The 63,971-nt window shown below is 40.4% G+C and overlaps 1 protein-coding gene across 1 annotated transcript; it reads left to right on the top strand.

The window, feature by feature from the left end:
- Positions 1-7,477: 7,477 nt before the first annotated feature.
- LOC139286972 (voltage-dependent calcium channel subunit alpha-2/delta-1) lies at positions 7,478-62,419 on the top strand. Its single transcript, XM_070907925.1, has 39 exons — positions 7,478-7,566; positions 13,929-14,010; positions 14,237-14,353; positions 27,938-27,997; positions 28,749-28,784; positions 29,729-29,858; positions 34,472-34,603; positions 35,639-35,708; positions 36,255-36,305; positions 36,513-36,612; positions 40,291-40,449; positions 41,556-41,660; positions 42,157-42,235; positions 42,641-42,690; positions 42,790-42,879; positions 42,990-43,064; positions 43,167-43,247; positions 43,545-43,619; positions 47,537-47,608; positions 47,909-47,980; positions 48,684-48,745; positions 49,218-49,294; positions 52,026-52,086; positions 52,181-52,272; positions 53,394-53,475; positions 54,055-54,117; positions 54,705-54,808; positions 55,342-55,431; positions 55,545-55,612; positions 55,712-55,750; positions 56,030-56,101; positions 57,289-57,441; positions 57,778-57,830; positions 58,234-58,289; positions 58,424-58,553; positions 59,275-59,387; positions 60,234-60,316; positions 60,645-60,724; positions 62,383-62,419. Exons 1-39 carry the CDS (start codon positions 7,478-7,480, stop codon positions 62,417-62,419), a joined length of 3,240 nt encoding a protein of 1,079 aa, XP_070764026.1.
- Positions 62,420-63,971: the final 1,552 nt, after the last annotated feature.

Raw genomic sequence — 63,971 nt, 5'->3', positions numbered from 1 at the left:
GACTTTGCTTGTATGATGCAAAACATGCAAATACCACAGCAAGCACTGAAACAGACTCAGCAGCAATATGGCTTTGAGTGCAGTGATGTATTTTATTACCATAATTCCAATCACATGATCCACATGAGACGTTGTTGTTTTGGTGCCGTGCAACCAAGCTAACATATCTATCAGAGTGGGAAAAAAAGGTGAGTTTGACTTCCATCACAGAATTATCAACTGAATTAGCGTTGTGTTTTCTTCATAGAGTCATCGTTGTAATGCCCAAATGATGGTTGTGATGTGTGTGATCGGTGGTCTTGAAATATTTAATGATGAAGAAATGCATAATGTTTTTGTATGATTTCAGTTTCATGTAAAAAGTGAAAAAAAAAAACTATGTAGAACAGAGTCAGACAGTTGACTTTTGCTATGGGAGGAAGATAACATGTACAGCACTTCAGATTGTACATATCATACATGCAGATTACAGAGCATATCAGAGAATCACATTTTACAGTGTGATGTTTATATAATATACATAGATATCAGAGGCAGAATATATCTAAATACAATACAGTATAAGAGTTGTTCTCTTGTCACTAGATTATATATAATAAAATATAGACATCAGATCTCTGTTAGATTGAGGCTGTGGGTGGCGCACTGACAATCCAATAGGCTACTTTAGTCTATGGTGTAGGCAGTCTTAATAGCTGTAATGTGAATGTGGACCTATGTGAGCTCAAGGATGTTCATGAAAAATAGCTCCGTCGGTCCTCTGATCACACTGATGCACCACTAGATATTCAACAGGGCTGCGATAGGTTCAAATTCTTAAAGGTCAAGGTCAACATCCAGTGACATATTGCTATTTCACTGGCACACCGTTGTGTACGGCAGGTTAGAATTACAAAAACATGAACAGCATTTTGTGTTTGGAAGTCCAAAACACGTGCTGTGTTGAATGTTACAAGCCAACTGTAGAAGATGACAAGAGTTTATCACATCTGTGTCACGTGTATAACATTTTCCTGTTGTTGTGTCAAAACCATACGTAGATTTGCAACTGTCATAACTTCAGTGTGACAGCTCTGCTTTCTGTGTATAAGTAAAGCCCCCTGGTCTGAGTTTTACCTAAAAATGAAGAAAAAAATGTTCTTACCAGTCAAATGTCAAGGTTCCTCTGTGTGTCTGGCTGTGCTGTAAAACTCACTATGCCGTTTTGTGTCAGTGACTCCCATTGCAACACAGTGAAACCAGCCTCTTTCACTGCCTGTGACCAAAACACTCACTCAGGCCCACCCGTGTTCATATTTAAGTCAAAAGAACACATGGGGCCAAGTCTCAGCACTAATGTGGAGCAGGTGACCCATGTATTCATCTAATATTTTGCCACCATATCTACAGAATTTAAAAAAAACACACTATCAGGTGACCCTCAGAACTACTGTCAGTGTATTTAGGCATATCACAGGGCTGATGCAATTTTTTTAAGAATCAAACATTACAGAGGAAATAACAAACACACTTACAGTAGAGCAAGATGTCACTTAAATCTTATAGCAAAGGATAACTAAAAAAGAGAATATATTATGGAAGGGAACATGATTTTTAAGATAATTATTTTGCTGTGCCAACCTTGATTTCTTTTTTTATTCCAGACCCATTGGTTCTTAATTCTATGCAACATAGATGTGTTTGAATGCATTTAATTTTTTTGGAACTAAATGTTATATCTGTGAACATATGGTCTGAAAATATGTCTTGTAGAAAAATAACTTTAATTTGTACATCATTGAAAGAATATTAAATATATTGATTTTTTTACTGATTTTAATATAAATTGATATTAACAGCTGTTAACATCAATTGCGTGTGCACTTTATTATTACATTGTTTATTTTTCTTGTCTCATCTTAACTGTCATGACATGCAAGATTATGTGTTTTGTGTTTCTGCACTGAAATGAACAGAATCATGGTGTACGTGGCGGCAGAAAATATTGTGCTGTGCATTTTGTATCTATGTGGCAAAAGAAAAACATGCAGACACGTATGGGTTCCTAAACACAATGCACAATCCGAGGAGAAATCACCCTTACTACATCCTGCTCATAGTCTACTTAACTGTCTTGTGTACAACGTACAGTAACTATGACATATTCCCTCAATTCTCAGTCATGACTGTTTAACCCCTCGTGTTTCATTAGACTTCCCTCAAGCTAAATACTGTTTGTTCCGATCAGCTGTTGCCTGTAATTGTGAAACCATCCATTTGTTGTTGTTCTGAGGGGTGTGAATGTGACTCAAGTCCTTTGACGTGTACATAAAGTGTTTATTTTCTACAAAGACTGAATGTTTATATGTCCGCAGTTTGAGCATGTGAGTGTCGAAAAAAAAAATCACAAAAGACTTATAATTGTACAGCAATGCGAGTCTATAGTTGTATAAGGGGAGTTGACTGTGTAATCAAAACATGTGCTGTCAACCAATGACTATATCTGTGCAACCACGTCCCGTAAACGGCTGAAACAACACAAAGGGAAAAAAAATCTATTCAACTTCAATAGTTGTCTGAGACTTTATGTTTTGGATGTTGCATGTTTTGTTGATGGTTTGTCTGTATATTTTGCCTACAGATTATGTTTAAAAAGAGACAGAATATGTATAGATTTATCTGTATGCTGACTGTAAAGAAATATGCTTGTAAAATTGTCTTGTTTTTCACTCAGTGTAAAAACAAAGAATCTAATGTTATGGTTTTGTGGTTGTACACAGGATGTGTTGAGATATTATGCAAATTGTGCTGTAAAAAATCAGCTGTTTCCCCTGAGTCTAAAGAATAAATATTAAGAAGAGCTATATTACACACGTAGAGTTGAGCTTGGTTTTGTTTTGTTATGAGTTATTGAGTTTTTAATAAAGTATACTGACATTTTTGGTTCTTACATAAGGATCAAACTGCTTTTTCAATGATAATAGACGGAGCAGACATTTTGACTTATCAGAGTAGGAAAAACAACAAAGAAGTCTGTACTTTCTGCCTCAGTGATTGATACTACCACCAGATGGTGCCACAGTGGCTTTAATTATAAAACACAGTCTGTGTTTACAGAAAGACACTAACCCCTCCGCAACAATTTATTCGTTAGTTTAATTTAGTTTAATTTCATTTTTGATCCTCTGCTGGACTCTGCCCTCTTGCTCTGCAAATAGCCACAAGTAACAAAAATGACACAGATTTCTTTCATACAACAACATATCCATGCTTGCTCATGCCTTTGATGGTTTATTTAGCTGTAATGTGAAGACGTGGCCACTCTCAGGCAGAGTGGACTCAAGCTAACATCTGAGACTGAGCTGCGTGGCTGTTGTAGAGAACAGCTCTCTGGCTCTAAAAGAAATGGACAGTATTTGAGTAACAGAATAACACCCTTATATACAGTGAATATATTTTAACAGCACTAAGGACTTAAAGGTTTAATCAAGCAATCATGTCAAGCAAGCAGGAGTACAAGGGTCGAGTAAAGAACTGATCATTGTTGGGATTTTGTTTTTTAATTGTGATCCTGATATGACAAATGAAGAATGGATGAATCTAAAATAAGGATGAGCCACAGGCAAACAAAGTATACGTGTGACTCTTAACTCTAACATTATTGTTTTCTATAGAGTTGGAGTTGGATGAGTTTAATTATGATCAAATAAATGTATGTGCTTGTAAGGATTTGCCCGAGCGGAGAACACACTGAGGTCGGAGTAATCGTTGTCTGGTGTATGTTTTATTTCTAGTTTACACAACATCAACAAGAAGTTAACTCTGGTTGTGAAAGGAAACTATATACAAAAAAGTAAGGAAACTCATCAGTCAGCAAAGAGAAATTAGGCTAGGTCCATGGCTATTGGGCAGCTAGCAGCAAGCTTCCAGCAGGTCTGTACCTGAACTGAACTAACTCAACTCCAACAGCAACCAAAATTAATGCATAATCAATTAAGACAATAAAATTAGAGTTTAATTTGAAAACAATTAAAATAGTTTCTAAACATTATTCTAATGGTTCTGAAATACAAACAATATAAGTTGTGTAGGGTACTTAAAAAGACCCACCCCTCCCCCCGACATGGTACAGTCTGAGTTCCCTCTACAACAAAGCCCTTTGGAAGCGTCCACATCTGATTTGGCAGTTTGCACTCATGACCAGCAGGTAATATGGATGGGAGATCACACAACAAACATTTGGTTGATTGAAGTTGCCTATAATCAATAGGTCACTTTGAATGGAATGTATTAATAAGTGAATTGAGTGGTTATTAGCAATGATGACAGTATGTATACGGAAATGACTTATATTAGCATGTTAGCATGCTATACCTACATGTGCTTACTATGCTAACGTAACTCAGCCTAAGAGGCCTGGGCTGCACAACTGAGCTACACCACTAGGACTATAGACCTGATGTGCCGGCAGGATGGAATAAATAATGTAACTGCAGAGAATATGCTTGGCCCGTGTGCAACCTACTCTATAGGGCACAGGAGAGAAACACAAGGCGAAAGCTTCAAGGCCAATGTAAAATGTTGTATTTCATTAAGTAGGGATTGACTGGAAATAGATAACAAATTAAGTATATTGAGTACATATTATAACTGCATGCCACTATTGTGCTTTGGGGTGGGCTGCCATTTTCTTTTGCACACTTTTCTCTTGGTTTCCTTTTTGGTTTTCTTTGGCTTTAATTATTTCTCACAGATTATTTACCACTTGGAAAGTTAGGTAGTCTACAATGAGCGATTGCTCCAGTTTGCCTTCCTTTGTCATTACAGCACACTAGTCGTATCACAGTCTTATGTTTTAAGTGTTTGTGTCGAGATCTGGTTTTGGGTTTACTACTGTTATTTCGGGCTACTGTACTATTTCCAGACAGGGCACACATTTAAAACCTGGTTGCAAAACAACAAACAACTAACTGCAATAATCAAAGGTAATAATATTTTTCATAAATGTGTCCCATCAATCTTGCTTTTGCCAACTGTGCAGCACAGACACAACTAATCTGAGGATAATATCCTTAAGTGTTGAATCTGGGAGTCTCCACCTTTGATACCATCTATAATTCATCTTACAGGACAAACTTACAGAAAAACTGATTCTGCATTAATGACACTGCTCTGAATTTGATTTCTTTCATCGAAGAGACTGTCCAGGATGTCTGTTGGTAAGCATGTCTCTCCTCCTGCTCCTTTGTGTGTCACCCACTGACAGCTTTTTGTTATATTTTACGAACAGAATAAAATGGTCCAAAATCTTGAAGATAAGGAAGTAAAAAGATTATGTTCCAGTTTACTGTGATTGTGCAACTGTTTTAATGCTTCAGTCTTTAACAACGGATTGTTGTGATTTTAATGAATTACCTCCAGATGGCAGTATTTTCTATAAAATAACCTCAGCCTTCACTGTACAGTGTAACTGATCTTTAACCAGTGGTGCTTTTATACATTACATTAACATCATCACCAAAGCTGTCAGTGTCTACTGGTTCTGTAGACACTGACAGCTTTGGTCTCTTCTGAAATCAGGAATAGGTCGATATTTAAAAGGGTATTTTGTGCCTTTTCACGTTGGACCCATTCGTATGTTTATAAAATTGGGAATTCCCACTTTGTGTGGAGTAAAGAAATCCGGGACTATAAGGGAAACCAGGTTATTAGTTTTATATTTAAAGCAAATCTGTTGCATTAATCATTTTTCTTTATACAAGTGAAATTTTTATAAAGGTGGGTGAGTCACTTAACCATAGACTCCGTGGAATGTATCAGTATTGTCAAGAGTCTAAGGCTTTGGAGAGGGTCTGTCTGACAGATGCCATTAGTTTTTATTCTGGTCTTTTACTAATATCCATTTCGTACACTATATATGTGAGAAGAAGTGTAGCAACGCAGGCATTAGTCTGACACCGCTTCCTATTCGGGGTGTAGATGTTCCCAATTAATAAAGAAATATAAGAAGTATTGAATGGGGATGTCTGCAGAGAAGAGCCTCCGCCTCTCCTTCCTCTCCACACTGCTCTTTGCTATTATGTTCCTCCACTCTACGCTACCTCTCCAGTTCTCACTGTTCACTTACTTTTTCTCTATCCCATCAGCAGACGCATCTGTTCCTCTGCTGGGGGAAATGAGTGTAAGAGAGAATGTGGAGAGGGTGATGTGACATGGAGTGAAGGGGCCGGAATAGTGGGAAAACTGACGGGGGAAGAGCAACAGTGCAGCACAGTGAGAGCAGGGGGAGAGTTGGGGATGGGAGAGACAAAGAGAGAGGGGTGGGGGGGTGGGGTGAGAGGACACAAGGGATGGTGTGTGGTTGCCAAGCAACGATTGATAACCAAATCCCCAAGCATCCTGCTTGTGCTGCCCTGCCCTCCCTCCAGGCCTGAATTTCACACACGCACAAACACACACATACACACAGTAGGTTTATATTATCGCTTGGTTATTCAATTATTGAATCAATTCAAAGTGTTGATGCTCTTTTAAGTTAAAATGATGACAGAAACTGTGATTTTAGATACTGCAGTGGTGCAGGAGCTTGTATATATTCTATATATTCTATAATTTATACGTTGATGTTAGGATGTGCAGCACACAGCCGCAAATTCAGTCTTATAAAACAGGAATGATTGATGGCGCAGAGATTTTTTTACTGTACTTTGCTCATAAGATTTTACACTATATGTGTGAAAACAATAGATCTGTCACACTAGCACTGATTCCCATGTGGGACAGTTTCTCTGCTGGCTGCCAATCATGCTACCAGGATGACTGATGGTGACTGGCAAAGATTGTGCTATCACAGCCAGTAAATTCTCCCATCCCTCCAGGTTGTAGGAATTGTGAGGTTGTAGAGCATTTTAAAGAGCCAGGCATGCATCTGTATTCAGTTTGCATGCGCTTGTGTGTGGTACCTGTAGTCAGACCCCCCCTTTTAGCAGGTGTTTCTCAAGGCTATGGGGAAGTAAAAAATATGGAATGCTGTATACCTCGAGGGAAGAAAAAAATAGTGACAGACATTTTTATGTTTTGGTTGCATTTTGTAACACTAACACTATCAGATCTGATAATATAGGAAATTGGGATAGTTTAATTTGCTTAAGGTAAAGTCACTACAGAGTATCACTGACATACAAGATACAAGGAGCATATGTGATTTATTTCGCTAGATTGAAAATGAGGAGGGGGGCAACAGGGTGAGAGAGAGAGAGACAGACAGAGAGAGAGAGAGAGAGAGAGAGAGAGAGAGAGAGATCCAGCCTCAGTACCTGTTAGAGCGCTGGATAGCCGGGTGATCAGATTAGAGGCGTCAGGGTTCGTTAATCTGTGAGGGAGCGACAGATTGCCACTCACGCTGCTCCTGCACACCGCTCCCATTCATCGGCGGCGGAGGGGAGCGGAGCACATTTGGTGTTGACGCGAGTCGGGGAATTTCCCCCCTGTTTTTACAATGGATACCTGCAGGGTACGAGGCTGGGTGTTTCTGCTCCTGTTATGGCAGGACGGGTCGTTGGCATCGCAGTTTCCGACACAGCTCATGTAAGTATAGCCCATATCATCCAATTTCGAGCAGTACATGTTCTGGTTTGCAGACTCCTTGTTTCAAGTATTACATCTTGAAACAACAGCAGGCTGTATTCCATCTAATGAGCAGCGTAGTGCTGTACAGTAGCCTACGTGCGCGCTGGGGGGTGTGAGAGTGAGGGTGGACAGGTCGTTTCATTCATGTACCAGTGGTCATCTTGAGGGAGACACGTTTGGGGCTAGACAATATTTCAGCTTTCCTCTGGCTGCTCGCCTCCAGGCGGTGATTAACGTCGGTTACCATAATCGGCAGTTTGTCGCCGGTGGATTTCTGTGTCCACGGAGCGCCGTGACAGCTGCTCCATAAAGTTGTCGAGGAGTTACAGAGGCTTCGCCTGGTCCTGTTCCCTAATGTAAAATGACAAAGTTGGCTCTTGCGAGTTTGGAGTTTATTAATTCCACTGTAATGATAGAATAGTGTACTGCCCAAACATGGCAAAACAACCCTGTTGTGCATTTGCAGAATCACAGCGATTGTTCTTCTACATGTTCCTTTGCATATTATAAAGGAGATTTCCTACAAAGTTATCTTGAAATCCAGTTCACATTCAGGATGTTTACGTTGTTCACCTAATGCAGAGCCACCATACAGCATTAAAGACCCAACCTGTCATTTTGTGACCATATAAATTTGAGGTATATTCATATATAATAATGTATAATTTCTATAATATGTAAGAGTTTGAGTCATAGATGGAAAATCACCATGCTGTTTTTACAACTGTAAACAAAACTTCAACAGCATCAGAAAAGATTTAACTGTTGTTTGAGCGTTAAAAGACCCCATCAATCTGTTTGGGAATAACAACAGGTTTTAGTCCTATAGTGGGTTTAAAATTTTGGTGGGGCTGCACCTTTATTTACATTTGGATCAGTGATTAATGCGGATAACTATTTAACCAGTGCGTCTATTTTACAAGAGAGACCTAGCCAGTGGCAGTGTAGAACAAAATAGTGAAAATTCATTACCTACTAAGTCTGCATGCACATTTTAATGCTATTACCTGTAAATCATTTTTATTAGGTATATACTTGAATTAAACATTTGGTCACCAGACCACGCTAGAACATTGGCATCTGTCAGAAATTTCTAATATTTTGTCTACCACATTTATCAGTGGGGGTAGCCTACATAGTAGAAATGCCTCTCAGCATAATACAATTCTACAGCACCAACAGAATGAAGCGACAGAGACACTCTTGCTGCTTTGCGAGTCACCAATTCAAGCCAAAGAGCTACCGCTGGAGATTGGACTGCTGTAGCAGAAAATACACATTTTTATGGGTACCATTTGGTATACACACAATTAGTGACAGCAAAAATACCTGTATTTTCGCAGCCTGATGGTGAAAGCACAGAAGAGCTACTCAACAGCTGACAGGCCCTTGTGCTAAATCTGCTGGATGCTCAGTGTGAATTTGTGAATGAGTAAGTGTATCAATAAGTTCCTAAGTCGATTCCATTTGGTGCTTCGTATTTACAAAATGCATCCATCATCTATCATCTTGCAGGTAAAATGGATTCACAGGGTACATACAATAAAATCAAATAAAAAAATGGACAAAATCTGACTGCTCAGTGTCATGTTCTCTACAGGTTGTAGCATGGAGACCTCAAATGCTTCTTTTGGATTCAAGTGCTAAGAAAACTTGCAGGCCTCAGCATCCATTCTGATTGCACATTACACTAAGCTGACAGTCTTCCTTGGGTTTGCGATGGTGATGGTGACTTCAGTATCACCATCTTTATATTTCTATGGCCTCTCTTCTTTTTTTAAATGGTTGCTGGATTCAGTTTCTTTTAGAAGTAGAGGAGGTTGTGGGAGGCTCTTCTTTTGAATCCTCTGCTGAGGAAAATCTACAGTCCAGATAGTCCCTCTTGTTCACTGTTGCAGTCCAAAAAACAAACAAATATACACATGATTGTGTCAGAATTAATCTTCTAAGTTAATGACCCTGCATGTCTATCTGCATGGCTAGATACCACTATAGGGTATATATCTAATCATGGCTGTAATATGTCTGCAAGGAAAAGATGTTTTTGTTAGGAGTGTGCATGATGATAAGATGAAATACTGTTTGAACATAGACAAAATGAGCCAAAATAAATTCAAATGAACTGGACACAACACTCCATTCATCAAGTGCATTCTCCTGGATTACAGTGATCAAATGGATGGAGAGAAAAATACTGAAAAATGATAATTTTGTAAAGGTAGTTTTGCAAATTGCAACTAGTTGTTTTTGTTGTCTCTTTATGGTCCTATAAATAGCTCTGTGTTTCCAGTAACTACTCTGGAGATGAAAAACATTTTGTACTACCTTAAATGTCTAGAGCAGCATTTCAAAGCGAATAAATACATCAATGGGACAAATACCGTATCGTGGGAGTTTCTGAGTTTGTAACAATGAACTCATGTTGACCGTGCCAGCCATATTTCAGAATCAGTTGCTGTAAGAAAGAGAGAAGGTGCTGGGCAAAGATTGATCCAGAAACCCTCCTCCATATCAAGGTACTTTGTAGTATCTGAGCCAGGCTGACGAAGGTCTGAATTGGCCACTGGGGTGTTAGTGTATAAGCTACAGAGCGTGAGCAGAGCACCACGGGTTGTGTTGGTGCATTACTGGTGGTGTTTCCATGCCTCATTCCGCTTCGCTGTCTGGACTGGACCACTTCTGTCTTTGCCTCTGCAATGATGTGTAATTAGACTGTGGTTTAACACAGCTGCCAACTGAGATACACACTACGGGCCAGCTCATTACTCTCTCTAGTGATGGTACCACAACATCTGTCTCTCTCTTTCTTGTATTGTCTCTCCGCCTCTCTTGCTGTTTTGCTCTCATTTGCTCTTCCTGTGTCTGAAAAACAATGTAGGGCAGTGTCTGACCCAGTTGCCATTTGTATGTGTGTTTGTGAGTGTGTGTGTGTGTGTGTGTGTGTGTGTTTAATTATCCAGCGTTGTACCAGAGGCTGCAGTAATCAAAGCCCAGCAACCAGAGCAGAATTGCTATCTCAGCAATGACATTATTACTGTTTAGGCATCTCCGAATCGCTATGTTATTTTAGCCATTGAACAGAGCTTACATTATACTGATAACAGTGTGATGGTGAAAAGATAACAGACATCACTGTACTTGCCCTAATTTGTATTTGTATGGAAAGAGTTAAAATGAGATGCATTAGTTTTGGTTGGAGGTGACCTGACTTCACATAGATCAACCATGACAGGCTGAGAGCTGGCCTCACCTTATGGCATTAATGAAGCACTGCCATTAAACTAGGTTTGCACCTCAAGGGATTGTTGGAAATGCACGATTTAAGATTTTTAGAAGAGATTTTCCATGCCTATGGATAATACATCTGACCATTTAAGGCCAATTTAGGAGGATTTGACTGCAAGTATTCATACAAAGCAACAGGCATACAGCTTTGGGTAGTAGTGGCATAACTTTCTATTTTATGGTCAATATTCCAAATCCAAATAGATTTAAAAAAAAAAAAACATGCACAGAAAAAAAGTCTATGCCATCCATATTGGATGTGCAGAGGGACACATTCTGCACCACAGCCTGGGTGGTCTCATCATTTGTCAGCACCTGAGAGTTTTCGTTATAGAGATTTACACTGGTAGCAGTAGATATCACAGAAGCTAAACTCTGGAGAGAAGGCCCTCTGCTTCTCTGAATGTCAAGTCCCTGGAAACAAACTCGCACACACACACACACACACACATTAACTCTAACTCACAATTGACTTCTCAGTGCTTCAGGCTTTGAGAGCTTTGGGGTCCAAGGTCTGCTACAATATCTTACAATCAGTTTGCGGTTTGTATATTTGGGGACAAGGAAGGGTGGGGTAGAGGAGAGAGAAGAGAATCAAGAGAAAATGAGAGAGACAGTTTCTCAACACCTCATGCATAGTTGTAGTTAGTATAACTACTTTGTATCAAAAATCGGAAAGAATTTGATTTACTTCTAACTGGCTGTGTTGCTCTCAAATGCATATTGGATGTACACAAACAGTACCTGTGAGAGACAACCTTAAGTTAACAACTAAGCATAAGGTTAATATACTGTATAAAAAATGTATGAAGTATCGCAAAATAGATGTAGGCCTAAGTGTAAGTATGAGCAGTATTAGAGTGTACAAAGTAGACTGTGACACATGAAGACCAAGTAGTCACGTGGAAAAGAATATTTAATCAGTTGACAAAACAATCTCACCAAGGTATATTTATTAGCTCTTCTGGAGTTTTTGATCATATCTTCATAGACGGAGATTGAATTTGCCATAATGGATTTCAATGTTTAAGCAATAAAGTCAATGGTTGCCTCCACCTTATTAAGATTATAATAAGGACTGAATGGTCAAATTGGAGCAGCAGAGGTGGAGATATCGTGACTTTTAGTTGCTAGTTTGGCTCAAGCTCCAAAGACGCTCAATCCTACACTTCCCATAATGCAACTCAGTTTGTAACACATGGTTTCTGTCTTCAAGCCATGCTGAGATAACCCTGGTGACATCACCAATAGCATCGGCTGATATTAGCTTATCACTGATGTATCAATATTTCCGTATATGTTGGTCGATAAGTAACAAAAAGTGCAGAAACAAAGACACGTTTGATTGAATTAAGATTACCTACTTTGACCGCCACTGACAAGTTTATTTTTAAACTATAAAATGTTGAAAATTTAAGAGATCAGTGACAAAAATATTGCATGTTATGTATTAATGTAAAAAAATATATATATCGGCCAGCATAATGTTACATTTCTATATTAGTTTAAGCCTCAAAAATAAAGTAAAAAACAAATCTCACGCTGCTTTTATGGTTGTGTATTACCTGGTTTGCAGACCCTGGTCATCCAGCACCACTGGTCCCTTTTGCATCTGTTGGCAGCTGAAAGATGAGTACCCAAACAAAACCATTCGGTGGTTCTAAATCACCATAACATGCTGTACAGTAGCTGGACATGTATGTTAGTTTTCCTTCACATAGCCATAAAGCTCTACCAAGCCTCAGTCTGCAGTGCTGTCCACAACCCCTAAACCATCTGGCTTTGGGAATTAAGGGATAGCAACTGAATTATGGCTGACCTATCCTCTCTTTTCCTAAACAATTTCACACCCTGCAATCCCCTCTAGTATTCCTGCTCTTGCAAAGTGTCTCATCTTTCTCCAAAAGCGTATTTGCTCTGACTGTTCCCCGTCCACCGTGGATTTGGTGTCACCCATGCATCTTTCCCATTTCTTTTTTGGCCTCTTGATCTTCTGTACCTTTCTCTCTTTGTTTGCACCTTACCACCTCCCTCAGCTGTATTGAGCATCACAGTAGACATTTTGCACACATACTGTAACTTGCATGATGTCATTACACTGCTGCAATGCCAATTTTTGGGGAATGATTTCTTGTAATGCATATCTGTTTTTCTGTGCTTCAGTTCGTATGTGAGTATGATATGTGTCTTTGCCACTAGGGAGGATCACGGCTGAGTCTATGTTAGTGTGAATGCATGGCAATGAGAGCATCTGTATCCCTTGCCAACCTGTTATCATTCTCATACAATATTAATGGCACTGTCTCAGCGTGCGTGTGTATGTGTGTGCACGCTTGGCAGCATATATGGTGAATTAATGCATCCACATGCACGCAAGTATTTTGCTCCTGCAAGCCTCTCATACCAGGTAAGTCAGAGTCAGGTCTTTGTCATTCATCTCTCGCCTATCTATCCATGGCCACTGTGTTCAGGAGGAACAGAGTGATATACTCTGTCAGTATATTATAATGCATGCTGTGAGCTTATTGTACTTTGACAAGATGATTGGAGGAGGATGAGAGGAAGGTATAATCCAGTGTGTGGCACCAGCAGGCAGGACCTGATGTCCCTGGAGCTCTTTGATATACAGAGAAGCATGTCGGTCCTGGCCACCTCCCACCGCACGCCTGTCCACTCACATCACTGTCGCTAGTCACAACACTGGCTGACACTTATCGGATTGGTTGACTTCATGTTTGAACTTTCAGAAAGTAATCGTATTGGTTGGCACCCAATGACACGTGTTTGATTAGATGACATTGTATTTGTTCCCGGTGATTCGAGTTTGATTGGTTGCCATTTTGCTTGACCTATCAGAGGGATTCTCTTTTGCCTTGTTTGTTTTTATGCTGTGTGTCTAGATGGTCTTGTTCGATGATTGATGTGACATCACTTGATTGACAGTTTAATTGCGCTGTGAAATGTCTGTGATGTCTCTTCTAAACTGGTTATATCTAAGTTACAAGATCTGTTGTGTGCACTGCTTTGTCCCACAGGATTAAAGAATGGGTTGATCAGATGCAGAAAGAGCTTGTCACCTTGGCAGACACGGCCACAGCTGGGAAGAGCCTCACTCAGGTATAAACACCCACACACATACATAAAGAGAGAGCATTTCTATGGACCCGCCACATGTATTAGTGCGTCAAAGAAGTTGCCCTATTTCTTGTTTTAAAGTTGTGGTCTACTCAGTTGTTGTATGGTTCTGAAATTATGTAGTTAAAATTTCTGACGCATGAGTATTTATTAAATCATCAATTATGTCTGTTATATTATACACTCACTATTCTGTGTTTCCGTCTAGATTTTTCTGAGAAACCAACACCTGTACAGTGTGGAGCAAAACGACGCAGAGGAGCTGGTGGCCAGAGCCGCCACAAAAATTGAACAGCTGCTGCGGAAGAGATCTGCTGCCTTGGAGGTAGGACTCACCCCACTTAGAGGAATCAACTGTCAGTATGCAATTACACGTTGGTTTTTAAAGCTGTACAGGAGGAGATCTTTATTAACCAGGGCTACGAAAACTGAAGTTTTCCATCTGCTTCTTGTTAGGACAATGTGTATATTCAATAATAAAGTGTACCTGGTGAACCATGAGTTCAATCCATTTTTTGGTTCAACTGTTAGTTGGTAGTTGGGTTGATTCTCTCAATGTGTACTGAAAAACACAAGTTGAAAGAGAAAAAACAACATTGAAGATATAATGTAGTATATACAGTATATATATATACTCGTGACATTTAATGGCACAAATCTGATCATTAAAATGAATTATATAATAATTTTCCATGGCAAATTCTTTATTGAACCGAACAAGCCAAGTACATTTAGCTTACATGTGTATTTTGGTGCACTGACGGTACAACTCCTAGCCTCCTGGACAGAAACTGGAGATTTAAATGTTCAAACTTTCCACTGAAAAATATGCCTGTTGTTCTCGGCAGGTTGACTTCAAAGAAAGGACAGACCTGGATTGAACCCACAACACTAAGCCTGAGGGCTTTAGCTGCAGCATACAACACCTCTGATAGTTTAGTGTGAGAGAAATGTTGTAATCCTAAAATCTAGTCAAAGTATTAAGAATACATCTTTTCAATTTTATACCTCTCTGTTTTTATTTTGTCTCTGTCTTTATATTTTGCATTTAGAGGGCAACTTGACCACCCCTTTGAACTAATGATTGCTATATTCAGATACAGTAAATTAAGTTGAGCGGAATATCTGTTAGGTATCTATTGATCTTTGAAGCTCCTGCATTAACAGACTTAGTAAGAATTACCTATATTGCGTTTTGGGGATACATTTGTAATATTGTACCTCTACAGGCCAAATTGAATCATAGCTGTAACTATAGAATAGTATTTATATGATCATAATAGTAAAATTATAAATAAATAATGAATTTTAAGTCATCTGATTCACAAGTTATTGCTCAAAACATGAAGCATCCCGTTGCATTTACACCTCCATCTGGCTATTTATTTATTTAATTATTCGTCTGGCTGAGGTTTCACACCAGTTTTCCAAATGCAATTACTGTGGGTTTGGATGAAATTATCCTTTAAATGAAGGAAGTCACATTCAAAACATTTTAATGATCTTCTGGCATCAGGATCCCTGGTTCTCCGCCATACCTAAAGGCTTCCGAATATTAGGAGTCAGTTGAAATAACTTTCACAATTCTGGAAGCCTTAACATTATCACAAGCTATTCATGAATGTTGTGGTCATTTAGCAACAGCAGCACACTAATATTTCAGTGGTGAGGTGATGTGTATAGAAAAATCACTTAATTGTGTGTAGGGATGATAAATCTAGTTTGTACATGCAATAACAACAGTGGGTGAAGCATGCACACAAAAGAGTAGAAAGAGAGGACTGAAATCTTTCTTCTGCAGGATTCAATGTGATAATGAGAGCTTTGACCCTGGGGGGTTCTCACCCCCTCCTCCCCCCTTTTATTTTACCCATAAGTGGGTCAGAAATGTTCATGTATATCAGGAGTTTGAACTGTTTTTATACATTCAGAGGGAGTTCACAGCACCCTTTACTCTGCCTTTATAAGGCATCACCATTGTTGTCTTATTAGTAATGGAAAGGGAGTATTTATGAGTGTCCATAAACACATACCCTGCCAAGTGTCTGTCTTGTGTATGTTAAGTAAACACCCTGGTGGTCTTATCATTTTTCCGAGTACTGGTGCCATAAGATGCGTAAGCAGCAAGGAGAACATTGGCTGCACTGCATTAAGCAAGTGGTAGAAGAGAGAGATGGCTGTGAGGGTTGTGTGTGTTCATGTGTATGTGCTTTGAGTGTGGTAAGGGTAGGTGGTATGAGGTGGGTGGGGGGTCAGGTAGCCTGATGCTGACAGTCCATCCAACCTCCGGACATCGATCACGTCTCACTCTTTGTTGCGTCTTTGTGTCTCATCCTCTCTTACCAGTAACCTCAAGGCAGTCTGATATTGAATTCTCTGTCCTGAGATGTATAGATGGGGAGATAAATGGATGAATAGATGATGTGAAAGAAGGGCAAAACGCATGAACATGCTGCATGCATGAGTGATGGACAGATAGACTGAGCAAAAGAAGATGGGTGCCCAGGATGGTACAGCAAATAAGTAATGCTTTGAGCTCAGATTGCATGAGGTCTTTTTAAGACTTCATTCACTAGCAAACTCAAATCAGAACTTATACATACACTGTCCCAGTAGATTGTATAGTTTTGCTTTGAGCTGATTTTTGCTGACCAATCTTCTAAGTTAAATAAAGGGATTTGGGTGTAAAGACAGAATACAGTTGGGATCTCTTTTCTTGTTCAGTGCCTTTGATATAAGGTTGCAAGTGACTTTCAATGTCAAAATAATTGGAGATAGCCCGAGGCACTTGAACCACTTTCACTTAGTTGTCAGCTGCTTTCAAACTTTCATCCTCCCTTTGCCTCTCCGTCTTTCTCGTCCTCTCTGTCTCCCCATCACTGATCTCTAACTCTGCATGATGGATGACCTTTGAAAGGCCACAGTTTACCTAGCCACAGGTGTGTGAAACAAATGTGTGTTTATGTGTGCCTACTCATGCTTCCATAAATAGGTGTGTGGCAGAGTGTAACATGCATTATTAATGAGTACTTGGCTGCACACTGTTCAGAGAGATTGCTTTATCAAAGGTTTTACAATGCATACACGGGCTTGATCTCCACAGGAAACACTCACACACTTACACACAAACACTCACACACCTACTGGGATGTGCACACATAGTAGCTATAGTGGCTCAAGCCACTTCCCCTTTTCTTTCTCTGGCTGAAGTGCCTTTCCTCACCAAGTTGTCATTATAATCACCTACCGTAACTGTTGCCTCTGATAAGCTAAGGTTAATGTAGCTTTATGCTAAGAAGACAGTAATGACAAGTATGGCGGCCCAAAACGAGTATCGTGAGTATATGTGTCTATAGGCTCAGATAGCTCTATTGCTTCACCTTAATTTTACATATTCAGGCCACACATAGTATATGCATTTTTACTTTACCTTCCTGTAATGAAGTCCATTGACCTGACTGTCCTTCCTGATCAGGGCCACATTTATATCCGTCAACTCAGACCACTTGCATGTAAACTTGTCAGCTGATTTAAAATTCACTTGTATACATTTCCAGATGCCCCTTGCCTATATTATAGTTTGTATTAGACCAAATTAAGTTACCATCGTTATTAAAGAAACATAGGCAATGCATTACACACCCCTACTCACATATACACCCAAACGTTAAGGTGGACATGTTTACTTATCCTAAAACAGTATGGAGCTGTGCAGGGGTCATGCGAGTCAAAAGTTACTTTCACCACTTAGAGAGAGAGAGAGATGACTCTGGAAACGTTTATTAAAAGTAGTTGACCATATAGTGAAAGTGTGTGATGTGCCCGAGGCTAGATCCAATTACTACAATGCACCTCTCCCTCCCCCATAGCCAGCCTGTCCTCTCTTTGTCTTGCTGTCTGTGTGCCCTGTAATTAAAAACGTAATTATTGACGCTGCAGAACTGTTAAGGCAAAAGGCGAACTGAGCTGAACAAACACTGAAGACAGACATCCACGCACGCTCACACATCAAGGTATTGTCCACAGTCCACCTCTTTCTCTTACCAACAACCAGCAGCCATGTGTCTGCTGCAGTTGTTTGCTTTTGTTTGAACAATTTACATGAGGTGTGTGTGTGTGTGTGTGTGTGTGCGTGTGTGCGTGTGTGCGTGTGTGCGTGCAATTCCCTCCCTCTCCTCTCCTGCGGCGAAGGGCTCAATCTAGAGACTAATGAGCTGGTCTACAACATTACTTAGTGTAATACCTCAACCAGCACCACTAAAACTCTACAGGACACAGGTGGCCCAGTGTCTGTGTGTGTGAGAGCGTGTGTGTGCATTGGTGTGTATGTGAACTTGTGTCTGTAGGTACCTACAGTATATGTGCGTGTTTTCAAAATGACATATCTTCCTTTTCCAATGCTGGCCTGTAAGTTGAGTATATTATTGAAAATGATTGAAATGATTAGCTTCAGTGAAGCTGTCATTTACGAACTAGAAGAATTTTACTGGATCAAATCATCTGTGTATTAAACATGGACATGAAGTGATTACTATTGTTTAATAATGCCAGACTTAATTGTTACTGCTTGATTTGTGTACTGTCAGCTTGCATTGTGGTTAACTTCAGTCAGTTGCCTCCAATGATGATCCATTTTACACTGCTGGATAAATATATCAACGTGTCCACTGAAATTCTCAGACCTGACCTCCAGCAGAATCCACCTCTCTGGTCTTGATGAAATTAATATGTGGCAAACACCACAGTATGGCTAAAGACACGGCATCTGTGTTGTGCTGTTTAAAGCTCTGAGGCTCCGCCATAAGTATCGTTTGCATGCATATAGGATGATTCGGCCTTTCATACTTCTGACCTCTTTCCAAAATTAAGTTCTGTTAATACTTTGCAAAATTAATTTCTATGCTATTTGAAAGCAGTAATTATTATTACTTTGCCTACCCCGGTTCATATTGTCACATACAGTATATAATGCAAGTAAGGTCTCAACATTCACAGTCATTGCAGCAGTTATATGTTCTGTAGTAAATCTTAATGTTAACCCCTATAGCATATACATCGAATGTACAGATACAATGATAAAGCCATGATGTTGTGTTGCAGGCTTTAGTAATATACAGAAAGTAAAACTGTAAACTTATACTGGATAAGGTAATATCAATATCAAAAAACAATTAGTCTAAAATATCTAAATTAAAATCCCCCATTACATTACACAGACAGTTTTTGTCATTATCCTTAATGAATGAGTCAAAAGTTAGTCTGCTTAATTCCCTACTGTCACAGATAATCTCATTGCCATATCCCTCCATTAAAATTCGATCTTACAACATTAACAATTTCATCATGCTTAATTTTCTGAAATATTGTCTCTCCTCTCGATATTCAACCTTACATTTTTCACTAAGAACAGTAGCTTATTCCCCAGCTTCATTAAACATTTTGTCAGGCTTACTGGATTTTGCTTTACAAACTACGTCTCTTAAATGCACAGCGTGTCATAGTCACCAAGAAGCTCTTCAAAAACAAAGCAATCTGTTTTATCACCAACACTGTGCCTTACACGCACACTACATGACACAACCAGACTCATGTTTGTTTTCTTCCCAGTGGTATTCTATTCTTGGTGCCACTCTGGACTGTGAAAGTACTAGGCTTTCCATTCATGATTTCACCTTGAAGTCGACACTAAAAACAGGCTAAAAAAACCTGCTCCCAGCAATTTTTCAAAGATTTACATCAAACATCAAACACGTATTCTGGTTTCATATAAAAAAACTCAATATGGCTATAGATTACGCATGTCTGGAATACCTTTATATATTATCTCAAAAACCATCCAGCGTTGCCTTTCAGAACCTCTTGTTGCTGTACAGTAATCTTTTCTTTTCAAATTGTAACCTTGTATACAACTATATCCTCTAATAGTTATACTTATATTGTTCAAGATTCCTTATGTAATGCTGAACAGTTCACTTATGCAGTTCCTTTTATTTAGAGGTGTGTGTTAAGTGTTTGATGTGTTATTCGGCATGTGTTTAATAGTCTTTACAGTCTTTGTGCCCAGGTGTTGGACCATATTTTTATTAATCTCTTCCCTGCTGTCACAATGTTATAATAATGAGCACAAGATGTGACATTATGAAGTTGTCATGTGTGCGTTTGTGTGCGTTTGTGTGTGTGTGTGTGTGCCAACGTAACTCAGTAATGAACAGAGGCTATGATACGATCAGAGATATTCCAGTCTCCAGAGCAGATGTTGCTCAACGTCCCATCTCCGCTCCGCGCTGATCATATTAAGCAGACAAGAGGTGTCTGCATGCATCTCTGTGTGTGTGTGTTAATGTTCATGTTTATGTGTGTTTGTGTGATAGACAGAGAGAGAGAGAGAGGGAGAGGATGGGAGGGACCAGTCCAGATGGGGAATTCTAACTAGACTTATGGTAAGCCAGGGACAAGTATCTAATACATAGAGAAGAGAGAGAACAAATCCAAACTGTGTTGGTGGATCACGACATGCTCGTGATTACATTTGAATACTTGATTTGGAGAGCGTTACGACCTTTCACTGCCAAGAGATGCAGTTTTTTTTCATATCTGATATTAATCAACATCATTTAAATGTGACAGGTAGCAGTTCTCAGAATCAATATTGTGATTTTGATATAATTACAGTAATCGAGATGTGACAAGATAATTAGTAGCCTCTCTCTCTTACGCCGGCATGTTTTCTCAACCACAATCCACATGAACTTTGTTGCTTTCTGACACTGTTGCTGCTACATTTCTGTCATTGCCTTCCCACATGTGGTGTTTTTACCTTTTGTTTTACAGGAAATGGCAGTTGTGTTGGAAGGGATTTATCCACTCTCGCCCATATACAGGAGCTAATGTTCGTAACTAATGGCTTTAATAATGATTGCTAAATATTTTATTAATCCTTTACAGATCAGTTAAAATCCAACTTTTGGGCTGCCGGGTTGTGAAAACCCCCTTCGACCTGTCAGATCGTTCAGCCGCTTATTTCAAGAAAAGGACAGACAATATGGATAAAAATCAATTTGTTAACAATTTACAAACATTTATAAACATTTTCAACTGCAGACCTGGTGTTTAAAACACTTTTATTAAAGTGGCTATAATCAATCCAATCCATGTAATCCATTTTTATGATAATGAAGGTAAATAATAAAATGATAAGAATGTATCAAATGACAATGTGAAATGGGTCACTCATAGTGATGAACCGACAGGTAATAGGTTTTTATCATTGTCAACTGGCCAGCCCTCAACTTTACTGTTTTAGTTCCCTCTCACTGCTCTCATAGCATCATTTTCGGCCCTAGCAGACAGCTGTTTTCAGCAAAAGAGCTCTAAAAACTGACCGTATGCTACCTGCTCAGTACCAAAAGGTAGACAATCAAAGTTAGCAACTAGCTGGTGAACAAAGGGGAGCATTTAGCATATAAAAATGTAGCTTTGCTCCTATTAATGGCTTATAACTGATCTGTAAGCATTAGTAAAAGATTAATTAATCATTGATATATCCTTTAGTTACAATTAACTACGTTTACCTTTTGAATTAGAAGATCACGACTCTCCATGTTTGTGTTTTTTGAGAAATCCAGCTGATTCCCTGTGAAATCTGATCAGGTGGCAGACAATATGTGTTCTCTGCCAGTAGAGATACACACATCTTTGGGATACAAACATGAGGGCAAAAGAGCCAAAGAGAGTGAATGAGACGGGGAGCAGCTGTAGATTTACTGTTCCCATCGGACGGCTTGGCCTCTGAGAGAAGTCATGTGGAGCAGCACGGCTCTCCCCCGGGCTCTCGCAGCTGTAGATACCTCTGCTCTTTCTCCCTGTCTCATGCTCTCTTTCTCCTTTTACTCATCTCACCTCCTTCTCCTTCGATCCTAGCATCCCTCTCTTCCCGCCGCCCTCCTTCTCCAGTCCACCGAGTATCTCCTGTGTCCAGCTCCTGACCTTTCGCCAAAGTTCTCTGTCAAACTGGAATTTGAAATCAGCCTTTCTTCATCTCTTCTGGCCTTTGTCTCTCTCTTATCATCCTTTCTCCTACTGCATATGTCGTCCCTCTCCCTCCAACTCTCCCCTTTGCTCTTTTGTATTACTCATGTCTTACATTTCCTCCTGTCGCCTCTGTTCTTCCATTTGACTGTCTGTTCTTCTCTCCTATTCTCCATTTCTTGTTTCCCCCAAGTATCCTCTTGTTTCTTACTCATCTTTTTTTCACACTTACACAATGTATTTATTAGACATGGACACAGGAGGGTGCTTTTGTTTGTCCTTTTCCCAGGAAACAAACTAATGCATTGCTGGATAAAGCTTCCTTCATCCTTAATAGAACAACCCCACCCTTGTATATATATATCTCTCTTTATCACACCACTGTTCATTCTCATAAGCTACGTTTTAATGAGAACTACGAACACCGTGATCATGCTGAGTCTGAGTATTGTTTTTCTCTCTTTGGACTGTTCTTTCCATTAATTCATCCGCTCATAATTTATGTCTTCGCTTCCCTCTTCGCTTTTCAGACTCCTCTCATACCGACCCTTCACATCTCTCCCATTTTTACTTTCTTGCCATCCCTTTGAGTTGGGACTCATTATGGCGAATAGGTAACCAGCGTTCATGAATGTGGACACGTTGTCAGAAACGAGGAAGGGAAAGATAAGACTGGATGTGGGTGTTAATGATCTTTCAGACTGTTACTACTCTTGTGAGTATTGCTTTGTTGTCTGGGGGAAGGCAGTGTGCTCTGAATGGCCCATTGATTTCAGGCGTGTGGAGCCTTTGGACTCACATGCACGCAATCACACGCACACACACACACACACACACACATATGCACACACACACACACACACCAGGAGTCTGGGAGGCTCTGTGAGGTTTAGCAGAGCCTGTCTCATCTTCCTTGTCTATCCTTTAAGCTGTGCTCTGCTTTCTCACTAAATGCATGGTGGGCTGCTGGGCTGCCCTGGCAGAATGACAACTAAGACTGGTGAGAGCAGGGCAGAAATATCTCTCTGTGGGGCTAGCAGGTAGGACTCCACTGCCATCCAACACTCAGGCCAACTCCAAACGTTTCTGTGCTCTTTATGGCTGCGGTGTAATGATCTCATACATCAGTGTGCATGAACAGTGGAAGGTGCATGAAATGAGAAATATTATATTATGTGCCCTATTTGGCTGTTGGAATATTGATAGGCACAACAGTTGTCGCAGCCATCATTAGGCCGTTTTTATGTTCAACTGGCAGTAAGATATAGCCACCAAACAGAGAGTATTGGACGTTTTTCCCCCTAGTATTAGATTTCATAATTCTTATGAATTCCTTCTCCTGTTTGCTCCTTTTTCTCATTGAGGCACCTCATTCTTTGAACCACTCCACTTCCCTACATCCATAGATCCAATTCCCTATCTCCTCGTGTCTATGTATTCTTCTCCCCCGATTAAGGCTGCAGGGGAGCAGTGACTCCCCTCAGGTCTCCAGTGGTCTTCCAGTGACAGAGTGGACTCATTATGGTGTGGAGCTGGGATATCTATACTACAATAAGTGAGAGGGAGACTAATGAGCAGTTAGATCAAGCACGCTACGGGGAGTGTGTTATGCACTCCCATTAACTAAACCGTTGTAGCTCTAAATTTGTGTGCTTCAACAGTGAAACGCTGGCTTCCAATCAATTGTCAGAGACGGCAACTTGCAGTAGCTCTGTAATGAACTGTTATGCCAGTTTAGAGAGGTTGGCTGTCACTCAGGGAGTGGTCTCATCAAATCAAGGCTCTGTATTTTCAAGCGGATTTGATTGTGGCATTGCTTTCTTTGGGTAGCCTGATAACCTCTCTGTGTGTACGTGTATGACAAACAGAGAGTGTAGAGGGATACAGAGAAAAAGAGTAAAAAGAGAAGGGTAATTAGGTATCTTTCCTCACACACCCCTGCTCACCCCCCTCCCCCGCCATATCTCCCAGAGGGGAGAGGAGCCTCGTCAAAGCCCTGTCATGAATTTTTAACAACCCTGTCGGTCTGCTCTCTTAGGATGTGTGTGTATGTGCGGATTTGCATGTGTGAGGGAGAAGGATATATTGACACAAAATACTCTAGTCCTATATTCTCCATTAATGTAACACAAATTGCTTGAGTATGATGTATGATGTATCAAGTGTTGAACAGCTGTTGCTTACGCTCCTCCTTGTATCATATCACATACAACATCATGCTGAGAGAGAAATCCTGGACCAAAGGAGAGATCTGTAATCAATATCCATATGCCCATGCACTGCTGTATACGTGTGTGTCTCTGCATGCATTGGCGTTGCTACAGTATGATACATATGTATTTAGCAAATTGAACATATTTTGAGAGATGGTCTGGATTTATGCAGAAGAGATTAATCTCGGTTAGCTCAATGGTGTGACATTAACATGATGTGATGTTACATTGACATTAGCTGACATTAACCTAATGACAAGACCTCCTACACTTGGCCTTTTCAGCATGGATATGAACTGCTGCTCCCGCTTTATCCCAAGTGGCACATTATAACAGTCTTAAATCTTATCTTTTCTTTTTTTTCGTGAAACCTTTTTGGAATGAAAATATGAAGAACACGGTTTTTGTTTTGAACGTCGTCGGACCTTGGGTGTATTTGCAGCTGAGTGTCACTGATTTTTATTTATTAATAAGAAAAGAGGTGGATTTTATGTGACCACCCAGTTCTACATGGGCTTTTCCCCCATATTATTTCTAAAGCCCCTAATAACACTGACACACTGATACTTGTTTTTGCAGGGTTAGATCTTGTTGCTGCAAAGTTACCAGTGGCACAGAGGCTAATGTATGACCAGCACATGATTTCAAGAAGAATGAAGCTACTGACCTTGTATAGTGGAGATTCTGTTGAAATTATGCAGCTCCAAATCAGACATGTTTTCAGATTAGTCATAAAATTGTTATACTTTAATTAGAGCCATTGATTCAGATGTAAATCTCCAGATGGAATCACTGAAATAGTCTAAACAGCGTCAATGTCTGGTGAAAGCAAGAGTCAGCGTTGAGAGTTTGATGGACACATTTTATAAATTGAAAACATATGATTTAGTACTTGATGCCGTGATGGAACTTGTTCTTTTTGTACATGGTGAACATGGTGCGTAATAACTTCATGCTCACTATTTTGTGTTGATGTGTGTGTGTGTGGCTCAAATAGGGTGTATATTTAGCTGCTGACAGACAGTGCAGAGGAGGTGGAGACAGGTCTGGAACAGAGCCCAGGACTGCAGGCCAAAGAGATGGGACTGTTGATCAAGAATGGAACCATTGCCGACAGCAGACACATGGTCATAGACACATAAATACACACTCATACCCACACTCAGTAAAATCACAGAATGACATATACTATAAGCATCTCATCCAGTTATTGCTCATGCACAGATCCAACAAGCCTGATGTTATACTTTCCTACTTGCAAACTCAAACAGATGAATATCAGAAGGAGATTCAGCTATAAATACAATTTACCTTCATCAATTCTTAGTGCTTCAATTAATTCAAAAATACACCTGTGAGTGGAGTTTCTCTATGGGAGGCTATGGGAACCTTGCTGTTGTGAAGGAAGTCAGTGTGTCAGACAGGTGGGTTTATTTAAGGGCAATCCTCTCCTCCGCAGGGTTGTCATTACCCAGTACAGTTGGAGAAGGGCAGACCAGGGCCAGGCTAAGGTTTGATCTCTGTGGATTTGCCTGGGTGAGCATATACACAGTCTTGTGCTATAGTGTCAGGTTCTGTTTGTTTCTCTGCCTGCTGTCTGCCTTGGGATCTTACTGTTCTTTTATTCTAACCCCTTGCCTTTTCCAGACTGCAAAAACTACTATTTCTAAGTAGGTGAGGTATGCGAGGCTGTTTGACTTCATTCAAGTAAATGTCACTTGCCTTATGTTAATTAGCAATGTTATCTTATTTGGGGTTATGTTTAGCTAGACACAAGGGACATATCTGCTACAAGACTTCCAATATGCTTTGACACATATAGGAAATTATTTTTAAATTATATTTAAGTTTTAGCCTTTTGGCTTGCATGATGGTAAATTCTCAACTTTATCTTGGGACAAAGTGTCTAATATCGAAGAGTCTATTGTTGCACGGTCTGCAACAATAGACTATTGTTTGCATTAGTTAATTTTTTTCAACATGTCATAGTCCATTTAAAACAATAGTGCTATTACGTTTTACTTTAACAGAACAAACATATAGTCTCATATAGTGATGTTAGCAATGATCACACATGTGCCCACAGACAAAAAAGTCAGAGGGTCACTATAGTCATTGGGATTCATTCTCTGTGGGCCATGAATGTCTGTACCAAATTCTATGGTAATTCATCATATAGTTGACAAAACATCCGCCTCAAAACCAAAAAGGTCAACCTGGTGACACTTGAGACTTGAGGAAAAACCAGGGGATCACCAAAGGCCTTCTGTAACATCATCATCTGGGGAACATGAATGTCATCGAATAGATAATGAGATATTTCAGTCCAGACCAAAGTGATGGACCCAATGATCGACATTGGCATGGCTAGAGCCACAGCACCAGTCGTCAGTTGGCATGGTGGTTCAGTGGTTAGAGCACACGCCTTCCAACTTAAAGACTTAAAGGTTGAAAACCTGGTTGGGTAGTTGGTTGTTATCTAGAAACAAGAATATAGCACTAATCTTATTTTAAGTAATTTTGTTTTAAGACTTCTGGTAGCTGGACATCCTGACTTATTTTAAGAAAAAAATCACTTACTGCACCCTGCAGCCAAATGTGCTTGTTTCAAGCGAAAGAAAGCGCTTTCTAAAATGTTTTCATTTAAATTTAATTGGACATTTTTGCAGTGCATCTCAGCGCACTATAAGTAGTGAAATGTTGAACAATATCTAGTTCACAAATCATCTGTAAAATGTAGAAAATAGATTTCTGTCTGTCTCCCCTATTTTCTGTGTGTTATTGTGTTAGTGTTGTTCTCAGTTTTGCCCTCATTTCCCTTCAAAGGAAAGAATGAAGATGGAATCAAACTGAAAGATCATAACGAAAGCCAGTTAAAGTGTTCAATGTATTGTGCAATTGGGAAGCAGTATCTAGTATGTCTAAATATCACAGAATCCTCACACAATTTTAAGGGCAATTCTGAACTCATGATATCTCAGTAATAAATAGATACTTCCCTGGATGTCTACAGACCAGTTAAGGCAGTCATTTGTTCCCAGAGTGATAAATATGTGCTGTTTAGTTTGCCCTTTTTACAGCTTGTACTGTGTAAAAACTCTTCTAGTGCGATAAATGTACTTGTCTTACCACTATTATTTTTCTCTTCTTAGTGTGAGTGTGTGTGCATGTTAGAGAGATGTGTAGAGCAAAGGTGAGGTTAATTACATTTATATCCCCTTGTTATTTAGTGGTATCCAATTTGATTGATATCCTCTCAGTTGGTAATCCATTTGCACTTGACTTTATTCAGTGATCTGCTATTTCTTACACCGCTGACCCCCCCCCCCCCCCCCCCCCCACACACACACACCTTTTCTTTTCAATTCTCTCTCTCACTCTCTCACACACACACACACACTACTCTCTTGCAGCACAACCTTTTCATTCTGACAGTATGACACTCTGGTGTGTGGCCTTTAGCGGACAGTGCTGTAAGACCGTGATAGCCCTGTGGTTTGAGCTCTGCGAGTGAGATCATAATAATTTCTTCGTCTCTGGGACGGTCTCCATCATGCTTTTTAACGTACTCTCTTTTGCTCAGGTTTTCTATAATTAGACTGACGCTGTGAAGGAGGCATACCTTGTGCAGTTTCCAATCTAAATCCCTGTCATATTTCACTCCCCAGAAACTGGCCACAGCTGCTGAGAACTTCCAGATGGAGCATCAGTGGAAAGACGAATTTGAGGTAACAGAGGGACACAAAACTACACACACTTACACCAGAATACCTGCATCGGTGCGTACATTATGTATTATATATACGTTTGATGTGTGTGTATTATATACTGAATGTGAGTAAAACACAGGGAGACACACAAACATTAATGGTTATGTACGTAGGCTGGATTTACTGGCCATAAATTCATTTCATTGTCTGAAGAGGTTTAATCTGTTTGCGTCTGTGTGTCGTTAGCAGTAATTACAGCCCCATAAGTAAATAGGTTTATTGCACATTATACACTGTGTTATTATGACACATTATACGCCTCATTTCAGATGACAGATACTCTTTTTACACGCTTTTTAAGAACCACAGTGGCAGACAATTATAACGCAGAGTAAAGTGGTGGTCAGGAAAGATCCTCGTCACAGAGACAGTTATACATGTGTCTAAGCTGTGAATTACCCTATTGCTTTCTCAGTGGCAGGAAAATGCTTCCCTGGAGCATTGCAAATGACTGTAGGCACACAGACAAAGATGTAAAAAGGAGGAACACTCTGCACACTCAGCTTAACTCATACAGTATTCCTTCGATTGGTAGCACCAGTATCTTCATTAACATAAAACTGCAGAATTTACTAATGGAGTTGCCTGCCAACAAAATAAAGAACTCTTTAGAAATGGATTAAGCATTTCATGATTACATAAATGTTACGCTTCTTTGTGCAACACCCAAAGGCAGCAACAAAGTGATATTTGTGCGACTTGTTTACAGGATGACGAAATCGCCTACTACAACGCAAAGGACAATGTGAGTTTGCTTTCTTCCTTCCGCTTATTTGCTCTGCTTCCATTTTAGCCCCTGCACACACACAGGTCATACTCAGACATGGGCCAGTAATATGTTTTTTTGCTACACAGCACCCGCTCTCTCTCTTGTCCTCCCTTTCACCTCCTCTCCCCATTTTCCTTCTCCTATTCACCACATTCATGTCTCATTTCTTCAGCCTCGTTTTTTGTTTTTTTTTGTTATTGCCTTAGCCTTTTACTGCAATCCCTCCCTCTTTTGCCTATTCTCCAGGCTTTTCTTCCCATGTAGCTTCCACTCCGTCATCCCTCCTCCTCCCACCCTCTCTCAGGTGAAGAGGTTTCTGCCACGTTTCTCCTCTAATTGACAGATGAGATGTATGAGCTGGCTACACTGTTGCTTTATTAGGAAGCAACTGTTCGTGTTCTCTCTCCCTCCCCCCTCTTGTTTTTTCTCTCTCGCTCTCCACCTCTCTACCTCACTCCCTCTCTACCCTGCATTCTTTCCTCCATATCTCGTCATGCTTTTCTTCATATATCTCCCTGTCTGTACTGCTCTCATTGATGTAAATTGGTGAATGCATGGTAGGAGTTATAAATCTCCACAAGGAGCATAGACAATCTGGCTGTATCCCGCTACTCCTCCCAAGTGAGAATGATAAGAAGGAGAAAAAGCGAGATATCGTTAAGCATACAGTCAATGATGCTGTATTTTCTTCAGCGAGCCGCGAGGTTGTGAAAAGTGCAGCGACGACATTATCACGTCAGACAGGAGTTGGTGAGGATGTACAGTCAGACTGTCTTCAAAGTCCTGTGCGTTTAAATTAATTCACAAACTGTTTCATACATGCAATAATGCTTCAGCAAATAGAATAAAGAGGCTTTACATGATATCTTAAACCTACGGTCAATATTACTGTCTGCATCATGATTTTTTTCCCCCCCCAGCTGGATGCAAATGAGACAGAGGGAAGAAAATACAGAATTCGACCAGACTTTAAAGAGGACCCGTCATTTAAACGTTTGACTGATCACAACCACACGGCTGTCCACATCCCCACTGACATCTATGATGGCTGTAAGTACACACACACACACACACACACACACAAACCCAAGTGGTAACCATGGATACAACTGACACACCAACCCAGTATGAAAAGTTGTTTACAGATTGTGCCTCCGGCAAATTTTCCCATGGCTAAATGAAGGTTTAGAAAAGTGATACAGCATAATAGGATCTTCTCCTGTACTCTACTGTCTCTTAGCTTAGCCGTGCGTCCTTGGGATGTAAATGAACAGAGGGTCGTCTAACTGAAATGAACTGATGTGTGCTTTTGGCCTTTGTCTGAGCAAACCTCCAAACATGAGTGCGACGAGGCATTCCTTTCATATTCTTTATTCTATTGCAGGAAAGGTTTTGATAATGAGTCTCTTGATTCAACCTGCTCACTGAGGCTTTGAATGAATAGCTTTTAAGCATAATAAATGAAAGGTTTGATTGATGTGAATTTTAGTTGATTACTACTCTACGTGACTATTAGTTTTCTACATCTCCCCAGAGTTTTATCTTTCTTCACTGTATAATAGATATACAATGTGTTTGTACCTATACTTATTTATACTTAGTGGTTATACTTTATACTGTGAAATCAGACAAGGTGGCTAAACGTTTTCCCTACACTACATCCCTGGTTGCGATTATGAAACAGTAATATCAATGCTGAAATAAATCAGCGTGCTTGCTCCAATAGCATTTTCACAAAATAGAATCTGGGCCAGTATCTGTTGGATGGGCCTGTGTATGCTTCACGTTGTCAGTTGCATTTGAACTGTCTGGCATTGTCCTTCGTAAAACAATTTAATAACGAAACATATGTGCATCTGTTACAGATTGTATTTGCCCTGTTTGTTATAAAAGTACATTTCTGATCATTTCATCATCATGTGGTGACATTTACCTTGAGTGATTCAGAATAATTTGATTCTCTAGAGTTCCTGTGACATTAGCACAGCTCAAGTTGAATGTCAATGACTTAAGGATGGTCTGTTGAATATCTTAACTGCGATCTGAATAATGTATTATATTTGAACAGCTTTCTTTTCTTCTATTTTTACATTTTAAGCACTTGGGTGACGCTCTCATCATATGGTGACTTACAATGAGAGTGCAATAAAGCATCCAGTGCCTTGCTCAAGGATATTTCACCAGGACACATGGTTCATGACTAGTTTGAACATGAGTCCAATTACAGGATTCCAGGCTGCACTGTTGCTGCTTGGCTTGTGCTTGTGTATTTTTATCCGTGGCTGTGTGAGGCTGGGTATCTGTGTGTATGTGTTTAGATATTCAGTAATTAGCGTGCAGTGGGATGTGGTCCGTCAGCAGTGACTTGGAGGGACAGCAGAATGGACGGACTTCCTCAGCATGGCCCTCAACCTGCTGGGGAACCGTCTGGCCTCAAGGTTACACACTTCACCTTTCCACTGACCCCAGGCTCAGGGGCAGAAATAAGGAATGGGGATTGGCACACACTGTTGTGCGGCTCTGTTATCTGTAAAAGTGCAAGCCTGGTTTTATTAGCATGCTTTTGAACTTGTTGTGACTTGAGACACCTCTCTGGCTATAATCTGGGCTGGGTGCCATGACTGCTCACACTCTTTCTCTCAAGGATGCTGGTTATTGGGAGCCTGTAATGAGTATGCATAGATACGCTGAGCTGCCGGGACCTATGCAGGGCTGATACAAGTCTGATTTGAATGAGATGAAAGAAACTATTGGTGAGTGTGAATGTGAGTGAGGACACAAAGCTGGTAGCACACTTGGGTAATGGGGGACAGTCTTCATTATTAAGTTTATTTTGGGGTTGAGACAGGTTTTAGGATTTAGGTTAGAATTAGTTAAGTCAGAGTAAGGGTAAAGATGTAAGATGTAGTGCTGATGACAAGGGGCTAGGGAATGACTGTATTAAAAATGTGTGAGTCAATGAGTCTGACACGTACATATACTGTATCAGATACGTGCACACGTGCAAAAAGAGAGAGGATTCATACGTTATTGAGGTTTCAACTCTACAATTTGATCTCCACCCTATAAATGTTCCAGGAATAGCCTTTGCTCAGCTGGAGAAAATTGGATTTTCTGGGTAAAGTGGGAGGCAAGTTTATGAAATCACCTTCTATAGGCAGCGGCACATCACGTGTGTGAGACGGGTGTAGGATAGGAAACAGAGACGTTCAGATGAGAGAAAGATCACAAAAGCTGTTGGTCCAGTGAAGGACAGAGTTTATGAGATAGAGGGAGACATACACAATGTGACAGACAGAAAAGGAAATCTTTGAATTCAGTGGTGTTTCTTTTTGATACAGGGCTTGATACAGTTAAATAAATCATTTTGAAGATCATGATATTCTTCATCTTCAGGATAGCATGCTAGGTAGCAGCACAAATCAGCCAACAAGAAAGACAGCGAGAGAGAGAGTTTTGAATGCATAAGGACATTTATGTCTTGTCCTTTAATGTAGGAAGACCCTCAGTATTTCAAATTCACAGAAAAAATATTTTATTCTTTTTAGAGTTTTTTCTCGTTTCCATTTTTAAAATACAATATAAACCTTTATAAACGGCATCCAGGCTATGGCCCAGTCGTATACACCAGCCAGTGCTGTATGTGTTCTATCACTACTGTCTTGCCTGCAACATCACCAGGCTCCGCTCCTCTCTGCTTTCCTATTGTGACCTTCTCATCACAGTCAGCTTGCACTTCAGTGTTTGTGCGGATTAAACAAACAAGATTTAACATGTTAATTGGGAGCTGAAGAGGATTTTGTTACGTTTGGACAGAGCTGTTTCCTGTTTACGCTACTCTAATGGGTGCTGGCTCTAGGTAGCTTACAGATATAAGAATGGTATCAATCTTCTCATCGAACTCTTGACAAAAAAAAGTGAATAAGGGTATTTCCCAAAATGCCAAACACATGAATATTTAAAATGTTGATGATCTAACTGAAACTTTCCTTTGTTGAACTCACTGTCACTTCTTGCTTAAACAAATCACTATATCAGAGTGATTTGCTTTAGTGGAGCTGGCATTCATTTCTAGACAAAAAGCATATGATGATTGTTTGAGTATAGGGGATGGACCACGTATACCTTATTTAAAGCTGTGAGAAATAATGTACTCTTTAATGTTATAAAAAAAAAAAAAAAGCTAATCCATGTTGTATTTGTTAGTGAATTATGTTGCACCCCTGAAATCTCACAGAGATGAAGTCATCACAGGGTGTAGATTCAGTGTGGCATCAAAGCCATGGAGTGTGCAGCCAGGGAATTCATTAGTGTCAGTGGCAATATGGGCGACTAGAGGGATACTGTATCCCTTATGAAGCAGCAGTTGAGTTTAGCTTATTAAATATTATGACTAACTCAGGAGAACTCAAAACCAATGGAAACATTAACAAGCAACATATTACTACAGGGTTAGATGTTTTTGGTCTGCTTGTTTGGCCCTGTATTTCTGTTTATTAGCCTATAGTATGTATGAATGTGTGTATCTTCTGTATATATCTATGGATCTGGCTATTTGGCTACATAAACAGCTAGTGGGCCTGTGTGTATATGGCTATCCACCTACCTGTCTGTCTTCATCAGTCTTCACTCAAAAATCACACATACAGTTCGTAATTTTCTCATTATCAAACAAGGGCTTCAGCGTTATTTTCTCTCCCTTTTGCTTTAAAATTCTACACTTAATGAGGGAAATACATGTGTGGTCGCACGCTGCATGCTCTCTCTCTCTCTCTCTCTCTCTCTCTCTCTCTCTCTCTCTCTCTCTATAATAAAAAACATGCACTCCTGGCAACCCGAGCTTCATTAACTCTCCCCTCTAGAGGCATGCATGCAAATGAACAGTGTTTGCTTTGCACATCAATGAGCCACGTCACACTCAATACAGGATATCAATCTATCTCACATACGCATGCGTACACACATACATTTAGATGCACAGAGTCGCATAAAAGCACATATACAGGACTACATTTGTATATAAAGAAAGAGAAATGAAGGGATGAAGAAAAAAAGAAGAGCAGCAGAGAGACAGACAGCAAAGATAGAGTTGGGGCAGCATGTGCTGTGTCTCCATCCATCATAGTGAGTGTTATGTGGCTCTGAGCTGTCTGGGTGCTGTGTCATTACATCCATAATGCCTGTTGCCTCTCACAACACACACTATCAATCACAAGCATGCACACATACAAACACACACACACACACACACACACAGGTTATCGGGTTAAAATTAAACAGTTTAATTTGTATTTGCCAGAAAACCGTCCCTCAGTATTTCTTACTAAATACCAGCACTGGATGGGTGAGCTGGCCTAATATTTGCTCATGTGTCCCGCTGGATGAGTGGGCTGACACTGAGCGAGCCTGTGTGTGTGAATCTTAATGAATGTGTTAATATAAGATGCCCACATATCTTTGGAAGTCTACAATGGCCTGCCTGCACTGCTGTATCCTTTAGTCATTATTGCAGAATACACACACAGACATGCACACCTTTGCAGAGTTGTGAAAAAATCGAGATGTGATTACAATAATATACTGTATATCTTTTGTGCCAGTGTTCCTTGTATATGTTGTCTTTTGAAATGTTTGTGTATGTGTGTCTCTGTATGGATTTCTAGCCACCATTGTGCTAAATGAGCTGAACTGGACGGAGGCATTGGAGGAAGTGTTTAGAAAGAACAGAGAGGATGACCCGACCCTTCTCTGGCAGGTGTTTGGCAGCGCTGCAGGCCTGGCTCGCTACTACCCAGGTAAAAAAAACAACCCCCCCCCCCCCCCCCCCCAACACATTTAACATTTAACTGTTTGTGTTTCCTTCCTTATCAAATCAGAGGTGCACTCATCAGCTGATTATTAGTTAGTTGACCTAAGAATAACCACAAACAACCAGGAAATATATTCATGAATTCCTGAGAAAATCTTTTTTTTCCCTGGGCACAGTTTTGGCGCTCCCCTGTGGGTGGCGCCCTAAGCTGCCCCCTTTGTCGCCTATAAGAAGTGTCCCCCCCCCCTTACTGAGCAAATAAGCTCAATAAACGATATCCATAGCTCAGCATTGCATTGATTTTATATGTGGTGCCATAGATGTGTGTGTCATACTATCTTTAACTGCATTAGACTAGTGCTGCTCTCCATTGGGAGTGTTTTCTCTGCCAAGCTATTTCTATTTATGAGATTCCCTGTCATCATAGACTCTATATAGCTTCATGGGAAAAGTTTATGTCTAATATTCATGAATTTTCATTGGCCCTGAATTTATTCCCCTTTCCTCTCTTTTACCTCTTAGCATGCAATCACACACTCTCATACTGGCTTGTTTTCACGGTGCCCCTCACTAATAGCATCCAGATAGAAAGCAGATGATTATTGTCAAAGCAAGTGAATCCAGCGCTCTGTGCTTTGCATCTCAGATTAATATTTTATCTTATTTCCCTGCTGTTTACCTCTTCATGAATAATTTTAGCACACATTAAACATATTACAATGTAGATGGCATAAAACATGTAGGATTCCATCTAACAAGCCAACTGTCATTATGGCACAAATGTAAGCTTTTCTTTGAGATCTTCCCAAAATGAGTCTTTTCTTATCTGCTCAATATGACTGACAGCGATTAGACACTGCTGGGCTGAATATGACACTGCATATTGAAAGATATTTGCAGATCAACACTTCAGTCTGACAGTCAGAGGTGTCAGAAAACAAACCAAAATAGGAATTAATGTTATATTTCCTTTAATTATGAGAATAAGTAGAATCAACACATGTCTAATCTCCTCCTAAAGCCTCTCCCTGGATGGATGCTCGCAAGACCCCCAGTAAAATTGACCTGTATGACGTCCGCAGGAGGCCATGGTAAGAACACTGCTAAAAAAAAAAAAAGAACCATAACATTTATTTATTGTTGGTCAGAATTCAAGACTAAAATTTCAAATTGTATGTAGCCATGTGTTTACTTTTATGTAGTTATGTAGTTTTATGTAGTTGCTTGTTTGGCCATTTGGATTTAGGTGTGAAATAAATGCAGCTTTTAGTTATAGTAAGTGTGTGAAGGGTTGGGTGATACTACTGTGCAATATTATTGTCTATCAACCTTCAGTGGAAATGTGACAATATAATCATATCGTGGACTTAGTAATGAATCCAAGTAAATCATAATGGGGTAATAGGGGTAATGCATTTCCTTACAAAATTTAAAATATCAATATATATCATAATATATATTGATATCTGGAAAATATTCTTATTAACATTGTTATTAAACTAACCCAGCAGCATTGTTCAGCCCTCTATGTAACACTCAGCCACACTGTACAAGTAATATTCAAAGTAAATGATTATGTAAGTCGTTGGCCGTGTGTCTCAGACCAGCTCGTCTTTCATCCATTAATGTCCATCCAGGTACATTCAAGGAGCGGCCTCACCCAAAGATATGCTGATCCTCGTGGATGCGTGAGTTACTTTATAACCTCATTGATCCTTAACCCTCTCACATCAGTCATGATTTCCCCTGATTATAGTACATGCCACATATTGTAATGCATTTCCCACAGCAGAAGCATTTCTAATGACATTGAGTGAAACCTCACAGGACAAGAAGTGAGCTGACAAATTGCAGTGAGTGAAGCGGTCTGGTGTTTTTTTTTGTTGTTGATGCAGAAGCGGGAGTGTATCTGGCTTGACTCTCAAACTGATCAGGACCTCTGTCAGTGAGATGCTGGAGACTCTATCTGATGACGACTACGTCAATGTAGTTTATGTGAGTATTAAACCTTCCACTTGCTGAACGTTGGGTGGTCTGTTTGTGAGAGGTGACGGGGGGGGGGGGGGGGGGATTTAGGGCAAACAGATTCAGAATATGTGCATGAATTACCTCATGTATTTACACACTCCTTCATGTACATTTAGATACATTTGAATGAAGATACACACATAAATGCAATGTGCATACAGTACACATACACAACACATGGCCCCACACACATACACACACACACAAGAGAGACAGAGAGATGGATGACAAGTAATGAAATATGGATTTCTCTCAGGTCTGGCCACCCTGAAACAGACTTTTAATGAAATACCCACTGCTCTATTTGGTGTACAGGATTAAAACTCTGCACTACATGCCCCCACCCTACCTCCTTTCCCACGTGTGTGTGTGTGTGTGTGTGTGTGTGTGTGTGTGTGTGTGTGTGTGTGTGTGTGTTGTGTGTGTGTGTACATTCCCACTCCTAAAGGTATTAAAGCTACACCTCTGACGAGAGTGAACCCTAGGAAACACTCATTCATCACCCTCTTGATCTCTCCATCACTATTTCCTTTCATCATTGAGTCATGCAATTACTCATTTCACCATATACCTCCATTCATCTCTTTGTGTCAGTGCATGATCTGTACACTACACGCCTCTCCTCTTCTATATACAATACTGAAACTTTCCTCCTCGCACCGCCCTCATTTTCTTCTTTCCCTTCATTTTTACTTTTCTCACCCACCAATCACTTCCATCGCTCTCCCCGTCCACCTTTTCATTCTCTGGCCATCTATTCTAGGCCTTCCACGCTTGTGATTACACTCAGAAAGAGCCAATCAGGAGACTGTGTGATGCGTAGATAGGTGCCTGTGGACGTGTTTATTGAGATGGGTCTTTATAGAGATCGGAGCTGTCTTCGTTTTCCTTGCACAAAGACAGCCATTCGGACTCTGTTTCCTCTCTCCAGGGACCCTTTGTCTTGGGAACAATGTATTCTGTTTCACGGTGGACTAGTGATTCTGCAAAGATGTGCAATTATCGGAATCTGTCGGGTGTGGGGGTGTGGGTGTGTGTGTGTCTAAGAAAGTGAGACAGAATGAGAAGGATTAGTTCAAAGAGTGAAATCCAACTCAGTTTTGACTTTTTTTTTGTTTGTTTGTTTTCCTATTATCCTCTAAAACTACAATGCTGTGGGTGTAATGGTTTAGTGGTGATGCAAAGCACGCTTGAATACGTTAAGGTGCTAAAGGGATCATTTAAATTTATTACAATTTGGATCTTGTATTTGTAGCCTTGACCAACGAGACACTGCATGAGCAGTTAGACTATTAGACAGGGTTTAGCCATATTATCCAAACCACTTTATCCAGCAGGAAAACTGTTTGCGCTCAACTACGGGAACTACAGTAAGTCAAAGTTGATCCAGGGAGGTTTGTTTGGGTCATAATTGTAACGTTCACTTCTCACTTCTTTTCTTTTCCAGATAAGTTTGGTTAACCTGCTGCTTTGCTTACAACCTGTGTGATCACGTGATTGCTGCTTGTGTGTCTTGCTCCATCTTGACCTTCTTTTTTGCCACATTTTCAGATGTAACTTGGTGAGCACAGTTTTATTATTACCAATAGGAAGGATTTCCAAAACTGCAAAAATAAGGCAATAACAAGCTATAATAAATCAGACTCATCCTTTAATTTCCTTGGCAAAACTCATTGTTCTTTCTCTCTGTCACCCTCTCTCTCTATCTGTTTCTTTCTATTATTGACTCACTTACTCTACACGCACACGCACAACACCCTATGTCTGGCCCTGAGGGTGTTGTAACCTGACACTAAATCATTAATCTCTGATATTACCCATAAATCCCTCCTCATTAACAGTAGCCCAGGGACTAAGTTGGCATTTGGTCATGGAAGATGCTCACACACTTCCTCAGCAGCTGCGGTAGGTCAGAAGAATGCTGATGGCTGTTCCTTTCCTCTCATTCTTTCCCTCTCTGTCCTCATCCTCTCTAATTTTTTATTTTCTCACTTGTGTTCTCGCTTTCCCTCACCCTCCCACCTCACTGAGCCTCCGTCACTTTTATCCAGCCTGTTCAGCCGTGTTAGCTGGTGTCAGTGCTGTTAGCCAGCGTCAGTCTAGTGGGCAAGCTGGAGTACCAAACCAGAGTAAGAGAGAGTCCAGCGGGATTAGGGCTTGAAGATTAGCCTTCTCTCTTGTGTCATCACTAATCCATTCCCAAGGCCTGGACCAACACACACACACACACACACACACACACACACACACACACACACACACAGGCACAACAGCTATGTAATAGGATCACAAGGTGGATCACAGTGGTATTTGTAGTAGATTGTACTCACATTTGTGTGCAAGGCCAAAAACATCATCTTACAAAGCAAATATGTCTTTTTTCAGTAATTACACAGTAGTTTTTATCAGTAGTTTTATTTTTGACGTAATGGGCTTATATACAAAAATGGTGTCTTTCTTATCAGAATTTTATTGATGTGTCACCTACGCTGTGTGAGCTCATTATTTTCTACAGTATAGGAGATACACCTTCTCGCTTTCCTGCTTTTAAATCCTGTATTCGCACCCTCCCCCTTCCCTTTTTCTGTCCTCTTCCTGTCACTTTTGGTCTTCACCCTCCCACATTCCTGTCTCACCTTCCTCACTACTCCTTTTAATAGATTATGTGAGAAAAGATCCACGTCTGCTCTATGGGGGCAATTATGTGAACTTCTGTTGTGTTTGTGTGGCTGTTGTGTGAGTTTGGGTGTGTTTATCTGTCTTTTTGATTCAGTCCTTTTGTCAAACCGCAGCCGTCGTGATTTTGCCTTTCCGTCCAATAGTGATGTGTATGTCTGTTATTGTCAATCTAAAAGGAACTTCAAGGCTGTCAGCTCAATGGAAACACTCATACACACACATACACACACCCACACAGTAATACGGTCAGGGCTCTTTTTGCCTCCTTGCTTGTCTGTGTAGATCAGTGTTTTCAGGCTCCCTATTGGCCATCTCACAGAGACACATTGATTAGTTGAGATCGATGAGGTGCAGTATTGTTTTAGAAGAGTTCTGCAACACAATAGGTGTGCTGGTTTACTACTCTGCTGTCCCGTGTCCTTCATATACCACTATTATTAATTCTATTCTATAATTTATACTGTCATTTGTACCTATTGTCATTGTGAGGTCTTTGAATGTGTCCTCTCTGTTCGCTCGTGGACAATCTAAAAGGTTCAGTGCAGTGATTTAGAAATTAAAACATGGACCATCAATTTGATTTGGAGCACAGCTCAGTATTGAAGGAGGCAGGCTTTTGGTTAATGTTGGGTGGAGTGTGTGTGCATATGTGTGCTGTGGGGTGGAAATGTGGAGGTCTCACCTTTTTAAAAAAAAAAAAAGAAGAAAAGATGGTTGCTGCTTAACCTCGTTCTTATATAGCAGAATCTTGTTTCCATGGGTACCAAATCGTTGCGCTCCAAGGATGTGAAGCAATTAGTGGGGCTTGATGAATGTGTCTGTTTACCACTGCCTGATAACCGCCAAGGCCAGGTGGGAGTGTTAGTGTGTGCGTGCTGCATTTGTATCATTTCTTACATATGCACACACATGTTGTAATTGCATGAATGATTTGTAGGTCGTAACTCCTTGCCAACTGTTTCCCAGTTTAACACCAGGGTGAATAAGACGGCGTGTTTCGACCACCTGGTTCAAGCCAACGTGCGGAACAAGAAGCTGCTGAAGGATGCTGTACAGAACATAACAGCTAAAGGAATTACAAACTACACAAAAGGCTTTGAGTTTGCTTTTGAGCAGCTTTCTGCGGTAAGATTTTCCAGTTTGCTGTTTTTTGTTAATGGAAAAACATGTAATTTTGTCTCAATTAAGTGTAACTGAGAGTGTAAGAGACTTAAAACAAGTTTTGAATGAATGCTACGTTTGATGCCTCCATATTTTCAGCAGCAGCAGAGCATTGTCTTTCACTGCCATCTGCTGGGTGAATGTGTTACCTCGACTCAACTGTCCAGACAATGAAAGACATATTAGACTGTTATTGCTGAATGGCCACCTTGAAATGGCAAAGTATTATCCTCAAGTAGGGTTGTTTAACAGTACTGCAAGTGATATGTGTGATAAACTCTGAACTTGATCTTCTGCAGAATTATACTGATACAGTAGCTTAAGATATGTGGCTTCATGATTTGATAAATGGTAAATGGTAAATGGTAAATGGTCTTCACTTAAATAGGGCTCTTCAACCTTAATGGTTCCCAAAGCACTTTCCAGATCAGGTCTCAGTCACCGATTCACACACACATTCGCACACCGACGGCGATCGAGCTGCCATGCAAGGTGCTGACATGATGGGGGGAGCTGGGGATCGAACCCCCAACCTGCCCTACCATGCCACCATGCCACCCCAAACTGTTAACAAGACCAAGTCGGAAACCTTGCTGGCAATTCCTAGAAGCTGCGATGTTCCTAACCCGCCCTATCATGCCACCCCGAACTGTTCGTAACAGCCCACAGTTTGATTGTTTTGGATTGATCAAACAAGGGTGGCACTAGAGAAAAGGCCATTGGCTCATCCAAATCAAAAGGTTGCATCCCTTGGGAGTGAATGTGAATGTGTCTGAGATGGAGATAAAAGTAAAGTTCTGGAGGTCGGCAAATATAATGGGGTTCATCCTCTGGGGGACAGGCATATTCACAGCTGAATATTTCTGTGAATCATTACTTTTTGAGATACCTTGAGTGTTGATTAAGCGGAGTTTCGGCTTGATGATGACACTAGATGAGGTCATCAAAACAGCAAGTATGCCAAAGTTTATGAGAGTGTGAACAGGTATCTACCAAAAGTGTTCTCATTATACCTGGGTGCAAACAAATTACACATTCATTAAAAAATCATCACGTTTTACTTTGACTAGACTAATGTGAGCAGAGCAAACTGCAACAAGATCATCATGCTGTTTACTGACGGAGGGGAGGAAAGAGCTCAGGCCATACTGGAGAAGTACAATGCTGACAAAAAGGTATGTTGACGACACACGCACACACACACACACACACACACACACAGGCAAAGAGACTGGGGCGTTTGATACTGCTGTGTGAATTGTTTGCTTTTATCTATGTGGATTTGCTCCCCTTGTAGTTTTTATTAGACTCAGGTTTTTAAAGCTCCCTTTGGGTTGCAACTTCCGTGTGCATATCCTCTCTACCCAAAAGTTTATGCAGAGGCTAGATGAGGTTTTCTACATATTGTGTGAAACAAAGACCCACTCACACACACACATGCACTTAATTTCAGTTGATCTGAAATATTATGACAGCATCATAATATGTTAAAACAATAAAATAATTTGATAGACTGTTTTCTACATTGATGCTTTGATAAATTATATGAAAATGAATTGTCTATTGTCTATTCAGAGGGACAAGACAAGTTATCCTACCAGAATTATAAAGAATATATTTTAACATTGTAACGTCACGATAAATACTGTTGAACTGAATCTTATGCTGCAGGTGAGGATCTTCACCTTCTCAGTTGGACAGCACAACTATGATAAAGGACCCATTCAGTGGATGGCCTGTTCCAACAAAGGTACAGCACAGAGCATAACACACATCGGTGTTGGTATTAGTTTGTTACAATCCTACAAGTGGTGAAGTGATGCAACATAATTTTAGAGACAGAGGAGCAACCTTGTAGCCTTTTTGTCATCTATCCTGCTGAAATGTCTCTGGCCAAAGACTTTAGCAGCTCAAACAGCTCTCACCTCACTGTGGAGGAATGCAACTGGATAGAAATTTGGTGAATCAGTAAAGAATCCCATCACACATGCATGTTGACACGGAGCTAACAGTCATGATGCAGTACACCTTCGCTTCTTGTTTTGGTGTTGCTGTTATGTACAGTTGCCGTCTATTTCCTCCCATTGTTATGTTATCTTTCTGTGATTGTGGCATTAAGTTTTGGCTAACTGATGGTGTCTGATCATTTATCCAGGTTACTTCTATGAGATTCCTTCCATCGGAGCCATCAGAATAAACACACAGGTGAGAGCATGACTTATTATTTTTCACATTCATTAAGCGCTTAACATTGCGCCGGCATGGAAGCATTAATCTGGAAAATGTGGTGTTTGTCCAATTTAGGAGTACCTTGATGTCCTGGGAAGACCAATGGTTCTGGCAGACAAGCAGGCCAAACAAGTCCAGTGGACTAATGTATACCTTGATGCTCTGGTATGATACTAAGTTCTATAATTCATTTAAAGTTTAAAGTTAAATGACACAGAAATATTGTTCCCGCCATGTTCATTTTATAGTGAATAGTGCGTTTGACTCTCCATCAGGAACTGGGTCTGGTCATCACTGGAACACTACCTGTCTTCAATAAAACGAAGACCAAAGATGACAGGAATGGCGAGGTGCTGTAAACAAATGCTTGAACACATGATGAGTGGAGTCAGCAGCAGCAGGACCTGATGAATACGTTTTTCCTCATCCTTTTTTCTCATACTTTCTCTCAGCACCAGAATCAGTTGATTCTCGGCGTAATGGGGATTGACGTGTCTCTGGATGACATCAAGAAACTCACACCACGCTTCACAGTGAGTTTAACACCCATACGTGATCACATGCACACAGACGACAAGTCTTGTGTCTTGCTCAGTTGTGAAAAACTTGCACAGAGTTGTCTCTGATGCAATTAGTGAGTGATTCCATTAGATGTGTTGTTCTTTTCTAACGTCTTTATAAAAGCAAATAAAAAATGTCCATGTCCTTAATTATGATCCCTTTGTTGCATGTTATACTCTTCTGTTATACCAATGAGGCCCTTCTTTTGCATGTGGTTTTCTAGACACAAATATTTAATTTCCTTCTCTTCTGTTCATGTTTTGCTTCAGATTGGTCCAAATGGATACTACTTTGCCATTGACCCCAATGGATACGTCCTGCTGCACCCCAATCTCCAGCCAAAGGTATGCCACACAGCCCTATGCATCACTTTATGTGGCTCAGCAGGTCCATGTCTTGAGGCATTATATTATATTCTGACTATTCCACATGGTTACACAATAACTTCTTACACTCAGTGAATAATATGCCGGCTGGCAGAGGATCCAGGCTCTTTTCAAACTTTTCCATGTGCCGTCACCTCATCAATCTTCGTAAAGAGAATTAATTCCCCAGTTAGAGTATGACTTGATATCATCAGTCCTCAGATGTCGGCTAGAAGGTCACTCATTACCATGTGAGATAAAATAGATATGTAGACTTGGCAGCGAACTGGCATATATGTTTAAGAATGAAGGATAAAAAGAGGCACTGTGGTGGATAGTAGAGATAATGTGTTTTAAAGTGAAAGTAGTCCACCCCAGAATATAGTTTGATTTGTTCCATCATGAGAATGTATCATGCTACTGCTGTTTGTATTTTCTTATTTACATATATAAAGTTTTGTAAGATAAAAAGAGTAATATGTTTAATTTAGGGAAGCCTTTACTGTACTTTTAGCTGACTTTTAGCCAATTCAATTCATTTTAGATTTGCTAACAATCTTAAGTATGTTTATAACAAGGCTCAAAGTTGAAAAATGAAGAAAATATACAACAACTCCACAAAAACGTCGAGCATTAAATGTCACTTACCATATCAATTTTATGCTGCCTGTCTTGACCGGCCAAAGGCCCCGAGTAGTCTTACAACTCCTCAAATAAATGCAGCAGGACTTGTTAGCCACTGGCGGGTATTAAGATGCGACCCTGTAAAAATTAGCCATGACCCCACAAAAGGTTCCAACCCGCTACTTTCGGCCCGAGGCGAGCAGGCTCTGACAAGCTGCACAGTGGCCATGTGCTGCCCAGGACTGAGATCTGTGTTTGGGGTCATGATGTTCAGAGCGGCACCTCTCTGGATCTGAAACACTGGATCCTTGGGGGACACACACTTACATCCCATCCATCAATCCACAGCTCTCCAAAATCTAATCCATTAAGACAAACACTTATGGATCCAATTATTTTGATTCTCATTTTAAGAGGTTTTATTGGCGAGGTAATTCACATGTTGTCAGCGCACATTAAATCAAGTATTAGTATATAACTGTGACTCTAGGCCTCCGGAAGTTACATGAAATGAGATGTTACTTGTACAGAGACAGTGGAAAACTGGTGCTTAATAGTAAACAAGGAAAAAAACGGTGTTGTTAAATAGATTACGATAACTAGGCTATTTATGAATGTCTATATGTTGCAGTGTTAAGAGATATTGCAAAGCTGCATATTCTCTCTCTCTCTCCCTGTAATAAAGGAGATTACCCTCTTGTTTTTTGTCCACTCTCAATCTTTTCACCCAGACTGAAACACTTAACTCTGGCCAAACTGTGTGCGTGCGTATAAATACTTTTCAAAGTGGTTACTGAGTTGCAGCTGGGAGTGACACAATGTATGTATTTAAAATCATGTTTTTCTTTGGTGGACTTTGAAAACCCCACCCTACCACTCTGTGACATGTAAAACATCAACATGCATCACTGTGCATCTTTTCATAATTTTCCTAGAAAAGGATTCGTAACAGGAAGCTCAGGCTCAGTAATAAGTATGCTGTCACTTTTCATGAGGTGAGACAAAGTATTGTAGATTGCAGAAGTAGTCCCTAAAGGTAGTAATGTCGAGTTTTCTGTATTGTAGTCCCATAGACATCATTTTCAGTAGACATAGAAGTAGGAGATATAACGCATCTGTTATGTGATCTAAAACACTATGTCTGAATTCCCCAAAACTGAAGTGATGGTACATTCTTCTGTCGCTTGTAATTTAAATGTGTGAGTATGTTTTGCAATTGTGCACAAATCCATTTGTCATTCTTAATGGTCTAAGACATGTGATGATTCAGCATTAACTAATTCAAATAGAAGTAAACAAATGGTTAAGTTAATACAAAGGATTTGACTAACTAAAAAAAGTACTTGTTTTGAGTTGTAGTTTTGTAGGAAACAACGTTTCATTTTTTTTTTGTTTGTTTGTTTGCAGTGAAGTTTTTTCTATAGCTCTAAAGGTGTTTTTTTTTAGCTTAGCTTTTCACCTCCCTTTTCCATGAACTCATTCCTTGTTGCACTTTGATTTTAGAAGTGCAGCTAGCATATGTGGGTAGCTGATATCACTGATAAGGTGACTTCAGGTTTCCTCTCAAATGTATACAAAGCAATGAGAGCTGAAAGCAGCCTTGGTGTTATAACACAGACGCACACACACAAAGGCATTGTGGGAATTACATGAATTTAATGTAGCATTCAAGCAAGACAGCATTGTCATTATTATTACTTTCCCATCAACCCTCTGTACTGTGTGTGTGTGTGTGTGTGTGTGTGCGTGTGTGTGTGTGTGTGTGTGTGTGTGTGTGTGTGTGTGTGTGTGTGTGTGTATATATAAGGCTTGGAGGGCTGCCTGTCAATCACTCATTGTCTCATTGAATCAGCCAAATGGGAGATTGTGTGAATACTGATGGTGACCTTGGGCCCTTGAACACTTCCCCCGTGTCTCTCTCTCTCTCTCTCTCTCTCTCTCTCTCTCTCTCTCTCTCTCTCTCTCTCTCTCTCTCTCTGTCTCTCTCTCTCTCTCTCTCTCTCTCTCTGGCTCAGCAGTGGCTCTTTCTGTATTCGATTATGTTTGTAGATATTCCACATTCATCACACCAATCGCCCATGTTGCAGTCGCATTTCTTTTTCATCTCACACCCCTGCTCTCCTCAACAAATCTCTTGCTGACATACAGTATTCTCTCACTCTCTCATTCTTTCTTTTTACTTTTCACTCTTTACCTCTCATTTGATCTCTTCCACTTTGCTATTCACCCCACCCAGTGTTCCCATTGTTCGTTCTTTTCATATCCACTCCTGTCTTTCTTGTATGTATGTTTGATGTTTTGTTCTGTATCACCCAGCGTTACACCTCTTGATCTTTTATTCTTTCTTTTCTCATTTTCATGTTGAGATGCTTCATCTTAATCATCTTCCTTTGCTGCTCCGTTTCATTTCACTTACCGTCAAATGTAAGAAAGTCAACCCATGCCACTTAATTGATTGAGTATTTTGTTTATTGTTTTTCTTGTCTGTGTACTAATTCAGGCTTTATCTCACTTCTGTATGTCGACGTAAATACAAGAAACTATGTATAAAATACTGTATCAAGACTAGTATGCTGTCACTGCATCACCCCACATTTTGAGTCACGCTGTGGAGGACAGACTGGTATCAGATTCCATGTTCTGCTGTTTTATAGAGAAGCACTAGATTACTGCTACCATTTTATACCACCATAAAGCCACTCAGACGTATAGGGTTTTTAAGAGAGGACATTAATAGGGTCTAGTGTCACTTTGTATCAAATCTGATTCAGCTGTATCTGGTGTCACAGATACGTTGTCAAAACGCTGCCATATGGTACCCTCTGTATTTTATTCCATGGATCTGATTAGATTCATGTGTTTAGGAAAATGATTGGCCTTGCTCCTGAATGGAATACAAAAGAACATTGTGGCTCAAATAATTAAAGTCAATGTTATTCAATGCAATGGCTGTACTAAGATGCAGAGGGATATTCTTCTTTATGGCTGATTGCCATAGTAAGAACCCATCTCTGAATAACAATTGTAAAATGGTCTACTGCATTTTATAACGTTTTACTTTATCAACTCATCAGGCTTTAGATAGAGTGATATGAAAGTGAGTTATTACATAATAAATTTTGCTTCCAGCCAAATGACTCAGAATAAGTCTAAAGTAAAGGGTTCTTCTTTGTTTTGTTCACATTGATCCTATTATGTGTGATTAGGTTTGTTTGTGTGTAGTATTCTCAAGTTGTGACACAGTTCAGACTGAAATATCATCCTTTCCACAGAATCCTAAATTCCAGGAACCTGTTACCCTAGACTTCCTCGATGCTGAGCTGGAGAATGACATCAAAGTTGAGGTAGAGTGTGCAGAAACACAGAACCCCCCCTGCCATACACATAAACACACACACACACACACACACAAGCAAAGGCACAGGGGTGAATCCACATCCAGGCAGGTATTCAGGTGCCAGATGTCTCATGTCTCCTCATAAGGCTATCATGATCAGTCCCTGCAAGTGATTTACTTAGTGTCCCTAACTTGTTAGTATGAGTTTATGAGACAAAATGTTCAAATCAGCTGATACTCAGTGAATCAGATCCTGTGACACTGGAAGTACACGTATACTGTCTGTTTCTTCGTCTCGCCCCTATAGATCAGGAGGATGATGATTGATGGTGAGACAGGTGAACGTACCATTCACACTCTGGTGAAAACTCAGGATGAGGTAAGAGAAATAATGGAAGAGGCTTAACATATTACTCTAGAGTGTGTTTGGGGACTTTTCTTTGGATGCTTTTGGAGTGGTCTGCTATCCTGTTCTGTGGTAATGCTGCAGAGATGTTCTCAGACATTGTCAAATAGACAAACTGCGGCTGAAATAACAATATATTTTCAGCAACATTTAATCCATTATACAACGGAAAATGTGAGACTTCTGTTACAGTGATATAGTGTTGTCACTATAATAAAGTAATTCAGCTAATTCATTAACATACTAAGGAAGTAGTTGGTTTGAATATTTATGATCTTACATTTGTGAGGCTCATGGCTTTTGTTTTTTTCACGTACTTCATCATTTCTAAAAACAAAAATGCAAACCTTATGCTTTCCTCTTGCATTTTATGTTGCTACATATCAAGTTGTCGTACTCCCTGCTACAAGAAGCCATTGTTTACTGTTGTTTGCAGTAATTAAGGTCATCTTGCAGAGAGGATAGCTTAGAATATCCCTCCACTAATACATAGAGAGAAAACACAAATCAGCTGCTGATTGTGTGCCAGACTTCCTTGTTTGAGCTGAAAATGGTCTTTTTATAATCTCATTTTCACCTGGATGTTATACAGATAAATAAAAAAAATGAGCACTACTTACATTAACATTACAAAGCACCTCTGAGTGTCAGTTCCTGTGTATATCATCTTTGGCAGAGGTACATAGATCGAGGAGTCAGGACCTATACGTGGGCACCAGTCAATGGAACAGATTACAGGTGAGCCGTCACCGTAATTATGTAATATTTCTTTCTTTCATTAAGCTGTCTCCATGTCACTTAGGGCAATTCACTGCCGCCAACTACTGAGAGCACTCCAGTTGATGGAGGACACTACTTAAACCAACAGGGGTCACTCTCTGGTTTCTAACATCAGGCTCAGCTTGGTTAATGGGAAAGCTTTTAAGTTAAGATATTTTTTGTGTTTCAGTGAATATGCAGAAAGGAACGGCTTTCTGAAAAACATGAAAATCTTAATTAGTTGGGGTTTTTTTCTTGGCTAATAGAAATTCCCTAAAATCACATGCAAGTAAAGTATTTAAAGGCACTTCACAGAACATTTTGGAAAACATTGCATGCTTTGAATGACCTTTGAATTGGAACTTAGAACAGTTTCAGTTTCATAAAACAAATGATTCACTCAAACCACAACATTCTATCACCAGTGTGACTGTGATTGTGCTTTCTGCAGCCTGGCTCTTGCTCTGCCCAAGTACAGCGAACACTTCATTCAAGCTAAACTGGGGGATGACATGAAACAAGCCATGTGTGAGTATAGCATACACCCTCATGATAAACAGTGTGCAAACAAATAAGTCAGATTGAATTTTGCTGGTGCCTCACAACCAACTCCCATGCATACTTTCTCTGGGTCGTACTCTTGAGTATCTCCTCTTGCTTTGTATCACTCGCTCCTAGCTGGATCCACAACCACTCCTTTGTATATGCTGCTCAGATCAGCGGATCCCCACGGTGCATTTCTTTTTGTAGTGTAACCCACTGGTCAGTCGCCCTGCACTCCCACACACACTCATGCACATGCCTTCCTTCTCCCAGACCCAGCCCAAGCACTAGCTCTTTTGATCTTGTCAACATTTTGCTCTTCTCTCCTTCTTTACTCCCCTCTTCTGGCCCTCCTGCTGGCTTAGGAGAAGACGAAACCTCCCATGCCTCCTCTCCCTGCTCATTATCGCCTCTCCTACCAAAAGTTTTTTTTTCTTCTGTGTTCTGTGTTTCAGTGGCCAATTCCATCTCTCTGCCTTTTCTGCCGCAAATGTTTCATGGGGCTAAAGAGAATACCCAAAGCAGACAGACTTTACTCTCTGTCTCTCTGTTTTTCTCTCTCTCTATCTAATCTGTAAACCTGTCCTCACCTCATTCTCTTTCTTCCTCCTAATATCCCTCTCCCCTCCCCCTTTTTTCTTTTTTTTAAGCTTTTTTTTTTTGCTCTGTCTGTGCTCTCAAGGCTGTTTCGCTGTATGATATACTCGGGCTGCTTCTCCTAACAGCTTATAATCACAAGGACAAAACTCATTCATATACACACATACTGTTTGTGCAACTGTCTCTCTTCATATAATTCTTTGCACTTTGATTCTGATGCTAGTCATTCTCTCCTGTCCTGCTTCCACACTGGGATTTTTCAGCTTCTTCTTGGGGCAAGTACTTACTATTCTCTGTCTTCCTCTTGCTATGTGATGTTCTTCCACTGCAGAAGCATGTTTGTCCTCTATATGCTTGCGTGATTACATATGGATGGATGGATGGATGGATGGATGGATGGATGGATGGATGGATGGATGGATGGATGAATGGATGGATGGATGGACAGACTCTGAGGTATGAATGCTTAATTATGACTTTATAGATGCATGGAGGGATAGTCGCTTTGATCAAGGGATATAATTAGCAGGAAAACACCAGATTCAGCACATAACCATCTGGCTTTAGTGGATTCTTCATAACTTTGATGTGACACCACAAAGCATAAACAGCTAATGGTGCAGTTATTCCAACAAATGAGATTTTGACTGAGTGTTTCGGCCTCTGTATCCCTCCCTCTCTGCCATAACGAGTCTGTCACTGTGCCATAAAGGCTGTCAGAACGTTTACAGGCCTGTTAAAGAAAGTAACACACCATGCCTTGCTGCCACAGACTACTCCGATAGGGAGTTTGGGACTCTAAAGTTCTCTGTACAGCCATATAGAGTTTCACGCTGGAGCCAGACCTTCAATACCTCGATTCATCTTACCGCTTTCCTGCAGTAGGTTGTTCCTGCAGCCACTTGTCCTCCTAATACATTCGGGAGGGTCCCTAGCCGAGGGTGTGATGGATGAACATTTTCATCCATATAGCAGGAATGCTGCATGCATTGAATAAATGGCCTAATACTGGGGTTGAAGAGATGGTGACAGAGAAGTAAAGAGCAAGAAAGAAGAGAAAGAATGTATGGTGTGGAAAGCAATTGGCCATAGAGACACCCTGCCCTGTCTATAGAGACAGCGGGACAATGAATCTGCCTGTAATGTTTTATGTGAAGGACATTGTTTCATCCTGCACCAGATTTCCATGACCCCAAGGAAACTCGGTGCTCAGTGATTTTTTTCGCAGACTGCACCACACGACTCAATATATTTTAAAGGCAATGTCAAAAATGTCTTCATTTTAAGAGACCAGTGAATGATGGCCGTTGATGCCTGTCATGTCATTTATGAGATACGAATTACCAGACAGTATTTTAAATGGAATCCAGAGCCAGAGCAGACAAAGCATAGAGTGGAAGGAATTTTCTTTATTACTGCTGTATGTTTACATGTTGTTTCCTTGCAAGCCCATGTAGTAGTTCCCCTCTGATCATTTCCTGTTCTGCATTTCTAAAAAGTGCACTCAGTCTGTTTTTTTTATATTCAAAGTGTGTCTGTGAGATCTACTATTCTTTCACTGCAGCATAGCATTTTATTACCTACTGTGGGAAATACTTACAATTTTCCACATATTTTCCAAGGTATGACATCATTTGTCAGATGATGAATGCATTTTTATTACCCTTTGTCTTTCCTACTTTCTCCTGTCCTCATCTCTTTCTCTCTGGGGTCACAACAGGGCAAGAAGGCAAGTATTTCTCACTCAGTTATTCTCTCATGGCTCCCCACTGCACCTCCATCCACACTCCCCACCTTAATCCATCACCTCATATCTGTCCAATATTTTGTGTCTCTGCGTGCATGCATGTGTGTGGGGGGGCTTTCAGGTATGTAAGTATGTGCACTACTGTGTTCATGTATCAACCACTGGCATTTCTTAAAATGTGATATAACCATTCAGTTGTCCTGTGTTTCTAGGTTCATGTAGTCATCTCACAGCACAAACACCAATGCATTAACACAATTTCATAAATAGAAATCACACTTTTAAGCACCTAATTCACAGTTTGGAATATTCACAATCTTATCAGTTACAGTATGAGCCTAAACCAGGTGTTTTTTGTGTTCTCAAAAGCCATGGACACTATACAGCTGGAGAGGTTTGATGAGTTTGGTTACACCTACATCGCTCCAAGGTGAGTGATCCCGACACTACTGTACAACCCACTTTCCCTATACAGGAACAAACAAGGGGGCTGAGATTGAAACTGATCAATACTGTTTCTTCAGGGAGTACTGCAAAGAGCTGAAGTTGTCACTCAACAACACCCAGTTTCTCCTCAACTTCAGCCAGTACATTGATAGGAACACTCCAGATGCATGTGAGTCATGCATCTTTTTCACTGTTATTTCACTTTACACATTTGCACTGGTTGTGATATCAGTTTGCTGCACTGTTTGTATTCATATGAGTAATAAAATACCCCTGACCCACACAACGTCACCTAAATCAATATACAGTGTGTTTTGCATAGCTGTGCAGTAACATGTGCAGTAATGAGAGTGGAAGTTTGTGTGTATGTATACATCAATGATATTGTTGTTAGTCATTGTGGCATTTTCCACTCTGATATCACGATGATCAGCATCTGAAGGTCGGAGAATGACTTTGGTCACTAGATTAGTGTGGCCTAAGCAGAGTGACATCAGCCCGATCGACTGAGTTTCCTAGAAGCCTGATGCTGTCATGCTACACAATGACTCACAATGTTTGATTTGTCATCATCTAATGGATCTACCCCCTTGTATGGCTTACCACCATCATCCACCTAATGGATTTAGGTATCCTTGATCCATTTTAACCCGAGGTCAAGCCATATACTTAAGCAATAATGCCTTTCTTGTTGCTGTATGTGCAGTATCTTCTTGCAATTTATTTTTGAGTCTTTCTGAAAAGTTATGGACATGATTTAAAACAACACTCAATGGAAGCTGTATTGAAACTGTGTGCTAATGTTATTCTTTTTTTGAAAAGTAACTTTTCTTGATAAAACTCAGTACCTTGGCATCATCTCTCTCCTAACGCCGCAACAGCCAATCCTTTACAAAGTACTTCCTGCTGTCTGCATGTCTAGTGGTCACTCAGAGAAGACCTAAAAAAAAAAAACACTGCTGGATGATTTCCCAACAAGTGCCATGAGATCATTTTGTTCCCCCTCATTTATCCAGGGAGAAGATTTGGCTGAACACACCTGCACTTTTTCAGCCTGACTTTCACCTTCATACACTTAATAACTAGTCTTCTCAGTATTCTTACTAGTGAACAGAGCAGGATAAGTGCTTTGCTCAGTGGCACATCAGTAGTAATTCTTGTGCAAGCCAAAACAGATTTATAAACAATAGCCTGCCATTGCTTCCATTACCGTATTTCCCTGCTAAGAACTGTTATTGTGGTGTTGTGATGTCCGCAATATGTGAAATGGATCTTGTCTTTTATCCATAGGTAACGTGTCCCTGGTGAGTCGACTGATCCTGGATGCAGGTCTGACAGCTGAGCTGGTTAAACTTTGGAACGAGCAGACAGTGTGAGTGCCAAACCTTTTTGTCCTTCTCTGTTTTCAAGAAATGCAAAGATGTAGTCATCTTTTTCTACCTTGCAGTATTTAACTGTACTTGTAAGTATTTCTTCTTATATGGAAATCTGTGTTGCACGTGTCTGCTGTTTCTTTGTACAACCATAGCTGATGCTTATTTCATGCACAATTTACTGACTATCTGAGAGTTTTATTTCTTTCTTTTCTACTCTGGGGTGATTTGATCGTGTCTAACTAGTGAAACACGATGAAAGCAAAGCACAAAATGCATATCACACCCAACCATACTGTGCCAAGACATGCTGTTTTTGAGAGGAAAATGAAGTAATTATATCAGTGTGTTTCCTTTCATGGTATGCCCGCTTGTCTGAAACAATCTGAACACACACTTACACACACACTGCAGGGTATCTGTTTAACATTAGGCCATACAGAGACAAGTGACTGTGGGCATAAAACAATTTGTGTCATGTCTGCAGCTTGGTCTCACAGTTCACAAACACTTTGTCCAATATTCGTCAGTGCGATTGACTTTGATGTTTGATTGGCTGTTGTTTTCCATGCTCTCAGTGATGGGATAACGGCCAGGTTTGTAGCCACAGATGGAGGAATCACAAGAGTCTACCCAAGAAGGTACTCTCCCCTCTTTCTTCTCAGTTTCACTTCTAGTGTTCTAGCGCTAAAGCTTTGGCCAAATATCTGGTGGTGTAAATGTGTGAGATGAAAATGGATACAGACTGTAATACTCTTAGGTTGACCGCTTTTGGCTGCTTTACTCACCTGCTCCACTGGGTTATTTTCCAGAACATAGAGGGATTAGATCCTTTCAGCTGAACTCCCAAAGCTTGCCAGGCCAGAACAGGACATGGGTCAGATCCACAGATCCAGCAGCCAAATGCAGATCATTTCCCTCAATTTCCTTGCTGCTACTTTTGTCTGAACTACACTCAGGGGTTCCACTTGGTCAGAGTATAACATTCCAACTGAAGATGAATGCATATTCCTCCTGACTATAAAACATGAAATACAATCAGTTATTGCTTTTACTGGATCATGCCCTTCACATATATCATCTGCATTGGGTGTGACTGATTCCAATGACTAACATTTGGCTACAGATTAAAATATAAATTGTTCCGATAGATCAAACACATTTGCTTGGTGTTTTATGCCTATAATGGTCCATATATAATATTACGTGACTATATTAATGTTTTCAGCGCTGGGGAAGAGTGGACTGAGAATCCGGAGACATATGAGTCCAGCTTCTACAAAAGGACCCTGGACAATGAAATTTATATTTTCACAGCTCCATCTTTCAACAGTAAGTTTTCTGAAAGGTCTGATTATGTGTATGTGTGTGCGCACTTTTCTGTGCATGAGGATTTTCAGTGTGGCCTGGCTCTGAGCCCATGCTGCTCTCTGCTTTTGGATGTCATCCCAACCCTACTGGCAAAGATCACACTCTCAGGCCTCTGATATCACTCTCTTTATCCTTCTCCTTTTCCCGCTGTGTCTTTCAGCGCTCATCCCCTCCCTCCCCCCCTGTATACTTCCTGCTATCTCCACTGATCTCTCTAACAGACAGGACAGGCAAACGTCAGTGTAATGTAACCGTGCTTACAGTGACACTTGACTGGATTAACACATGTACTGGCTTCACAGACTCCACTACACTCACATAAGTTACAAGCGGCTAAAAATGTATGGAATTTCCCGGAATGGATAGCGATTATTCCTACTTAACTGTGATTCGCATTCTGAAATGTTCTCTGCCATGTACTTTTAAACATGATTTCGGTTAAATTGCCATGATTATTGTGTCTCTTCCCTTGTGTATCCCTTCTCAATTTGCAGCAGAGGGCAGGGAGCCTGTTTCTGAGTCAGGTATTCTAGTGAGCAAAGCAGTGGACCTCACAATTGACGAAGTCACACTCAAACCAGCAGGTCAGTCTTGCTAATATCAGGTTGATTGCGTGTTGAGATGCAACATTAATGAAAAGACTCAATAGCTACTTATCAAAGTTGTACCTCTGCCTGTTTTGTGCTTTGTTCTGTAGTGGTGGGAGTGAAACTCAATGTCTCATTCTGGATGAACAGTTTCATGAATGCTACACTGAAACTAAATGTAAGTTTATTTGTATTCTATACAACTTTGACAACTTTACCTTTTGTTGTACAGTACTGATTTCTTGCCTGGCTCACTTTTTATCTATTTTTTATTTAGTGCAAAGATGAGATCTGTGGCTGTCTGAGGAATGACAAGGTACAGCAATGCAGTTTACTGAATGTAATCTGAGAACTTTGTGTTAAACATATTGTTTATGTTCTCTAAGATGTTTTTCCCTTATCATGGTTGACAGCCTTGATGTTCATGTTACCTTACACTACATAAGAAAACCATTATGATAAGACCTTTGCCTACAATGTATTTAAGCTTGATTAGTATCTCTTTTTAAAATACTCACAGATGATTTTCAATTTCCACATTTTTACCCCTTAGATTTATTGCATTTTTTAGCTGTTTATCTTTTTTACCCTGCAGCATGTGGACTGTGTGATCCTAGACGATGGGGGATTCCTTCTCATGTCCAATCAGGATGAGTATATCACCCTGGTGAGTTACCAGCAACCATGTATGCTTCACATATCTGTTATCCTTCTCCAAATTATCAGTAATTGATAAACCATCACACACTAAAACATCTGTAGTCACATATTCAGAAAAGTCACATTTCTCTGCCTTCCTACATACCTAGCTCGTATTTCCTTTGTCACAGGACTCCATCAATCTCATATAGAGGTCAAATAACGGGCTTATGACTCAGCTAAGTTATGAGGTCTGTTAGCTCTGAGCTGTTTGAAAGCTCCTGTAGGACAGCAGTACATCCACGTCTCCGGTAAAGTAAAGCACTAGCCACTGGAGGAGGATCAAAGGGAAGGTTCTGATGGGTTTTAGTCAGTCATGGAAGCTGTAGTGAAGCAAGTCCCCTGTGTATGCAAGAAGTCAGCTCTGCTCTGTTAACTCCACTTGTTCAGGCTGCTATAGGCCCCTGTCTGTCAGTGGTAGGCTATACAGTGGGTTTGGAAACATTTCATGTCAGTCAACACATCTATCTGCTGCCTTTGATCCATTCTAACATCACAATGTCAGGCATACAGTTTATGATCTTCAGGTATTTGAATTAGCACCCTCCTATCTAGTTTTAACATCATGTGATACATTTGGTGTCTGTTGGGATCATGCAGAATTTTTGGGCTGTCTTTGTGCCATAGCAGGACAATAGTTACATATTGTAACCATAGTTCTATGATCACGGCCCGAACCCTTCATCAGGGCTAAGCCATTCCTCTTTACATACCATCTTAACATATCGGCTTGTCAAACAATTTCATACATGTTATATGCTCAGCCAGTTAGACTAAGCTCATTCATCCCTATGAAGCCCCTATAAAAGAAGACCAATCCCCCAATTGCTCCTTCACCAGGTGTTCAGCTACTTGTGAAACTACAGAGTGACCCGCTCTGACTGTAATCATAGGATTGTAAATATGTGACATTCATTCTCTGATACACAGGCTTCACCTTTAACCTGGTCTGTTGGTTCATAACAAAACATTAAGCGTGACTGTTTAAGCACGTAAATGCACACCTTCAGTGATGTGCAACAGTGAATGGCTAACACTCTGTCCAGCCCTGTCAGAGGAAATAGCACACAGCTCTATGTTTTGTTTGTACAAGCAGAGTCTTACACTGCTTATACTTTTGTTTGTGTCTGTGTGTGTGTGTGTGAACTCGTCTAGATAGGTCAGTTCTTTGGCGAGGTGGATCCTGTGCTGATGATCAACCTGGTCAACACCTCCTTGTACTCCTTCAATAAGACCTATGACTACCAGTCTGTCTGCGACCCAGAGAGAGACAGCAAGGCTGCAGCAGGACCCCGCTCCGTCTTTGTGGTTAGATACTCACTCACACAAGCTGCCAGAGAGCAGTCAATCTCTTTCTGATAATTATTGTTTACACATCTATGCATTTACAGTAAGTTAGCCTTTATTCTACATGCTGGTAGGGATGGGGAAATGTTGATACAAAAATACTGATTCTTGATTCTTCTAGTTTCTAATATTGTGATTATATATTAATTTGTTTTTGATATCTATATTCTTAATAGTAATATAAAATGGCCTAATGAAAAAAATCATGATTCATGACTGAATTGATTTTTTTTCCATCCCCATCTGCTTTGTTTTGGAATTGACTCTACATGACTTTCTCTTCCTGTCCTCCTCCAGCCTACCATTGCAGACTTGCTCAGTATTGGCTGGTGGGCCTCCAGTGCTGCCTGGTGAGTGTACAGGTTGTGTGTTTGTGTGTTTGTGTTTCTGTGTTTTGTTTCTTCCACCGTTTGTGTTTGTTTGTTTTTTTTTTGTATGCGTTTTAGAGTGGGAGTACATTTGTACTTTAGGGTAGGAGTTTGTATGGGAGTGGGCTTGTATGTTGTTGAGGGATGAAGCTGGCAGGGTCAGCGTAGGACAAGGGCAGTTACACAACATCATACTGCATCACTATCTGTACGACTGAAGAATGACTGATACTTCCCTCGACATTTACATCACCAGTGACTCTAGCCTTGTACAGATGTGTGGCTGTTATTAAACAGTGCTTGGTTGGTCAATGTAAATAAGTTAAAGATGCTCTATTGACTCATCCATGTGACTCATTTAGTTTTTTTCATTCTCTGCATCTAGGTCGATACTCCAGCAGCTCTTCTTTGGTCTCATGTTCCCCAACCTTCTAGAAGCAGGTGAGCAACAACAGATGTGATTGTGTAAAGCCTCATTGGCAACCTGTATCTTCATTTGATCACTTTTAAACCCACCACTTTCTCACAAATCCTTTCCTGTGTTTTTCTTCATTCAACATGTCTCTTATTTCCAGTGGAGTTAGCAGATGAAGATATACCAGATGCCATGTTTAAGGAAAGCTGCATCACAGAGCAAACTCAGTACTTCTTTGACAATGATGAAAGATCCTACTCAGGTGTCCTGGACTGTGGAAACTGTTCCAGGTATGTGGGTGCTTCGTGTGAGTGTGTGTGTGCAAATCTGTATGTGTTCCCGTTTCAGTGGCTCTGTCATACTGTAAAAGAGATTAAAGATTTTCCACCTCTTACTGTATCTTCTTCCTGAACATCCTTCTGTTTAATGGTCTGCAGGAAAAGTGTTAGTTTCCTGGCCTCTTTCTGTTTTCCAGCCTGATTTCAGGCAGCTGTTTTCTGATGAGTTCTGATCAGACACAGATTACCTTGATCTGTCAGTGACCGGAATTGCAGAGGGAAGCACAAAAGCTCTTTTATCTGTTTTTCTTCCTTCGCTCTCTGGCTATACTTCAAACTCACTAATACACATTCACGGACCACTGCACTTTTACTTTGCTCTAACCTCCTTTTGTGTCAATTTGGGCTGTCGGAGGGGGTTAAATATGGCTGTAATTACTGAGTGTTATGAGTCCCACGTGTCTGGTGCTTTACTCCCCAATGTTAACGACTGTAGACTCAGAAACTTTCATGACTACCATAAAAAGAGAATCCCAAGAGGAGAGAAGAGGTATGAATGTGCATATATGTGCACAATTGCACTCATACCAGTGTGTATATACAGTATATACTGTATACTCTACAGGAGCTGCATGATATCCTTACACCACAGGCATATTACTGTATGATTACTGTATCGACTGTTTACCAGTGTGTGTGTGTGTGTGTGTGTGTGGCCATGTGTGCTTTCTAGGATGTATCGTGCCGAGAAGCTGCCGAACACCAACCTAGTGTTCCTGATCACTGATGCCAAGGCAACGTGTTTGTCGTGTGACCCCAGGCCGCTACGACAGGCTGAACAACCCTGTATCCTTTCACTCAACTCGTAAAAATCGGACACTGAGTTACGCTTCCTTTTTACTTTCCAGCCCTCCATCCATCACCGATATGACAGCGGGGCTTTAAACTCTCAATACAAGGACACACACCTAAGGAGTTTGCAGTAGGTCCCCCCTGAATGTTCACGGGTGAACAGTAAACCAGATGCACAGCATATGAAAGCCTGTCTCACATTACCCCCAGATTAGATTTCTTTGTTTAAATTCATCTGGGCTGCATGCTGCCATCAGGTTGAATTAAGGTTAAGAGCAAGGGTGTGTTTGTGTGTATGTACCACGTATATATATATATATATATATATATATATATATATATATACAGGATATCTGTTTGACAGATGTGTCTTGAATGTAGCTTCCTGCTGTTGTAACAGTACAGGTGTCATCATCAGAGGTCGCCATGGGGTCACAACAAAGGCCTCCAGTTACTAATAAGGACACCACTCAACACACATCCATATACACACACATATGGCATGGCTTAATAATAAAGATTAATTCAAATGTCAGTGTATTATGACTCACAATCACTTGGTCCATAATACTGTTTGATCACATGAAGTATCATGTTTAATTATGTCTAGGACGGCCTTTGGAATTGTTTTATTTTCTAGCTGTGAATAGAAGATCAGCAAATATCTGGAAAAAATAAAATAACTCACAGTGTCCCTAGCCAAGGCTGTTGAGTTAGAACTACAAAAGGCTTTTTGGCAGGGAAATTAAAAGTCAGCACATCATTTAATTGCTGTTGTTAAAAGTGTTAAATGTGCACTGCTGATGGTAAATCGCTTTTTTCCTGAGAGTGTCTGTTCAGCTGAAGGTCCAGATCCATGCAAGCTGGCTCAGAATCCCAGACACCGCAAAGGGCCGGACGTGTGTTTTGACAACAACGAAAACGTAAGACACAACCACACATGTGCCTTTGTGCAGAGAACATTGCTGGAAACAGCTCCATTAGTGCGGCTTCACAGTTGGCTTCTGTCAATTTCTGTCTGGTTTTCATCAGCATTCTGCATAGATTCAACGTGCTGTTGGCTGCTTGCTCTTCCACTCTGATTCATTCATTATTTATCAATTTATTATTATTTTTATTGCGTTTTTTGAATGCATGCAATCAACACTCAATTGTCTTTATTTCTCTTCCTTCATGTGATCTTTTTACTCATCATCTGTCATTCTTGTTCTATAATCCTGCATCCCCCTGGCGACTGCTCTACACTGGTAGGATGAGCCCTTGTGCCCAATCAGCAGAGGTTCTACATTGAGCCCCACACCTCTCTTTTTTTTACTGGTGCTGAGTTCAGGGTCAGTGTCCTCGCACTGCTTCATGCTTCTTCATTACTGACGTATATGCCACTATGATCTTTACTATTCCTGGGCCATTGCAGTGTGCTTGACAAGGGCAAACAATGGCATGCCGATCCTCACAGTTGGTTTGACGTAATGTAAATATTTGTTTCATGTCAATCTCCACCCATCCCACTAAAACATGATGATGTTATCTGCTCAGGCTGATCCACCTGACTAACTCTCACAAACACATAGATTTACGTATATTTACACATTTCTTCCCATATATCTATGTATTTACGTTGCTAGGTTGTTTTTTTTTCAAACACATTCAAATCATTTGAAAAGGAAATGACCCACTAAAACAAGTAAATAACACACTGTAATAACAAGCAGTTGGGATTTATTTCTCTCTCTGCATGCCTATCCCCCTAATATACTGCTACATCTTTCTTTGGCATCTTACCTTTTGTTTTGTTTTTGTTCTTGTTTCGGACCCAAACAGATGGAGAGCATATTGAATCTTGGCAGTTAAAATAGTTAAATCAATTCAATTTAATAGCACACCATTCAATAATAGCAACACAAAACTATGAATAAATATATCTGAAGGTGTATATTTTTATTGAGAATTGCTAAATGCTTTGTCTTTCAGAAATATGTAAGCATTTTGCGTAACTTTTAGGGTTTTAGGGATTGCAATGCAACATTCAGACTGGAAAAGATCTGATGGAAGTTCATGTATTGTACCGTTTGAGCTAAATCAGTAAAACAAAGGAGCAAGGTGGATAAATCATGTGTGAGATCATTGCATCACCACCCAACTTTGAAGAGTTTATAAGACGTCTAAATATTTGGAAAAATTATTTCCCATATCTTTGTGAACTCAGCCTTTCATTGTGTTCTAAAGGCGTAGATCACACACATAACAGGCCACTAATTCATGTGCCTGCATGTTTATATTGTGGAGAGGCTGTGCTGGGAGGCAAAGGGAAGGCGAGGAATGGCTGAGGAAGTAGATGAACAGAGTAAAAGTAGGCCGCGTCCCTTTTCCTCTTTCCATCTGTCCCATTACTTTTGGCTCAACTCCTCGTAGGAAGACAGTTTGTGTCCAGGCCAGTCCATTTTGTCACTGGTGTAAACAGAGGAAGCTTCACATGGCTTTCCTGCCCTTTGAATACAGAAGACTCCCACCTCTTTCTCCTAGGACTTTGGCATGCACGGATATCCTGAATACTCCCATCAAATGCAAAAAAGCCACGCACTGTGGTGGGCAGGTGCATGTGCATACACACACATGCACGAAAAGCAGAATGAGGTTGGAAACACCTCTATAACTGCAACACAGCTTTTAAATTAATTCAATTTGGGAAATGTGCTTGTTTGCTTTCTTTCCGAGGGTTAAATGAGAAAATTGATACCACTCTGCCTGTATCGTAGATATACAAGTGTCCTCAGCTGCTAGTTAGCTTAGCGCAAACACTGGAAATGGGGAAACAGCTACCCTGGCTCTGCACTCAGCCTAGGGATAGTCCGGCACATATTCCCCCTTAAAACCATAAAATGACATTTTTAGTTTCAGTTCATAAGTAGTGATGATGGTGGTAGTTGTGGTAGAGCTACTGGAAGTAGGAGAAGACTGTTTATCTAATGACAACTGATTTGTCCAACAGGAAGATGATTCTGATTGTGGAGGCGGGACCTGCCTAAGCCCGTGTCTTTGGCCAATGCTTGGGCTCCAACTACTACTGCTGTGGCTCACCGCATCTTTATGACATCCATGACCCCTACACACAAACACACTCATACACCCACACACTGATCATCATCTCATTTCACAAGAGACCAGAGGACACTCCAGTAATGCCATCCAGGATGTATGCAGAATATTTGCAAGACATTTTTATCAGCATTTCCATTTTCCTATGCCAAAGGGTGCTCATTCATTTCCTCCTTTTCAAAGATAGAGACACATTTATTGTGCTCAGCTGCACTCATTACCATGATATACTCCTTAATACTCTCCTATGGTGCAAGAGTAAGAGCTAACCAAACCCTTTAATTCTGCCTCATTTGTTTCTCTGGTTTATTTAGCGGAGGTTGAAGAGTTGTCCCACTATGCCAACTAAATATCATTCAAAGACTGTATGTTCACTGACAGCGTTGATTTGTGTAGTTGTCGATATTGTTTGTTGCTTATTATATTTATTGCGTACGAATCATTATGCTGTAATGATTGTTTATTTTGGCAACCAGTGCAACTATAGAGAATATCCCTTTCGTTTGAGTGTTTTTTAAATGTACTGTACCTATCTATTTACCTATCATTTCTTTTGTACTCAAAATGAACTAGCATTTCGTGACTAGCTAGGTGTTGTATTGTAGCAGCATGTGCTCAGTACAGAGCTAAAGACAACACCAATACTCTGACACCAAAGCTCCACACAGTACCAAGGACCACAGATATACACACAAACCTACTACAGAGAATCTGCAGGCTAGTTTATTTTAAGAGATACCTCAGATGTGGGTGTACATCAGCTAGATAGATATCTTAGATACCTCGCTGAGAAATGAGTGAGATCGGAGAGCACCCATGTGATTCAAAATCTATTAGGATATTACAAATATGTTTGTACTTGGTCTGACAGCTTTGGTTGTCTTCAATTTGATGCATCAAATTCCCAGTGCCTACATAGTAGCTCAACAGTCTGTTATCTGAATGAAGCAATGCATCAGTTATATTCTTACCATGTATGCTTCTATGCTAATGCTTGCTGCAGTATAGCAGAGAGCCCTTGCAATGATATGGTGTGCAATGGGCCAAATCTACTGTTCTATTTTATGTGGCCCAAACAACAATAGAAAAAAACAGTGATTTTGATAATGGGAGAGGAATATAATTTTCCTCCATGGTCAAAACAAACCTAAACCAGACTTGAGCTTGCATTCCAACACCTCTTTATTAGTCCTGTTTCTGTTACCTTTCTGGATCTCCAGACTCAGGAGCCAAGATGACTTGTGAATGAGATCAGCTTATCGAAATGACTGTTTCTTTGTTTTCCTCTCCTTGCCGTTCTCCTCTCCTTATGCTTGTTTCCTTTTTGTGTTGCTCTATAAGTGCTGTGAAGCAGACGCTGAAGGCTCAGTGTCAAACCGCTGCAATGTCATGGGATGAGCTTGTTCTGTGTTTGAACGCTGTCTATGCCCATGGTCATCATCAGGGCCTGTTGGAGAGAACTTTGAGAATAGACAGAAACAC

The sequence above is a fragment of the Enoplosus armatus genome, chromosome 6 (genome assembly GCF_043641665.1).
Source record: "Enoplosus armatus isolate fEnoArm2 chromosome 6, fEnoArm2.hap1, whole genome shotgun sequence".
Lineage (NCBI taxonomy): Eukaryota > Metazoa > Chordata > Actinopteri > Centrarchiformes > Enoplosidae > Enoplosus > Enoplosus armatus.
The sequence above is the reverse complement of the archived record's forward strand: the minus strand, read 5'-3'. Positions and strand labels throughout refer to the sequence as shown.

Bases quoted from the DNA above. Each gene is read 5' to 3' on its own strand.
- LOC139286972 (XM_070907925.1), top strand. From the start codon at position 7,478: ATGGATACCTGCAGGGTACGAGGCTGGGTGTTTCTGCTCCTGTTATGG. The intron at 42,880-42,989 runs GTATGATACTAA...ACTCTCCATCAG, and splicing joins ATGTATACCTTGATGCTCTG to GAACTGGGTCTGGTCATCAC. The intron at 59,388-60,233 runs GTATCCTTTCAC...GTGTCTGTTCAG, and splicing joins ACGACAGGCTGAACAACCCT to CTGAAGGTCCAGATCCATGC.